We start from the raw sequence: 72,089 nt of genomic DNA, 5'->3' as shown, positions 1-72,089 counted from the left end.
ATCCGATTTGCTTTCATTTGTCGACAACAGACGAAAGAACCTTTATACAGAAGAGCATACCTTAAGGTCGTTTGCAAGTGATGAGCTCAAATATTTCCAGGAAGCTCAAGAGCGAGTGAAGGCCATACACCAAGAGCTGCAGAAAGCCTCCAATGCGCTCACGACCACCCTCATGAGCTTGAAGAGAAAGTTCCCATCTCCCATGGGGAACAACGGCCAATCCCGAAGAAAAAAAGAAAACAAGAGAAAAGTGAAAAAAATCAAGGAGAAAAGGTTGCATCAGCGAGCAGCAATTCTCCTAGAAAAACTTACCTCAAAAGAGGTAGCTAAAGAGGTTTTCGATTCACTCGAAAAGAATACTTACAAATGTGTCTCAAGTATTAATGCAGGATTCACTGCGAGATTTGTCAAGCGTCTCCACCTGGATCCTCTGCTAAGGCTTTTCGAAAGAGGCGTGTTTGAAACAGAGCTGGCACGCAATTTGAAAGTGGTAGTGGCCAGAATGAACAAAGAGAATAGCAGTAATGGTGCTGAAAAAGGGTCAAGTTCGGGCGAGGATTCAGATGAATCTGACGAGGAGACTGTGCAAGAGCCAGTGGAGAGGGCTGCCGAAGATTCTGACACGGAAGCGGAACAAGATACAGCCTCACCAAAATAAACACTTTTTTATTTGTTATTTTCATTCGGCCGCGTATTAAAATAATGAAAGTTTATGATTTTAGATTACGATTCTCTATAAAACAAACTGAAACGTTATGAAACAATTTTGAGCAATTGTAAGTATTCCATTCTCAAAATCTTGATTACCTTTCTAATTTAGATCGTGCCTGAATAAAAACGTGTATGTTAGACTACGATAGTGATTCTTTTTTACAAAATGGAGGGTCTGTAAAAGGGTTTGGGTTTTGTGTCTGGGCTAGAATAGAGTTTATATAATACAAAATACAACTGAACGTGGTCTTGAATATATGGTTGGGGGTTTAGAGTCCCAGCGGCAAATCCTACCAAAGTATTTACAAATGCAATCACCCGGGGTCCCGGCGCGACCTAAAATTCCTTTTTTTTTGGTCTGATCCCCCCCATTATGCTTGTCAATTACGGCTGATCCCCCCTAAAGGTCTTCAAAAAAACCATGTGATCCCCCCCTAAATACTCCGACCCCCCCCCCCCCCCCCCAGGCGATAAATAATGACCGGTCCCTTAAGCAACGCGAGCCAGCCAGAAGTCTGAAAGGGGCCTGGCACTGGTAACCTCATTATTAGTAACAGGCCCATGGCAAACTTCTCCCTGACTCTTCTCAAATCTTAGGGCGGTAATTTTATATATAATAGGGGGTTACCGAGAAAGTAAAGGAAAAATCGGGGCTGTAGTGTTCATATGGTAACTATTTATGTCATGGAAAAAAAATAACCCCAAAATATTAAAAATAATTTGGTAATATTTTGATAACATTTTGAAAGGAACATGATAAAAGCGTGTTCGTGTCGATACATCATATAACATTAAAAGTTTAAGGTTATCAAAAGTTTAAAGTTATCAAAACCATCTTCAGTTACCCTAATTTTAAGACATTGAGCACGATGGACTGTGTATATTGTTGAAATAAGTTTAAAAATGAAAATAAGAACTAAATAAGCAAATAAACGATCAATACAACAACAGTAAAGGAACAAATTTCTCGCTGCTGCCTCAGGAGTTACTTAGTTCAATGAAAACTGTCATGGCGGCTACGAATGGGATGGAATTTGTCTTACAGTGTACGTACGTACAGTACTTTTTAATATATAAGTTCCCCCTCTACATGTCACTCTGTAATTTAATGTTCAACGGTAACAACAAGAAGAAGAACACTGTATTTCAATCCAATATGTATTCATTCATAAGTTATTTACCTTGGGAAAGGTCGGGACAAGGTGTCATCCATCAATTCGCGACGTCGAATTTTCCACAGTCTAATCTGCAGATTTAAAGAAACAGTCCCCGCTCTTGGCAGAACTGACGATATCCAGTTTAATAAGGTCGAAATGACGCTGAAATTTCTTCTTTTAGCTCGTAAGCTCTTTCCACCTGCAAGACTGATAGCAAATGCATGAATTTTAAGTTTTTAATGATTTCTAATTCAAATGAGGTTTCCGACTTTGAACGACGAGCTGAATACTAACGACGAGCTTTCAGTTAGTTTTGTGCGATCGTAAGCAATAGCTAGCTATTTTTAAGAGTTAGTAGACTCTAATAAAGAGGTAAAAATATTCTTCGCAACCGTAGGAAAACCACAACTATTGCTTGAAAATAACCTATCAGTTATTAAAATCGTTGTCCAGATTCAAATTAGACTCGGAAACAGGGCTCGAACAATAGCCTTGCGAAGAGCCTTTGCTAAATTCCAAATTATCTCATATGTTTTTATTTTATTTTATTAAATATCAGCTCGCTCGAACTCTGTGGAATCGCGATAATTTTTTTGCGATTCCCTTGCAGTTTTGCGATAGAGGTCTCTCCTTTATTTCAAACTACACCTGTCTCGACGAAGAAAATTACGGTCGAAGGAATGGGTGTTTTTTTCCCAATTTCCGATAAAGGGTGAAAGGAAAAGACAAAAGAAAGGGAAAGGAGAAAGAAACGTGCAGTCGAGCATCAACTAACAACCTCGCACTCATCCTCACGAGGGTCATTTCTTTTGGGGTACCAGCGGAAGACCTGTGCGCATTTCAACCTCTCAAGAGAATATCAAACGTTGACTTACTCTCTTGACTTCTTTATAATAAAAATTGGCTCTAAGAGACTGGTCGTTATTTATCCCCTGTGGGGGGAGGGATAGAAGGTTGGACGATACAGATGGTTACAATGGTCATAAGCAATGCTACAAACAATTTCTTACCTAGTAAAACTAGGTAAGAAATTGCTTTAGGTCAAAGGGATTTTCGAGGGTAGAAAGTCTCCAATGCACGACCTCTATCGAGGAACTGACGGATACTATGTCAACGAAGTGTTGATCACAGCTCCTTGTCAACGTTAAGATTCTAACCATATTTTGTACGGTATCGTCGGATTGAACTACGCGTGGATTAAGCGATCTGCTACAGAACTGGACACATAAATTGACAAGGAATATAATATGTTTTTACTATTTTTATTTTATTATGCAAGGCAAGCTCATAATTTTAAGGACCACACATTTCTTACATCAAAATACAAGTCAGCTTCAATGGTTAAAAGAAAAAACATTACTCCAAAGTAAATTTTGCTGCAAATTAAAGTCAAGTATTTCAAAGGTTTCAAAGCGTGGAGAGCATTCGGTTGTAAGGTTGAAGAAAAAGCGTGGAGGAACAGCGATCATCCGAACACAAAAATCAGCCACCGCTTAAGAAACGACAAATTTGTTGGTTTTGGTGCGAGGCTGACATTTACTGCAGACGAGGAAGATAACAAATCCATTTACAACCATCATGATGATGCAGAAGAACCAGCCGAGAACCCAAAACACGGTTTCCATTCTTTTTAATGGCTGTCCTTAACTACTCTGTTGTTCTTGCTTCAGAACTATTCTGTTGTTTATTAACGACACCTTTTGAAGAGAAGCCTTTTGCATTCTTGCTTTATATCTCTTTTGAAGAAAGCATAAGCTATAGGGTTTATTCCAGAATTAATAACTTGTAGAGGAATTTTGTAACGAAAATCGTCAAACGATTGAACAATTAAAAATAACAAACTACAACGCATCATTATTCCATAACACGATAGAAACACACACGTTATCAAAGCCACCCATATTACTGCTGAAGTGTTCTGAGTTTTAGCTTTAGCGACCATTTGATTAAACCGCAATTGCTTAGCTAAATTGCAATCTCTAGAGTTCAGATTGTAGACAGCAAGAAACATGGATGCAAGAAAAAATATTAGAATAACGCACAAGATTATCTCGAAAAGCAAACACAAGTAGCCGAGCATAGCCATGATACGATCGATTGCAATGAGTCTAGTCGACACTAAAATAAGAGTGAAAAGAAAAGGAATTCCCCAAGATGTTAGAACCATTTGAATGACTCGACGGCGCGTCATAAAAGTCAAGTATTTCAAAGGTTTCACAAAAGCAACATAACGTTCCAGTACTAAACTAACCAAGTTTGTTCCGGAGGCGTAAATAGTGAACACCCTTACAAATGTCACAATTAATCCCTCTTTTGAGCGTGGAGTGCAATCGGTTGTGAGGCTGCAGAAAAAATGTGAAGGAACAGCAAGCATTCCAACACCAAAATCAGCCACTGCTAAAGACACGATGAATGCGTTGGTTTTGGTGCGAAGCTGACGTTTACTGCAGACGAAGAAGATGACAAATCCATTTACAACCATCGTGAGAATGCTGACGAACCAGCCGAGAACCCAAAACCAAGTTTCCATATAATTTCTTCTAGATGGCTGTTTAGAACTTTTCAGTTGCTCTCTTAGGTAAAGCTGAGAGTGTTTTGAAACGTTTTAAAGATGAAAAACGTAATTGTGTTTATGTAGAGTTTTTATTCGACCACCTGTCTCCATCCAACCTATGTAAAAGTTAATTAGGGCAATATATATATGCTGTTTAATTAAGTGATATTCAAGGCTGCAATCATCCGTCACTTTTTCTCACTTTTGAGACTATAAGCACGGCATGATAGCGCAAATAAGATGCGAATTAACGAAACTTAGCCGACAACAAATATTTCAAATAACAATAATTCCAAAATTATCGATAGGTCAGTGTTAAGCGTAAATCGCCCCCTTCTCATATCAAGATAAAGACGTTTTTAACAAATAAAGAAGCCTGGAAGCCATGTTCTGTTGTAAAGCATTTCGGAAGCGGCGTTGTTTGTATTTTGACTCGACATACGGACTCGTCAAATTACGGCACAACTCACAAAAATACTCAGCGATACTACACACCAAAACGTCTAATAAAATATATTTATCTACAGCTTGTTCTGCATCCGTTGCAACCAAATAACTCGTTTTAATACTCGTTTTAAAGGTCATCATGTGCAAGAGTTATGGGTCAAGTGCGTCGCTCTTCTTTGAAAACTGTTTGCCAAACACACAAGCAGAAATTAAAAGCATTTCACTAAGACTTTCACGAAAAGGTAACATTGTAAAATTTCATGAAAGCGTTCGTCTTTGACAATCTCTCTTGACATACGACCGATGGATTACATGACTAGAATACTCGTCAAGTAATTCATTTTTAGTCGAGCGAAGGTCTTCCCTAACGAGCATCTCTAAGAAAAGTTTTCATAGATTTAAAAAAGTGTTGGAAATGTTACATCATAGTTACCTACGCTACCAAATGTGAAAATTTTCCGAATGAAAACGGGAAAATTAAAAGCATTTATATCAATGAATCTTATGTCGGCTTTGACTAACAAAGATGATGATCAATTCCCCGCTAAATTAAACACAACATATGCAAATCGACTGCCGTTGACGAAAAGTCAGGCAATTCAGCAGTTGTTTTCCAGCATTTATCGTTTCAAAGTTATCATGTAATTCATCAACAAGAGCTTAATACTCTAAAACATTGAAAAGAACATACAGTAAAAAACACAGCAAAATTAAGGAGGAAAATGGTATTTTTTTTATTCTATATCATTAAAATATACAACTCAAGCTCATAGTTATAAGAACCAGATATTTCCAAGACTGATATACATGTCAGCCTAAATGATTAATTTGAGAAAAACATTTTCTCCAGTAAAGTACGGCCTCAAAATAATCAATATGTGGTCTTAAATATTCGAGACATATGTAATATCTACAGTACTTCTCTTAAACAGGTGACTTATCTTTGTTTCATCAGAAGCTTTTAAACTGAACAGCAATAAAGGTAAGAATTAATATGTCACGGATAGATTCTGAACCAGAAGTTCTCGGAACATAGGAGAGTTTTAAGTATATGCATCAGCTAATGATTTTCTTGCGTTGGAACTACTCTGTTGTTAAATGACAACGCCTTTTGAGGAGGAACCTTTTGCATTCTTGTTGTATATCTCTTTTGAAGAAAGCGTAAACTATAGGGTTTATTCCAGAGTTAATAACTTTTAGAGGTATTTTGTAACGAAAATCGTTACACTTTTGATCGGTTAACTTTTATAAACTACAACGCATCATTATTCCGTAACACGATAGAAACACGCACGCTATCAAAGCCACCCATTTTGTTGCTGACGTGTTTTGAGTTTTAGCTCTAGTGACCACTTGATTAAACCGCAATTGTTTAGCTAAAGTTCGATCTCTAGAGTTCAGATTGTAAACAATAAGAAACATGAATGTAAGAAAAAAGATTAGAATTACGCACAAGATTATCTCGAAAAGCAAAAGCAAGTAGCCGAGCACAGTCTGGGTACGATCGATTGCACTAAGTTTAATCGACACTAAAGTAAGAGTGAAAAGAAAAGGAATTCCCCAAGATGTTAGAACCATTTGAATGACGGCGCGTCATAAAAGTCAAGTATTTCAAAGGTTTCACCACAGCAACATAACTTTCTAGTACTAAACTAACCAAGTTTGTTCCAGAGGTGAAAAAAATGAACACCCTTACATATTTCACAACTAATCTCTCTTTTGAGCGTGGAGTGCATTCGGTTGCAAGGCTGCAGAAAAAAGTGAAGGAACAGCAATTATCCCCACACCAAAATCAGCCACTGCTAAAGACACGACAAATACGTTGGTTTTGGTGCGAAGCTGACGTTTCCTGCAGACGAGGAAGATGACAAATCAATTTACAACCATTGTGAGAATGCTGAAGAACCAGCCGAGAACCCAAAACCACGTTTCCATTGAATTTCTTCTAAATGACTGTCTATGACTTTTCAATTGCTTTCTTCGGTCAAGCCAAGACTGTTTTGAAAGGTTTTAAGGATGAAAGATTTAATTGGGTTTATACAGAGTTTTTATTCAACCATCTGGCCCCATCCAACCTATGTAAAAGTTAGTTAGGGCAACATATATGCTGTTTAAGTCATATTTGGGGCTGCAAACATCCATTACTTAATAAAGTTTTTGTTAGACGCTTCGTGCACGAAGTTTGACGTCTGTTTACTGGTTTTCAAGAATAATAAACCAATTGAAATCAGGAATTGATAACAAACGCGGTACATTCACTGACTTCATCTTCTAATGTGTTTTAATTCAAAGAAAATTACGGCAGTCCTTTTTTGAGACTGTAAGTACAGCATAATAGTGCAAATAAGATGCGAATTAACGAAACTTGGCCAACAACGAATATTCAAATAACAATAATTTCAAAATTGTCAATTGGTCAGTGTTAGGCTGAAATCACCACCTCTTATAATCAAGTTAAAGACGTTTTTAACAAATAAAGAAACCTCGAGGCACTGTTCTTTTGTAAAGTATTTCGGAAGCGGAAGCCATACGGGCTCGTCAAAATACGGCACAGCTCGCAAATATACTCAGGGGTACTACACACCAAAAGGTCTAATAAAATATATTTATCCACAACTTGTTCTGCATCGGTTGCAACCAAATAACTCGTTTTAATACTCGTTTTAGAGATCATCATGTGCAAGACTTGTGGCTCAAGTGCGTCACTTTTCTTTAAAAAATTGTTTGCTAAACACACAAGCAGATATTAAAAGCATTTCACAAAGACTTATCCAGAAAACGTAACGTTGTAAAATTTCCTGAAAGCGTTCGCCTTTCACAATCTCTCTTGACATACGACCGATGGATTACATGACTTGAAAACTTGTCAAGTAATTCATTTTTAGTCGAACGAAGATCTTCCTTAACGAGCATCTCCAAGATAAGTTTTCATAGAATAAAAAGTGTTGGAAATGTTATATCAATGTTACTTACGCAACCAAATGAGAAAAAAATTCCAAATGAAAACGGGGAAATTAAAAGCATTTATATCAATGAATTTTATGTCGGTATTGATTATTTAAGGTGATGATCAATCCCCCGCTAACTTAAACACAGTTCATGGGGAAGTTGCACGTATGTAAATCGACTGTCGTTGACGAAAAGTCAGGCAATTCATCAACAAGAGCTTAATACTCTAAAACATTGAAGAGAACATACAGTAAAAAATACAGCAAAATTGAGGAGGAAAATGAAATTTTTTTACTCTATATCATTAAAATATACAACGTAAGCTCATAGTTATAAGAAACATGTTTCTAAGACTAAAATAAATGCCGGCTGGAATGATTAATTTAAGAAAAACGTTTTCTCCAGTAAAGTACGACCTCAAAATAATCAATTTGTGATCTTAAATATTAGAGACAGATGTATTATCAACAGTACTCCTCTTAAACAGGTGACTTATCTTTATTTCATCGGAAATTATTCAACTGAACAATAATTTAGATGAGAATTAATATGAATTAAGAATTAAGAATTAAGGTGAAAGCACGCGCACGGCACGTTATAACACGCGCGCACGCTAATGTTATGACACGCTTTCTGTGCAGATATGCACATAAAAACAATTGATTTTGGAAAGTTTGTTGTAGCCATTGTTCATATCGGGCTAACACGGTAGAGAATTGTTTCTATAACAGGCTGGATTTTTTTTTTTTTTAACACGCTAAGCTCCTTTGTTCCTTAACACGCTAGCTTATCTTGTAGAACCCAGCTAACTCCGTTACTAAATTATTGTGAGAATGGTGTTTGTAAAGTATCTTACTTACAGAAAATAAGCAAAAACGAAGATCTTCTGTCCTATCCGAAAGTTGTAGTAAAAAAAGGAGACATTTACGGCAAATCACGGATCTTTCCCTCAGGATTTTCACGACGAATTCAGTAAGCACGATGTGTTCCACAAAGTCCAGAGGAGTTCAGTTTGAACACATGAATTACTTTTTTAAAACTTAATTCTTACCTTGTAAAATATAAATCCTTATCGCTTCGCGAAGTTAATAACCCCAGGACGTAAAGGGAAGCTTTCCGAGCGAAGCCGGCGTGTTATAAAATTTGCGCGGTCACCGTGTTCTAACGTGCAAAGTTGCGAGCAAGATCTTAACACGTTCCTTTGTTTCTACCGTGCGAAGCAAGACAATGGCGGCCAAGTTAATCAGGCAAGTGACTTACACGCAGCTAACGTGTTCAAAGCTCTTTTTTTTGTTTTAGCGTGCTAGTGTACCGTGTACGTGCGGTCACCTTATTCCCTGAAATCCCGTGGAGGGTCACTTATTTGTGCTGTTACCTACAGGTTGTTCCGTGTCATTTGAAGCTAAGAGCTCGCTTCCATATTCGTTTTAAACGTCAACAAGACGTGTGGGTCAAGTACGCCTTGTCACAAATTCTTTCCACTAAAACTTTACTGTGAACTTTCCTGAAAGCGCTCGCTTTTCTCTGTAAGAGCGGTCCGGTCGATTTCGCTGGAGAAACAGATTTCGCTCATTTCTTTTGTGTTGCAAGACAGCTATATAGACCTATAATATACAGATTTAGAGCTCGCATTTTTTTTCCCGCACGTCTCTTCAACAAAACTAAAGCCCCTACTATGGATAAAGTGCGTGGTAATATTAATGAATTTTCATTCGCAACTTCTCCGTGTCCGTGTAGAGGACTGATTATAAGATAGTGCCCGTGGTACAGTTGGCCGTGCATGCTAAAAGTAGCACCTTGTACGGTCATACGGCCGTACGGTCGTACATCCAAATTTTTCGGCTTGATGGGTTACTACTATTTTGTATAATTATGGGGCTACGCTCTGCGAGCTCCGCTATGAAAACCACAATCCGCCCGATCGGATCTCTTTGTTTTCCTGAATTTTTTCGGCACTCAAAGTTTATTCGAGCGAACGCCCGTCAAAACTATTTTTAAGATCTTAATTTGACGTAACTTTGAAGGACAAAATATATAAAAAAAACTAAGCTCAAAAGAGATACCACTGCCGTGAAGATCATGTCTATCTGATCCATCGAGACGACTTTCAGAAACACCCAATTAAAAACAAGTCTTAGGACTGAAATAAACCCCTGTCGTTTCGGTTCGGTGAGTAGATAGGTTGGGGGGAGGGGGTGGGGCGTTAGAGCGTTAGATGACAAAACTGAAGACAAAAGTCAAAGGTGCGCATTATCATCTCTCACTCCATATCTTTACTTTAAAATATTTTCTCTCTTTCATTCATAAAAAAAAAAACATTAATCAGAGTAGATATTTGTTGCGAGTCTGACAGTTGTCTGTTTACCATAGCTTTGCGAAGTTGAGATACTAGCCCTGCAAATACAGCCCTGCTTTATGTGGTTTTGACGTTTCCCAAAGCACTACACAATAAATAACACAGGTCATGAGAATATATTCGTTTGTGACGTCGAGGACAATTGGTAACGAATTCATTCCACATTGTAGGAGTTGTTAAAGTTGATTCTAAGTAGAAAGTCGGCCAAGTGCGATTGATAACCTCTGCAAACAAGTTTACTGACAACTGGAAAAACAAAAATTAGAAGTTCAAGCGGTTTTTCTAAATGATAGTACGTTCTCCTTAAAGGCGGTAACCGGTAAAATTTACCGCCCGTAGTATTTCTTATTAGTGCCTAAAATCGCTTGGAATTCTTGAAGATTCAAAAGGTAAAGGATTGCTCTGCCAGTTTTAAAAAATCTTTTATCTCATCTGCCTAAAACAAGGAGAACACCTTTTTTAAGAGAGCACAGCACGCCGAATGCACCCTTTTTGTGCGGCGGTGCGATCCCATCGCTGATTCGCAGATGACAAAAAGATTAAAAAAAAAACATTTATTCCATCAGAGTGCTTTTCTCTTACGTATTATGAAACCAACACAGAAACCATCACAACGTACAATCAGAGACAAGGAAGCTATCACAAGGATCCAATGAGAATTCAGATAAAACTGATAGTAAATTCATAAATTTTAAGTTTTGAAAACGGTTTGTAATTCAAATGAGTTTTCCGACTTTGAACGACGGACTGGATACCAACGACAAGCTTTTCGGTTAGTTTTGCGCGATCGTAATCAATAATTGGGTATTTTTAAGACTTCATATACCCTAATAAAGAGATAAAAATATCGCGGCAATCGTAGAAATACCACAACCATTACTTGTAGATAACTCTTCAGTTATTAAAATCCTTGTTCATATTCAAATTAGACTTGGAGACAGCGCACAAACAGTAGCCTCGCGAAGAGCCACTGCAAAATTCCAAATTATTTCAATGGTATTTATTTCTATTTTGTTTTATTAACTATCAGCTCTCTCGAACTCCCTGTAATCGCGATAATTTTTGTCGATTCCTTCGCAATTTCGCGATAGAGGTCTCTCCTTTATTTCAAACTACACATGTCTCGGCGAAGAAAATTACGGTCGAAGGAATGGGCGTATTTTTTCCAATTTTCGATAAAAGGTGAAAGGAAAAGAGAAAAGAAAGGGAAAGCAGAAAGAAACGTGCAGTCGAGCATCAACTAACAATCTCGCGCTCATCCTCAAGAGGATAATTTATTTATTGCGGGGTACCAGCGGACGACCTGTACGCTTTTCAACCTCTCAAGAGAATATGAACTGTTGACTTACTCTCTTGACTTCTTTGTAACAAAACTTGGCTCCATGAGACTGGTCGTCATTTATCCCCTGTAGGGGGAGATAGAGGATGTTGGATGATACAGATGGCTACAATGGTCATGAGCGATGCTACAAACATGAAGATTGCCGCGCGAAAGGCTGCCTTGCAAAACCTTCGTTTATAGATCAATAATAAAACTGGGTAAGAAATTGCTTTAAGACAACTTTTCAAAGGGATTGTTGAGGGTCGAAAGTTCCCAACGCACGACATCTATCGAGGACCTGGTGGAAATGTTATGCACAGCTCTCTTTCAATATTAGGATTCTAACCATATTTTGTATGGTATCGTCGGATTAAACTACGCGTGGATCAAGCGATCTATTATAGAACCGTACACATCAGTTGACATGGAATATGATATGTTTTCACTCTTTTTATTTCATTATGCAAGATAAGCTCATATTTTTAAGAACCAGACGTTTCTTGCATCAAAATACGAGTCAACTTTAATGGTTTATCACCCCAACACCAAAATCAGCCACCGCTTAAGAAACGACAGTTGTGTTGGTTTTGGTGCGAAGCTGACGTTGACTGCCGACGAGGAAGATGACAAATCCATTTTACAATCATCGTGATGATGCAGAAGAACCAGCGAGAACCCAAAACCACATTTCCATCAAATTTCTTTTTAATGGCTGTCCTTAACTACTCCGTTGTTCTTGCGTCGAAACTATTCTATTGTTTATTAACGAAGCGTTCTGCAGATCGAGAAGCCTTTTAAATTCTCGTTTTATATCTCTTTTGAAGAAAGCATAAGCTATAGGGTTTATTCCAGAGTTAATAACTCGTAGAGGTATTTTGAAATAAGAATCGTTACATGATTGATTATCAGTTAAAAGTAACAAACTACAACGCATCATTATTCCATAACACGATAAAAACACACACGTTATCAAAGCCACCCATTTTACTGCTGACATGTTCTGAGTTTTAGCTCTAACGACCAGTTGATTAAACCGCAATTGCTTAGCTAAAATGCGATCTCTAGAGTTCAGATTGTAAACAACAAGAAACATCGATGCAAGAAGAAAGATAAGAATTGCGCACAAGATTACCTCAAAAAGTAAACCCAAGTAGCTGCTGAAAGTCCTGGCAAGATCGATTGCACTAAGGTTAATCAACGACACTAAAGTAAGAGTGAAAAGAAAAGGAATTCCCCAAGATGTTAGAACCATTTGAATGACTCGACGGCGCTTCATAAAAGTCAAATATTTCAAAGGTTTCACAACAGCAATATAACGTTCCAGTACTAAACTAAACAAGTTTATTCCTGAGGTGTAAATAATGATCATCTCTACAAATGTCACAATTAATCTCTCTTTTGAGCGTAGAGTGCATTCGGTTGCAAGGCTGCAGAAAAAGCGTCAAGGAACAGCAAGCATCCCAACACCAAAATCAGCCACTGCTAAAGACACGATGAATGTGTTGGTTTTGGTGCGAAGGTGACGTTTCCTGCAGACGAGGAGGATGACAAATCCATTTACAACCATCGTGAGAATGCTGAGGAACCAGCCGAGAACCCAAAACCACGTTTCCATAGAATTTCTTCTGAATGGCTGTCTAGGACTTTTCAATTGTTTTCTTCGGTCAAGCCAAGAGTGTTTTGAAAGGTTTTAATGATGAAAATTGCGTTTATATATATATTTTTATTCAACCATCTGGCCCCATCCAACCTACGTAAAAGCTAATTGAGCTACTATCTATTGTTTACTTAAGTCATACTTAATTCATATCTAAGAATGTAAACATCCATCACTTTTAAGGTTTTTCGTCAGACGCTTTGTGCACGGAGTTGAACGCCCGTTAATTGGTTTTCAAGAAGGATGAACCAATCAGAAATTGATGACAAACACGGAACATTTTTGACTTCTTCTTCTGATATGTTTTAATTCAAAGGATAATTACGGCAGTCCTATTTTAAGAATATCAGTGCAGCATGATAGTTCAAATACGGGAATAAACGAAATTTAGCCAACACCAAATATTTTAAAATACCAATAATTTCAAAATTATCAATCGGTCAGCGTTAAGCGTGAATCGCCCCCCGTTAATCTCAAGTTAAAGACGTTTTAACAAATAAACGAATCCTCTAAGCTCTGTGTTGTCGTATAACACTTCCGAAGCGACACGAAAGTGATGGAGAGAAAAACACGAGACGTAGTGCAATGTTTTCCTTACTTCTTAGCGGTTACTTTCCAAAATGTCATTTTCCATCTCCATGTGATGTATGCAGTTATCCACAGCTTGTTCCACATCAGTTGCAACCAAATAACTCGTTTTCATATTCGTTTTAAAGGTCATCATGTGCAAGACTTGTGGATCAAGTGCGTCACTTTTCTTTGGAAAAATGTTTGCTAAACACACCAGCAGAAATTAAAAGCATTTCACAAAGACTTACCGAGAAAACGTAACGTTGTAAAATTTCCTGAAAGCGTTTGCCTTTAACAGTCTCTCTTGACATACAACCGATGAATTACATGACTTGAATACTTGTCAAGTAATTCATTTTTAGTCGAAGGAAGGTCTTCCTTGACGAGAATCTCCAAGAAAAGTTTTCATGGAATAAAAAAAGTGTTGGAAATGTTATATCATTGTGACCTACGTTACCAAAATGTAAAAAATTTCCAAATGAAAACGGGAAATTAAAAGTATTGATATCAATGAATTTAATATCGGCTTTGACTAACAAAGGTGCAATTCCCCGTTAAATTAATGCGTGACAGCTCATGGGCAAGTTGCACGTACACAAATCGACTGTCGTTGATGAGAAGTCAGGCAATTCAGCTCTTGTTTTTCAGGATTTATCGTTTCAAATTTATTATTGATGTACTTTTTCGACAAGAACATAATACTATAAAATATCGAAATGAACATACAGCGGAATCACGGACTGTTGTAAAAACACAGCAAAATTGAGGAGGAAAATTATATTTTTTACTATGTATCATTAAACGCAAGCTTATAGTTATAGGAGTTAATAATTTTTCAATGAATAAAAAAAGTGTTGGAAATGTTATATCATTGTGACCTACGCTACCAAATGTAAAAAATTTCCAAATGAAAACGGGAAATTAAAAGTATTGATATCAATGAATTTAATATCGGATTTGACTAACAAAGGTGCAATTTCCCGTTAAATTAATGCGTGACAGCTCATAGGGAAGTTGCACGTACACAAATCGACTGTCGTTGATGAGAAGTCAGGCAATTCTGCTCTTGTTTTTCAGGATTTATCGTTTCAAATTTATTATTGATGTACTTTTTCGACAAGAACATAATGCTCTAAAATATCGAAATGAACATACAGCGGAATCACGGACTGTTGTAAAAACACAGCAAAATTGAGGAGGAAAATTATATTTTTTACTATGTATCATTAAACGCAAGCTCATAGTTATAAGAGTTAATAATTTGTAGAAGTATTTTGTAACGAAAATCGTTCCATAATTGATTATCAATTGAAGATAATAAACTCTTATATCGGTATTGACTATTTAAGGTGGTGGTCAATTCCCCGCTAAATTAAACACTGCTCATGGGGAAGTTGCACGTATGCAAACCGACTGTCGTTGAGGAAAAGTCAGGCAAGTCAGCTCTCGTTTTCCAGCATTTATCGTTTCAAAGTTATCACGTAATTCATCAACAAGAGCTTAATACTCCAAAACATTGAAGGGAACATACAGTGGACTGGCAGACTGTTGTAAAAACACAGCGAAATTGAGGAGGAAAATGATATTTTTTACTCTAGTTATAAGAACCAGATGTTTTTAGGACTAAAATATATGACAGCCTAAATGATTAATTTAAGAAAAATATTTTCCCCAGTAAAGTACGGCCTGTAAAATAATCAATATGTGGTCTTAAATATTAGAGACGTATGTAATATCAACACTACTTCCCTTAAAAAAGTGACTTATCTTTGTTTCATCGGAAGCTTTTTAACTGAACAGCAATAAAGATAAGAATTAATATGTCACGAATAGATTCTGAACCGGAAGTCCGCGGAATCTGGGAAAGTTTTGAGTATATGCATCAGCTAATTTTTTTTTTGCGTCGGAATTACTCAGTCGTTAATTAACGACGCTTTTTTAAGAGAAGCCTTTTGCATTCTTGCCATATATCTTTTAGTGACATTTAGCCTCTTTTGGCCAAGAACAACACATGTTTCAAATGACAATAATTTCAAGCGGGAATCGGTTGAAATTAATATCAAATGAGTGACGTTAACAAATACAAGCAGCAGCTGGAGCACAGAAGAAATGCATGGGGAAACACGAGACGTACTTGAGTGCTTTCTTTGCTTTTTGGCGCTTGGCGTGCTTACAAACCTCTCATTTGCCTTTCCAGTTACTATTTGCGGGTCGGTGTGTAATCGTCGGTAACTTAATCCGAAATTTCACTCTCTATCTGCCTGTAATAATATACATGAAAAAACTATGTGCGTCACCCTGATTGGCTGAAAACGAATCCATTTTTGAAAATTTCTTCCACCTCTTCTACTTAAAATAAGCAGATCACCATTATTCAGAGAGCATTGCACGCCAAATGCACCCTTTTTGTGTAGCAGTACGAACCCATCACTGATCGCAGAGGACCAAAAGATAGAAGAAAAAAAAACATTTATTCCATCAGAGAACTTTTCTCGTACGTGTTATGAAACCAACACAGAAACCATCACAACGTCCAATCTTAGACAAAGAAGCTATCATAAGGGGCCAATTAAAATTAAGATAAAAAAACAAGGAAATTGTTTGAAGCGCGGAAAAAGGTGAATGATTAGGGCGCAAAAAAAACAAAAAAAAGGTTTTTTTTTTAGCTCCGCAACTGAATATATTCAACAGACCCCTGTTACATCTATCACATTCTTCAGTCCCGAAGATATCGTTTCCCAAAACATCTCAGCTGTGAAGAGAAAGGTAGAATGTTTTGTTGAATACTTTACGAGTATTACACATGATGTTACGGGATGAGCCACGTGCCCTGTGCCAGTATCTTGCTGCCATGGGGACGCCAACAGATACGCACGCAGTTTGAGTATAAGCGTGCCGAGGTCACTTATAATGGATTACAGGCGTTGCCTTTCGACCGAGCAGAGAGCGGAAAATGGCTTTTCGGAGGTATACTACGTGTGTTGGTTGTGTAAGTCGTCCAGGCCTTTTACCTGGATAAAGAAAATCAAGAATTGCTGTGAACAGCGGTTGACGTTCCAAACTATGCAATCTCTTTCCTGAAAAAAAAGAAAATGAATCGCCGTGAAAAGGCAACCGTTTTACCAATCATAATGCCTCTATAATTCAACTTACTCTCTAAAGTGAATGCAGCTAAATCATACCCAGGTTACCTACATTCAAAAGTCCTTCTTGAAACTCTGACCAGGTAACGTTAAGAACTTGGTTTGACAGGCCTAGGTATCCTTTAAAATTATGCCTAAAGTTTGCATTTCGTGCCTAAAAAATGGAAACAAAAAAGACGTGACCACGGCATCGTAAAAAAGTGCGAGACACTTCAATCTACAAAGTCAGCCGACCTCTGGATATCTAACACTAAAATGGAGAAAGTTATGCGAGCACACCATCATTATTATCGCTTCGGTGCGGGCTTTTCTTCGCCCGCCGGGAAGTAAAAGGCCTTAAGCAACGCGAGCCAGCCAGAGGTCTGAAAGGGGCCTCGCACTTGTGACCTCATTATTAGAACCACGCCCAAGGCAAACTTCTCCCCGACTCTTCTCAAATCTTACGGCGGGCTAAGAAACGCGCGTCCTGCGACGCTAATAAAGTGAACCTAACGGCAAGCTTCCTTCCTCTCTACAGGAAACGCGGTTGATCTTAAGGGTTGGGTTCAAGGCCTGGCCGGGGCATTATGTTGAGTGCTTGGGCAAAACTATAAAATTCTTACACTACGTCTCTTCACCCATGAGTATAAATAGATACTGTCCCTCTTTACCCGGGAGTATAAATGGATACTGTCCCTCCCCATCCAGGAGTATAAGTGGATACTATCCCTCTCCACCCCAGAGTATAAATGGATGCTATCCCTCTCCACCCAAGAGTATAATTAGATACTGTCCCTCTCCACTCAAGGGTATGAATGGATTCTGTCCCTCTCCACCCAAGAGTATAAATAAATACTGTTCCTCTCCACCTAAGAGTATAAACGAATAATGTCCCTCTCCACCTAGTCACCGGTTGTTCGAAGGTGGTATAGCTCTATCCAGTGGATAAATCTTTATCTGGTGGACAGTGCAGTACGTTTTTGTTGTCACTTATCTGTTGGATAGCAATTTATCTGTTTGTTGGCGTTTTCTGACCTTTATAAAACTGGGCCCAGGAGTTTAAAGGTTTATTTTAGAAAAGTTGTTATCAGAGAAAAAAACAAAAGAAAACATGACACTGGGTAAATATCAGGGAAAGTTCAATTCATCGGTGTGTGTTGAATTTGGATGGGGAGAGATATAGATATTAAGTGTGAAATAATTTGGGGAATACTAATATTTGGAGTAAACTCCTAGGGTTTGGTTTTAGTCTCAATAGTTTGAATATTTTTAAAATCAATTAGACTCCAAGTTTTCTTTTGAATTAATCACAAAAGCTAAAATAATCAAGTGTCGTGGGTTTTAAAGAGGTTCTAGTTTTGAATAAAAGAAAATTGAAGAGCAAATGAAATCTGAATCGAATTTAAGAAAAGAACTATGAAACAGACTTACTCCTTGTTAGCTAAAACACTTGACAATTAGGCGTCAAACGTTTTTTTAAATAAAATCTATCAGTGGATCAACTCATATATTTTAAAATATATAAATGAATTATGGGGAAAAAAACTTCTAGAGAATCAATTTTTGAGGCCAACTCTTCGAGTTTGGTTATTGTGTCAAAAGCTGATACATTTGACAATAAGGCTCCGAAAGAAAAAATGCTTTTTTCTTTTTAAATAAAATAAGATAACAAATAAATTAGGAAATTTAAAGTAGAAATCTGAACAAAAGCAATCAGACTTCAAGACTGTTGTTGAAATTATCTAAAAACTTCAAATTTAGAAAACGTATATCGTCAGAGTATAAGACTTATAATGGATATAGACCCTAGTTTTGAAAAGACTTAGAGAAAGATCAGTGTTTGAAAAATACTTCTTGACTTTAGTTTAGCCTCAAGAGCTAAGACAGTTGATAATCAGGCTGCACGGCAAAAAGGTCTTATTTTCATCAAAAAAAATTAAAAAGAGAAGGGAAATAAACACACTCCCCGATCTATGCTTGTGTGTACATTTTAAAAAAAAATGAACTCCAGGGAAAACTTGAAAAGCATCAAATTAGGACCGGTCTATTTCAATGTGGTTTTCTCCTCAAAAGCCAAAATATTTATCATTCGGCTCCGAGTTCTTTATTCTTCTTTACCTATATCTGTTCAAGAATTTTACAATTCAAGCTATTGATGAAAATTTGCTTTCAAATAAATTTTTGAGGATTTTTCCAGCACATAGTCCTTGAAGCTAATCTTATAATCAATTGATTAACAGAAACCGTGTTCTAAACTTCCAGTTAAATCCATCTCAATTAGATAGCCTTACAGGAGATTGCAATAATGATCATTTGATAGGCATCCAAAACATTAACAATTCTAGAAATCGAAGTTGTTTTCTTGTTTTTGTGATTTTCGTTTCTTTGTTTTCGACTGTAGTTAGTTTTGAATTGCACACATTCACTTAATCAAGGTTCGAGCGTTGAATGTAGACCAAACATAAAAGCGCGGAGATGGCCAACATACTGAACAACCATCCCTCTTCCCACCTTGAATAAGCACCCTCTTCTTGCCTCACTTCCTCCTTTCGATAATAGGGATACAAGGAAAACCTGTTGCTACTGACACTTAATTTGTATCTCTTTAAACTTCAACCACAGCTAAATCAGAACAGGTTAATAGTTTGTTAATAAAAATCCCCTCGATCAAGCACCCTCCTCCCGATGAGAAAGCGCCCAAAAAGATGAATTGTAGCATGCTTATGCATTTATCTACATAAAATAGGGGTCACCGACCAAATAAAGGCAAAGCGAGGCTGTACTTTTACTAACCATTTATGTCATCAAAGAAAAATAACCTTTAAATGTTAAGAATAATTTCATAATATTTTGATGCCATTTTAAAGGGAACATGACAAAAGTGTGTTGTGTCGATACATCATAGAATTTGTTTCAAATTATCAAAACCATCTTCAGTTACCTTAATACTAAAACTCTGAGCACGATGTGTATACTGTATAAATACGTTTAAAATTAAAATAGGAATTGAATAAGTAAATAAGCGATCAATACAACAACAATGAAAGAAAAAATTTCTCGCTGCTGCCTCAGGAGTCACTTGGTTCAATAAAAAAACTGTCATGGCGACTACGAATGGGCAGACGGTTCGTCTTACAGCGTACGTGCTGTACTGTCTAATAAGTTCCCCCTTCTACATGTCACTCTGTAACTTAATTTTCAACGGTAACAACAAGAAAAAGAACACTGTACTTGAATCCAATTTGTATTAATACATAAGTTTTTTACCTTGGGAAAAGTCGGAACAGAGTGTCATCGATCAATTCGCGCCGTCGAAATTTTCAACACTCTGATCTGCAGATTTAAAGAAACAATCGCCAATTTTCGTAGAACTGACGATATCCAAGTTAATAAGTTGATAAATGACCTCTTTCTTGGCCACAAACTGGCTGAAAAAGACACTGAATTTCTTTTTAGTTTGTAAGCTCTTTCCACGTCCAAGACTGATAGTAAATTCATGAATTTTAATTTTTTAAATGATTTGTCACTCAAATGAGTTTTCCGCCTTTTAACAACGGGCTGAATACCAACGACAAGCTTTTCGGTTAGTTTTTTTGCGATCCTAAGTAATAGTTGGCTATTTTTAAGACTTAGTAGACTCTAATAAAGGGGTAAAAATATCGCAGCGACCATAGCAATACCACAACTATTGCATGTAGATAACTCTCCAGTTATTAAAATCGTTGTCCTGATTCAAATTACACAACGCACGAACACTAACCTTTCGAAGAGCCACTGCTAAATTCCAAATTATCTAATTTATTTCCATTTCATTTTATTAACTATCAGCTCGCTCGATCTTCCTGGAATCGCCATCATTTTTTTTCGATTCCCTTGCAATTTCGCGATAGAGGTCTCTCCTTAATTTCAAACTACACCTGCCTCGACTAAGAAAATTATGGTCGAAGTAATAGGTGTACTTTTTCCAATTTCCAATAAAAGGTGAAAGCCAAAGATAAAAGAAAAGGAAAGGAGAAAGAAACGTACAGTCGAGCATCAACCAACAACCTCGCACTTATCCTCACGAGGATCATTTCTTTCAACCTCTCAAGAGAATATCAACTGTTGACTTACTCTCTTGACTTCTCTGTAACAAAACTTGGCTCCGTGGGACTGGTCTCATTCATCCCTTGTAGAGGGAGAGAGAGAAAATTGGACGATACAGATGCTACAATGGTCATAAGCGATGCTACAAACTTGAAGATTGCTGCGCAAAAGGCTTCCTTGCAAAATATTCGTTCATAGATCAATAGTAAAACTAGGCAAGAAATTGCTTTAGGTCAAGGTTTCAAGTGGATTGTTGAAGGTCGAAAGTCCTCGAAGCACGACTTCTATCTAGGAATGGACGGATACTATGCCAACGAAATGTTGCATACAGCTCTTTGTCAACGTTAAGATTCTAAACATATTTTGTATGGTGTCGTCGGATTGAACTACGCGTGGATCAAGCGATCTGTTACAGAACCGGACACATCAATTGACAAGGAATATGATATGTTTTCACTCTTTTTATTTTATTATGCAAGGCAAGCTCATATATTTAAGAACCAGATGTTTCTTATATCAAAATACAAGTCAGCTTCAATGGTTTAAAGAAAAAAAATTACCCCAAAGTAAATGTTGCTGCAAATTAAAGTCAAATATTTCAAAGGTTTCAAAGCGTGGAGTGCATTCGGTTGTAAGGTTGCAGAAAAAGCGAGGAGGAACAGCGAACATCCCAACACCAAAATCAGCCACCGCTTAAGAAACGACAAATGTGTTAGTTTTGGTGCGAAGCTGACGTTAACTGCAGACCAGCCGAGAGCCTCAAACCACGTTTCCATTGAATTTCTTTTTAATGGTTGTTCTTAACTACTCTATTTTTCTTGCGTCGGATCTGTTCTGTTGTTTATTAACGACGCCCTTTTTGAAGAGAAGTCTTTTGCATTCTTGTTGTATATCTCTTTTGAAGAAAGCATAAGCTACAGGGTTTATTGCAGAGTTAATAACTTGTAGAGGTATTTTGTAATGAAAATCGTTACATGATTGACCAGTCAAAAATAATAAACTACAACGCATCATTATTCCGTAACACGATAGAAACACACACGTTATCAATGCCACCCATTTTACCGCTGACGCCTTGTTCTGAGTTTTAGCTCTAGCCACCAAATGATTAAACCGTAATTGCTTAGCTAAAATGCGATCTCTTGAGTAAATAACAAAAAACATGGATGCAAGAAAAAAGATTAGAATTACGCACAAGATTACCTCGAAAAGCAAACCCAAGTAGCCGAGCATAGTCCTGGCAAGATCGATTCCACTGGGTCTAATCGACACTATAGTAAGAGAGAAAAGAAAAGGAATTCCCCAAGATGTAAGAACCATTTGAATGACTCGACGATGCGTCATAAAAGTCAAGTATTTCAAAGGGTTCACAACAGCAACATAACGTTCTAGTACCAAACTAAACAAATTTGTTCCAGAGATGTAAAGAATGAACACCCTTACAGATATCACAATTAATCCCTCTTTTGAGCGTGGAGTGCATTCGGTTGCAAGGCTGCAGAAAAAAAGTGAAGGAACAGCAATCATCCCAACACCAAGATCAGCCACTGCTAAAGACACGACAAAAGCGTTGGTTTTGGTGCGAAGCTGACGTTTATTGCAGACGAAGAAGATGACAAATCCATTTACAACCATCGTGAGAATGCTGAGGAACCAGCCGAGAACCCAAAACCACGTTTCCATTGAATTTCTTCTAAAAGGCTGTCTAGGACTTTTCAATTGCTTTCTTCGGTCAAGCCAAGAGTATTTTGAAAGGTTTTAAGGATGAATAATGTAATTGTATTTATATAGAGTTTTTAATCAACCATCTGGCCTCATCTAGCCCAAGCAAGAGTTAATTAGGGCAATATATGCTGTTTAATTAAGTCATATTCAGGGTTGCAAACATCCATCACTTTATAACGTTCTTGTCAGACGCTTCATGCACGGAGTTTGACGTCTGTTTATTGGTTTTCAAGAAGAATGAACCAATCAGAAATTGATGACAAACGCGGAACATTTTTGACTACATCTTCTAATGTGTTTTAATTCAAAGGAAATTACGGAGGTCCTTTTTTGAGACTATCAGTATAGCATGATAGTGCAAATAAAATGCGAATTAACGAAACTTAGCCGACAACAATAATTTCAAAATTATCAATCGGTCAGTGTTAAGCGTAAATCGCCCCCTTTTGTTACCGAGTTAAAAACGTTTTTAACAAATAAAGAAGCCTCGAAGCAATGTTCTGTTGTAAAGCATTTCGGAAGCGGCGTTGTTTGTATTTTGAATCGCCATACGGACTCGTCAAAATACGGCACAACTCGCAAAAATACTCAACGATACTACACACCAAAATGTCTAAGAAGATGTATTTGTCCACAGCTTGTTCTACATCAGTCAAAACCAAGTAACTCGTTTTCATACTCGTTTTAAAGTTCGTCATGTGCAAGACTTGTCAAGTGCCTCACTTTTTTTTAAAAAATTGTTTGCTAAACACACCAGCAGAAATTAAAAGCATTTCACAAAGACTATCAAGAAAACGTAACATTAGACTTCTTGAAAGCGTTCGCCTTTGACAATCTCTCTTGACATACGACCGTTGGATTACATTACTTGATTACTTTTCAAGTAAATCATTTTAAGGCGAACAAAGATCTTCCTTAACGAGCATCTCCGAGAAAAGTTTTCATGGAATAAAAAAGTGTTGTTACCTACGCTACCAAAAATGTGAAAAATTTCCAAATGAAAACGGGAAATTAAAAGTATTTATATCAATGAATCTTATGTCGGCTTTGACTAACAAAGATGATCGTCAATTCTCCGCTAAATTTCCCTGCTAAATTAAACAGAGCTTATGGGGAAGTTGAACTTATGCAAATCGACTGTCGTTGACGAAAAGTCAGGCAATGTAGCACTTTTTTTCCAGCATTTATCGTTTCAAAGTTATCATGTAATTCTTCAAAAAGAGCTTAATACTCTGAAACATTGAAGAGAACTTACATTGAAGAGAACATACAGTAAAAAACACAGCACAATTGAGGAGGAAAATGATATATTTTTACTGTGCATCATTAAAATATACAACGCAAACTCATAGTTATAAGAACCAGATGTTTCTAGGACTAAAATACATGCCAGCCTAAATGATTAATTTAAGAAAACCATTTTCTCCAGTAAAATACGGCCTCAAAATAATCAATATGTGATGTTTCTAGGACTAAAATACATGCCAGCCTAAATGATTAATTTAAGAAAACTATTTTCTCCAGTAAAATACGGCCTCAAAATAATCAATATGTGGTCTTATCCACAAGACTTCTCTTAAACAGGTGACTTATCTTTGTTTCATCGGAAGATTTTTAACTGAACAGCAATAAAGATAAGAATTCGTATGTTACGAATAGATTCTGAACCGGAAGTCCTCGGGATCTAAGGAAAGTTTTGAGTATATTCATCAGTACATTAGCTAACGTTTTTCTTGCGTCGGAACTATTCTGCTGTTAAATAACGACGCCTTTTGAAGAGAAGCCTTCCGCATTCGTGTTTTATATCTCTTTTGAAGAAAGCGTAAACTTTAGGGTTTATTCCGGAGTTCATAACTTTTAGAGTTTTTTTGTAATAAAAATCGTTACAACATTTACGACCAGTGAAAAATAATGAACCTCAACACAAGAATATTCCGTAACACAATAGAAACACACACGTTACCAAAACCACCCATTATACAGCTGATGTGTTCTGAGTTTGAACTCTAACGAAACGATAATTAAAATTCAACTGCCTGGCTACAAGGCGATCCCTAGAGTTCAGATTGTTAATAACGAGAAACACGGATGTAAGAAAAAAGATTAGCATTCGGCACAAGATTATCTCGAAAAGCAAACACAAATAGCCGACTATGGTCATCGCATGTTCAAATAAATTGAATCCAAATAAAGAAAAAGTGACGTTAAAGAAAAAGCAAGAGTGAAAAGAAAAGGAATTCCCCAAGATGTAAAAACTATTTGAATGACTCGGTGGCGCTTCATAAAAGTCAAGTATTTCAAAGGTTTCAACATGGCAATGTAACCATTTACAACCATCGTGAGGATGCAGAGGAATCAGCCGACGATACAAAACCACAATTTCTTTGAATTTCTTGTTAAAGAAAATTTTTATGCAAAAACGTTTTAGGCAAAAAAAAAATTGTTTATATAAGGGTTTTATAAAACCATCTCGCTCCTATCAATCTTGAAAAGTTACTAAGGACAATGGATAAGTTTTAGTGAAGTAGCATTCAAGGCAAACATTTATCATCTCAGAACGTTCAGTCAGACGCCTTCTGCATAAAGTTTGACGCCTGTCATTGGTTTTCGAAAAGAATGGACCAATCAGAAATTGAAAACAAGAGCGGAATACTTTTTACTTCATCATCTGATGTGTTTCATTTCTCAAAACAACAGCAGAGTGCAGATAAGATGTGAAATAGTGAAAATTAGCCTCTATTTGGCCGAGAACAAATATGTCAAATGACAATAATTTCAAGTGTGAATCGCCCCCTTTCAATTCAAATAGGTGACGTTAACAAATATAGAAGCCTCGAAGCTTTGTTCTGTTGTAAAGCAGCGGGAAGCAGCCGTAACACAAAAGAAACGTAGAGGGAAACATGAGACGTAATCGAGAACTTTCTCTACTCTTTAGCGCTTGGCATGTTTACAAACCTCTCATTTCCCTTTCTTGTTACTACTTGCCGTGTCAGTGCAGGCGGTGTGCGTACTCTGATTGCGTTGCATTATGGTTGTAAAACGAAAATTGAGTCATTTGCATCCTGTCGCGGTCGAGTAAACGTCTCTGGTAGCAGCAAGATAGCGTGAATAAACGTGGAATGTAATGAGGATTCACTGTCTGTTGCCGTTCCTTCGAAAGTTCAAAAGTGTTTTTAGGCCTGCGCGACTCACGTACGTTATTCCTCCGTGACAAATTCCTTGTTAGGAGGCAACTGAAGAGATTCAGAAAGAATCGAAATTGCAGCTTTGCCGAAGAATCTATTCATTTGGCAGCAATCACGCTCACAGCCGATGGCTCTGTTAATAATATCAAATTCGCGAGTTATTTAACAGGGAATCGACCCTTGACATGCAAATGTATTACAAAGAGACAGCGACCTTCTAATACACCAACTGTTTTTTTTTTTTTTTTATGTCACGCACTTAAAGGCCTAAATATAGGATTCGCGAAAGGAGAAACCCAAATTCGTCACGCTTAACGTTTAATAAAAAAACATACAGATTTTCAAATATGCTTAAAAGAATAGGGAATACTCAGAATAAGGTCTTGAAAACCGTATCTCTGGAGTTATCTTCCGCGGGAGAGACAGTATGTACTTGAAAATAGAGAAAATAGCGCGCACACATAAAAATATTACCTTTTGTAACACAATCTCATCCGGCTTTGCCAAACCTCAAGAACATACAGATAGGGAAATGACAGGAAACTAACCCTTATTATCACATCGCAAAGGAAAGTCATTGAAATATATTTTAATAAAAGCTGAATTTTCAGGTCAGAGATTTAAAAGCGCAAGCTAAAGGCAGGAGTCGCACAGGCCTATCCTATCAACACCTTTTAACGATCGACTGCCTTTTGTTTTCCGGTGTTCTAGCAGATTTGAACCCGACCAGATTTGGGCCCCCGGTCCAAATCCGCTAGCGCTTCCTAGGTGCTTTAAAACAGAACAGAGCACAGTCAAGGCTTCTCTATTTGTTTTATAATAAAGAATCCGTTAAATTTCCCAAGAATTACTTTCAATTTTCAAAACAACAGTGTCGTCAGCATGCTCTATACTCTCATAAATCACACTACAATAAGCCAATCAGAATCCTTGTTAGAATGGTTCAAATAATCTGATGGTCTGTCAAAAATGTCAAACCATCAAAGTTCATATTCTGCAATAGTTTACAAACTAAAATAGCTCGGCATTTCGAATTTAACACCTTTGCCTGAAGTTTTTTAGTTTCAGTGAAATTCGACCCAATGGTGGCTCCCAAAAATACGTAACTTATTTCACATGAAAAGAAAAAAACAAAATGTTCAAGGCGAGTGTTTTATGAATGAACGACAGCCGAATTCACCAGGACATGAAGATCGATCGGAATGACAGCGCCGTAAACCTCGGCTGCAGTAACTGATGTGGCCTTCCACTCAGTGCATCGGAAAGGTTATCAGAGCAAGCTCTTATTTTTCCATCCAAAGGGTAGTCGATGTAGTTCTTGAGGCTTGCTCCACTGCGATGACCGAAGATCGCCATGATGAGTTAGCCGCGATAGACCTCAGCGTGATCGCAGTCGCTCTGACACCTTCATAATTTGTCTGAATTTTAAAAGTTATGCCAAGTTATATTTTTCATCATTCTTGTTTTTTTATGTTTTGTTTCTGAACACGAAACTTTATATACTATACAAGTGTTAGCTGTGTTTGATTTTTATTACCGTATGTAAACTTGCCATCTAACTGAGCGTGAAAACCTTTAAAACTCGTACTGTTCATTTTGTTTTATCTTTGAGGATTTTTGTCTCTGCTCACGTTACTGTAACAAATTACTGCGCCTGGCATTTTTGCAAACCTTTGCTCGTTCGTTCCGAAATTTCATTTTCAATTAACGAGAGAAAAGCTAGAAAGAAGTCCCGGAAAATAGTACAATTTGGCAGATGGGGGTGACAGCTTTAGCTCAGTTCTATGCTCTATACTCTCATAGAGCACGCTCTTTTAACCAATGACAGCACGCATTACATCCCAACTTTATTATGATTCCTTTCATTTGTTTACTTCCAGATTTTTTCGTGTATGCTTGACGCCCTTCTAAAGAAAAATAAACTGTGAATATGCGCATGCCTATCGTTTGATGATTACTCTTTATTTGTGAATGCAAATCATCATTATCCTGATCAAAAGCTCAAATGTGGTGAGCAAATTTTATAGACTTATAAATACAGATACTTTTAATCACTTATTCTTTAATTCTTTAAATCATCTGAAAAATAAGTTGGCTCTAATCTGCATGTACCGTATCTCTTCGAATAACCCCCTCACTCTAATACGCACCCTCACCCGGATAAGCACCCTTTCCCTGGGCCAACATATTAAACAACCACACACCCCGCCCTCCTCGAATAAGCGCCCTCTCCTTAGATAGTAGGGATACAAGGGAAACCTGTTGCAATTGACACTAAATTTGTAACTTTTTGAACTTTATCTACAGCTTAATCAGAACAAGCTGATAGTTTGTCAATAAGAACCCCCTTGATTAAGCGCCTTCCTTCCGATAAGGAAGCACCCAGAAAGATGAATCGTAACATGCTTACTGCAATTTTGCATCTATGAAAAAGGGGGTCATCGAGGAAACAAAGGCAAAAGTGAGGCTGTAGAGTTACTATGGTAACCATTTATGTCATGACAAAAAATGACCTTAAAGCATTACGAATAATTTGATAATAATATTTTGACACCATTTTCAATGGAACGTGTGTTTCTATCGATTTTAGTTTGTAAGCTCTTTCGATGTGCAAGACTGATGGCAAATTCATTAATTTTTAATCCTCGAAAATGATTTGTAATTCAAATGAGTTTTCCGACTTTGAACGACGGGCTGAATAATAACGACAAGCTTTTTGGTTAGTTTTGCGCGATCGTGAGCAATAGCTGGTTTTTTTTAAGACTTAGTAGACTCTAATAAAGAGATAAAAATATCGCGGCAACCGTGGAAATACCACAACTATTGCTTGAAGATAACTCTTCAGTTATTGAAATCGTTGTCCAGATTCAAATTAGACTTCGAAACAGCGCTCGAGCAGTAGCCTTGCGAAGAGCCACAGCTTAATTCCAAATTGTCTCATATTAACTATCAGCTCGCTTGAACTCCCTAGAATCGCGATATTTTTTTTTCTCGATTCGCTTGCAATTTCGAAAAAAACTGACTCCAAGAGACCGGTCGTCATTTATGTATCCCCTGTGGGGGCAGAAAGAGGAGGTTGGACGATACAGATGGCGACAATGGTCAGAAGCGATGCTAAAAACATGAAGATTGCCCCGCGAAAGGCTGCCTCGCAAAATATTTATTAATAGATCAATAATAAAACTAGGCAAGACATTGCTTTAGGTCAAGTTTTCACAGGGATTATTAAGGGTCGAAAGTCCCCGAAGGACGACCTCTCTCTAGGAACTGACGGATACTATGTCAACAAAATGTTGCGCACAGCTCCTTCTCAACGTTAAGATTCTAAACATATTTTGTATGGTATCGTCGGATATAACTACGGGTGGATCAAGCGATCTGTTACAGAACCGGACACATCAATTGCCAAGGAATATGATATGTTTTTACTCTTTTCATTTTATTATGCGAGGCAAGCTCAAAGTTTTGAGAACCAGATGTTTCCTACATCAAAATAAAAGTCAGCTTCAATGGTTTAAAGAAAAAACGTCTCTCCAAAGTAAATTTTGCTGCAAATTAAAGTCAATTATTTCTAAGCAATGAGTGCATTCGGTTGTAACCAGACGAGAACCCAAAACCACATTTCCATTGAATTTCTTTTTAATGGCTGTCCTTAACTACTCTGTTTTTCTTGCGTCGGATCTGTTCTGTTGTTTATTAACGACGCCTTTTGAAAAGAAGCCTTTTGCATTCTCGTTGTATATCTCTTTTGAAGAAAGCATAAGCTATAGGGTTTATTCCAGAGTTGATAACTTGTAGAGGTATTTTGTAATGAAAATCATTATCACATTTATGACCGGTTAAAAGTAACAAACTACAACGCATCATTATTCCGTAACACGATAGAAACACACACGTTATCAAAGCCACCCATTTTACTGCTGATGTGTTCTGAGTTTTAGCTCTAGTGGCCACATGATTAAACCGCAATTGCTTAGCTAAATTGCGATCTCTAGAGTTCAGATTGTAAACAACAAAAAACATGGATGCAAGAAAAAAGATTAGAATTACGCACAAGATTATCTCGAAAGGCAAACTCAAGTAGCCGCCGAGAGTCTCGATACGATCGATTGCAATGAGTCCAATTGACACTAGAGTAAAACTGAAAAGGAAAGGAATTCCCCAAGACGTTAGAACCATTTGAATGACTCGACGGCGCTTCATAAAAGTCAAGTATTTCAAAGGTTTCACAACAGCAACATAACGTTCCAGAACTAAACTAACCAAGTTTATTCCTGAGGTGTAAAGAGTGAACACCCGTAAAAGTATCACAATTAATCTCTCTTTTGAGCTTAGAGTGCATTCGGTTGCAAGGCTGCAGAAAAAAAATGAGGGAACAACGATCATCCCAACACCAAAATCAGCTACCGCTAAAGACACGACAAATGCGTTGGTTTTGGTGCGAAGCTGACGTTTACTGCAGACGAGGAAGATGACAAATCCATTTACAACCATCGTCAGAATGCTGAGGAACCAGCCGAGAACCCAAAACCACGTTTCCATTGAATTTCTTAGAAATGGCTGTCTATGACTTTTCAGTTGCTTTCTTCGGTCAAGCCAAGAGTGTTTTGAAAGGTTTTAACGATAACAAATTTAATTGTGTCTATATAGAGTTTTTATTCAACCATCTGGCCCGATCCAACCTACGTAAAAGTTAATTAAGGCAATATCTATGCTGTTTAATTAAGTCATATTCAAGGCTGCAAACATCCATCACTTAATGACGTTCTCGTCAGACGTCTCATGCGCGGTGTTTGACGTCTCTTTATTGGTTTCCAAGAAGAATAAACCAATTGCAATGAGAAATTGATAACAAACGTGGAACATTTATTTAATTTATCTACTAATGTGTTTTAATTCAAAGAAATTACGGCAGTCCTTTTTTGAGGCTATCAGTACAGCACGATAGTGTAAATAAGATGCGAATTAACGAAACTTAGCCAACAACAAATAATTTATTTCAAATAACAATAATTTCAAAATTATCAATCGATCAGTGTTAAGCGCAAATCACCCCCTATTATTATTAATTTAAAGACGCTTTTTAACAAATAAAGAAGCCTCGAAACACTGTTCTGCTGTAAAGCATTTCGGAAGCGGCTTTGTTTGTATTTTTACTCGCCATACGGGCTCGTCAAAATACGGCATAACTCGCAAAAATGCTCAGCAATACAAACCAAAACGTCTAAGAAACTATATTTATTCACAACTTGTTCAACATCAACTGCAACCAAATAACTCGTTTTCATACTCGTTTAAAAGTTCATCCTATGCAACACTTGTGGGTTATGTGCGTCTCTTTTCTAAAAAAAATCTTTGCTAAACACACAAACAGAAATTAAAAGCATTTCACAAAGACTTATCAAGAAAACGTAATGTTATAAATTTCCTGAAAGCGTTCGCCTTCGACAATCTCTCTCGACATACAACAGATAACGAGCATCTCGGAAATGTTATATCATTGTTACCTACGCTACCAAATGTGAAAAATTTCCAAATGAAAACGGGGAAATTAAAAGTATTTATATCAGTGAATCTTATATCGGCTTTGACTAACAAAGATGACGGTCAATTCCTTGCTAAATTAAACAGAGCTCATGGGGAAGTTGCACATATGCAAATCGACTGTCGTTGACGAAAAGTCAGGCAATACAGCACTTTTTTTCCCAGCATTTATCGTTTCAAAGTAATCACGTTATTCATCAACAAGAGCTTAATACTCTAAAACATCGAAGAGAACATACAGTGAAAAACACAGTAAAATTGAGGAGGAAAATGATATATTTTTACTCTGTATTATTAAAATATACAACGCAAGCTTATAGTTATAAGAACCAGATGTTTCTAAGACTAAAATACATGCCAGCCTAAATGATTAATTTAAGAAAAACATTTTCTCCAGTAAAGTACGGCCTCAAAATAATCAATATGTGGTCTTATCAACACTACTTCTCTAAAACAGGTGACTTATCTTTGTTTCATTGGAAGCTTTGTAACTGAACAGCAGTTTAGATAAGAATTTATAGGCCACGAATAGATTCTGAACAGGAAGTCCTCGGGTTCCAGGAAAGTTTTAAGTATATGCATCAGCTGATGTTTTTCTTGCGTCGGAACTACTCTGTTGTTAAATAACGACGCCTTTTGAAGAGAAGCCTTCCGCATTATTGCTTTATATCTCTTTTGAAGAAAACGTAAACTTAACGGTTTATTCCGGAGTTTATAACTCGTTGAGTTATTTTGCGATAAAAATCGTTTCCACATTTATGACCAGCTAAAAATAATAAACTACAACGCAAGAATATTCCGTAACACAATAGAAACATACACGTTACCAAAACCACCCATTTTACAGCTGATTTGTTCTGAGTTTGAACTTTAACGATCCGATGATTAAAATTCAATCGCCTGGCTACAGTGCGATCTTTAAAGTTCAGATTGTAAACAACAAGAAACATGGATGTAAAAAAGATTAGCAACAAGCACAAGATTTTTTCGAAAAACAAATACAAGTAGCCGACGATGGTCATCGCATGTTCGAATGAAATGAGTCTAACTGACAATAAAGAAAAAGTAAGAGTAAAAGAAAAGGAATTCACCAAGATGTAAAAACCATGTGAATGACACGGCGGCGCTTCATCAATGTCAAGTGTTTCAAAGGTTTCCCACGGCAATTTATCCATTTACAACCATCGTGAGTATGCAGAGGAACCAGCCGAGGATCTAAAACCACAATTTCTTTGAATTTCCAGTTTAAGAAAATTTTAAGCAAGAACGTTTTAGGCAAAAAGAAGTGTTTATATGAGGGTTTTATAAAACCATCTCGCTCCCATCAACTCCTAAAATGTACTCAGGACAATGGATAATGTTTAGTTGAGTCGCATTCAAGGCTGCAAACATTTCAATCGGTAACTTGATCGGAAATTTCACTCTCTATCTGCGTGTAATAATGTACATGAAAAAATTACGCGCGTCTGATTGGCTGAAACGAGTCCATTTTTCATGTAAAACGAGTGCAAAGTTGTAACACGAATGCAATATTGTTGTCTTTGAAAAAATTACTTGTGCTTACTAACACCAAATTGCACTCGAAATCATGCTGTTATTTATACTTAAAATATACACGAAAAATTTACGCGCTTCTGATTGGCTGAAACCGAGTGCATTTGTCATGTAACACTGGTGCGAAGCTGGAACATGAATACAAATTACAAATAGCGGGCACGCTGTCAAAATTTCGTTTGCCTTGCCTTTGAGAGATGCCTTTTTCATGTATATTATTACTAAGTAACAACATGATTTCTCGTGCAAAGGCTTACCTGATAATTTTTCAAAGACTACAAATTGCACTCGCAATTTGCTACGGGCACGTGAAATATTTGGTCTTTGATAAATTTACTCGACTTTTAACACCAATTTCACTCGAAATCATGTCAGTACTACTTTGTGCTATTACCTACAGGTTGTTCCGTGTCATTTGAGGCTAAGAGCTCGTTTCCATATTCGTTATAAACTTCATGCAAGACGTGTGGGTAAAGTACGCCAGAACACGAGCAAAACCTGTCACCTAAGACTTTCCACGAAAACTTTATTGTGAACTTTCCTAAAAGCACTCGCCTTTCTCCTTAAGAGCGGTCCGGTCGATTTCGCTTGAGAAACAGATTTCGTTCATTTCTTGTGTGTTGCAAATTTCAAGACAGCTATGTACTTGTATGAAAACCAAAGTCCGCCCGATCGGATCTCTTTATTTTCCCGACGTAACTTTGAAGGATAATTTAGGAAACAAAACAAAACGAAACAAACAAATCTGAGAAATTAAGCTCAAAAGAGATAGCATTGCCGTGTAGATCATGTCTAGCTAAACTCATCGAGACGATCTTCAGAAACACCTGGTTTCAAACAATTGGGAAGACTGAAAGAAATGAGACAAAAATTAAAGGTTCGCGTGATCATCTCTGACTCCATACCTTTTCCTAAAAATATTTTTCTCTCTTTCATTTATAAAAATAACACTGCTCAAAGTCGCCAGTTGTTAATAGTCTGAGAGTCGTCTACCATATCTTTGCGAAGTTGAGATATTAGCCCTGCAAATACAGCCCTGTTTTATATGTTCGTTACGTATCTCAAAGCACTACATAATAAATAACCAGGGCCGTAGCCAGACTTCAGAACAAGACGAGGCAAGTTTGGAGCGCCGAAGGCGCGAGCCGCTAGGGAAGTCTGGGGGCATGCCCCCCCCCCCCCCCGAGAAAATTTTGAAATCTAGAGGCTCAGAAATGCTTTTTTAACCGATCCAATTTTTCTAGGGATTATTTCCTCAATTAAACGTTTCTTCAAAAAAAATTTAAAAAGCCAAAATCAAGACGAGGCAATCGCCTCGTCTTGCTGCATGCTAGCTACGGCCCTAATAACACAAGTCATAAGAATATAATTGTTTGTGACGTCGAGGTCCAGTGGCAACGAATTCATTCTGCATTGTAGAAGTTGTTAAAGCTGATTCTTAGTAGAAAGTCAGCCAAGTGCAATTAATAACCTCTGCGAACAATCAGACATAGTTTGATGCTACACTGGTTTGCAGATTTCATGAATGTAACCGAAGAAGTTACAATTCATAGACCCAACGTTTCGACACTCCTGTCTAGTGCCTTCATCAGGGGTGATCTAAACGCTGCAACAAGAGGTCCTTTTATATGATCACTAATTAGCGGCCTTTTTTCTGACGAGGTGTAAATAGGCGTCAGGAAGCAGACCGCCATCGTCACGTCTGCGAACAAGTTTACCAACAACTGAAAAAGCATTAGTGTTAATTTAAATCAAGCGGTTTTTTAGCATATAGTGTTCTCCTTTAGGGCGGTAACCGGCAAAATTTACCGCCTGTATTCTCTCTTATTAGTGCCTAATATCGCTTAAAATCCTTAGAAATTGAACAGATTGCTCTGCCAGTTTGAAAATTTATTTTTCCTCTTCTTCTAACATTAAGAAGAACACCTTTATTCAGAGTGCACAGCACGCCGAATGCACCCTTTTGGGGAGCAATACGAACCCATCGCTGACTCGCAGATGCCCAAAATAATAAAAAAAATTAAAACATTTATTCCATCAGAGTGCTTTCCTCTAACGTGTTATGAAACCAACACAGAAAACACCACAACGTCCAATCAGAGACAAGGAAGCTATCACAAGGAGCCAATGAGAATTTAGACAAAAACAAGGAAATTGCCTGACGCGCGGAAAAAGGTGAATGACTGAGCGCAATGTTCAACAGACCCCTGTTATCGCTAACACATTTTCCAGTCCCAAGTACTGTGAACGAAGAATTCCTTAAGAAAAATGTTGTTTCCCGAAACATCTCACCTGTGAAGAGAAAAGTAGAGTATTCTTTGACCACGTTATGAGTATTACGCATGATGTCATGTGCAGGACGAGTCACGTGCCTTGTACTAGGGTCATGTTGCCATGGGAACACCAACAGCTACGCACGCAGTTTGAGTAAGCGTGCCAAGATCACTTATGATGGTCAGGGGCTACCTTTCGACTGAGCAGAGAACAGAAAATGGCTTTTCTGAGGTACTCCGTGTGTCGGTTGTGTAAGTCATCCAGGCTTTTTTCCTGGTAAATAGGTAAATAAGCGATCAATACAACAACAGTGAACGAACAAATTTCTCGCTGCTGCTTCAGGAGTTACTTGGTTCAATGAAAACTTTCATGGTGGCTACGAATGGGATGGAGTTTGTCTTACAGTGTACGTGCTATACTTTTTAATATATAAGTTCCCCCTCTAGATGTCACTCTGTAATTTAATGTTCAACGGCAATATGTATTACTACATAAGTTATTTACCTTGGGAAAAGTCGGAACAGAGTGTTATCCATCAATTCGCGACGTCGAATTTTCAACACTATTATCTGCAGATTTATAGAAACAGTCGCAACTCTTGGTAGAACTGACGATATCCAAGTCAATAAGGTCGAAATGACCTCGTTCTTGGCCACAAACTGGCTGAAATAGACGCTGAAATCTCTTTTTTTAGTTCGTAAGCTTTTTTCCACGTGCAAGACTGATAGCAAATTCACGAATTTTAATATTTTAAACGATTTGTAATTCAAATGAGTTTTCCGACTTTGAACAACGGGCTGAATACTTACGACAAGCTTTTCTCTAAGTTTTGTGCGATCGTAAGCATTAGTTGGTTATTTTTAAGACTTTTTAAGAGGTAAAAATATCGCTGCAACCGTAGCAATACCACAACTATTGCTTGTAGTAGACTCTAATAAAGAGGTAAAAATATCCTCCGCAACCGTAGCAACACCACGTCTATTGCTTCAAGATAACCTTTCAGTTATTAAAATCGTTGTCCAGATTCAAATTAGACTCGGAAACATCGCTTGAACAGTAGCCTTGCGAAGAGCCCTTGCTAAATTCCAAATTATCTCATATATTATTATTTATTTTATTAACTATCAGCTCGCACGAACGCCGTGGAATCGCGATAATTTTTTTCGATTCCCTTGCAATTTCGCGATTTAGATCTCTCCTTTATTTCAAACTACAACTGTCTTGACGAATAAAATCATGGTCTAAGGAATGGGTGTATTTTTTTCCAAATTTCCATTTCTTTCGGGGTACCAGCGGACATTTCAACCTCTCAAGAGAATATCAACTGTTGACTTACAAAACCAGACACATCAATTGACAAGGAATATATTATGTTTTTACTCTGTTTATTTTTTTAAGCAAGGCAAGCTCATAATTTTAAGAACCAGATGTTTTTTACATCAAAATAAAAGCCAGTTTCAATGGTTAAAAGAAAAAACATTAATCCAAAGTAAATTTTGCTAAAAATTAAAGTCAAGTATTTCAAAGCATGGAGTGCATTCAGTTGTAACCAGCCGAGAACCCCAAACCACGTTTCCACTGAATTTCTTTTAATGGCTGTCCTTAACTACTCTGTTGTTCTTGCGTCGGAACTATTCTTTTGTTTGTTAACGACGCCTTTTGAAGAGAAGCCTTTTGCATTCTTGTTGTATATCTCTTTTGAAGAAAGCATAAGCTATAGGGTTTATTCCAGAGTTAATAACTTGTAGAGGTATTTTGTAATGAAAATCATAACAATATTTATGACCGGTTAAAAATAACAAACTGCAACGCATCATTATTCCGTAACACGATAGAAACACACATGTTATCAAAGCCACCCATGTCACTGCTGACGTGTTCTGAGTTTTAGCTCTAGTGACCACATGATTAAACCGCAATTGCTTAGCTAAATTGCGATCTCTAGAGTTCAGATTGTAAACAACAAGAAACATGGATGCAAGAAAAACGATTAGAATTAGGCACAAGATTACCTCGAAAATCAAACTCAAGTAGCCGACGAGAGTCCCGATACAATCGATTGCAATGAGTCCAATTGACAATAGAGTAAAACTGAAAAGAGAAGGAATTCCCCAAGACGTTAGAACCATTTGAATGACTCGACGGCGCTTCATAAAAGTCAAGTATTTCAAAGGTTTCACAACAGCAACATAACGTTCCAGAACTAAACTAACCAAGTTTATTCCTGAGGTGTAAAGAGTGAACACCCGTAAAAGTATCACAACTAATCCCTCTCTTGAGGGTGGAGTGCATTCGGTTGCAAGGCTGCAGAAAAAAAATGAGGGAACAACGAGCATCCCAACACCAAAATCAGCTACCGCTAAAGACACGACAAATGCGTTGGTTTTGGTGCGAAGCTGACATTTACTGCAGACGAGGAAGATGACAAATCTATATACAACCATCGTGAGAGTGCTGAGGAACCAGCCGAGAACCCAAAACCACGTTTCCATTGAATTTCTTCTCAATGGCTGTCTAGGACTTTTCCATTGCTTTCTTCGGTCAAGGCAAGAGTGTTTTGAAAGGTTTTAAGGATGAAAAATGTAACTGTGTTTATACAGAGTTTTTATTCAACCATCTGGTCCCATTTAACTCACGTATAAGTTAATATGGCAATATATGTTGTTTAATTAAGTCATATTCAGGGCTGCAAACATCCATCACTTAACAACGTTCTTGTCAGACGCTTCGTGCTCGGAGTTTGACTTCTGTTTATTGATTTTCAAGAAGAATAAACCAATTTCAATCAGAAATTGCTAACAAACGCAGAACATTTATTTACTTTATCTCCTAATGTGTTTTAATCAAAAGAAGATTACGGCAGTCCTCTTTTTAGACTATCAGTACAGCATGATAGTGCAAATAAGACGCGAATTAACGAAACTTAACCAACAACAAATATTTCAAATAACAATAATTTCAAAATTATCAATCAGACAGTGTTAGGCGTAAAGCGTAAATCGCCCCCTTTTATTATCAAGTTAAAGACGTTTTTAACAGATAAAGAAGCCTGGAAGCACTGTTCTGTTCAAGCGGCGTTTGTATTTTGACTCGCCATACGGTCAAAATACGGCACAACCCGCATAAATATTCAGGGATACTACACACCAAACCGTCTAATAAGATGTATTTATCCACAGCTAATTTCGCATCAGTTGCAACCAAATAACTCGTTTTCATACTAGTTTTAAAGGTCATCGTGTGCAAGACTTGTGGGTCATGGAATAAAAAAGAGTTGGAAATGTTATATTATTGTTACCTACGCTACCGAATGTGAAAAAATTTCCAAATGAAAGCGGGGAAATTAATTTGTATCAATTAATCTTATATCGGTATTGACTATTTAAGGTGATGATCAATTCCCCGCTAAATTAAACACAGTTCATGGGGAAGTTGCACATATGCAAATCGACTGTCGTTGACGAAAAGTCAGGCAATTCAGCACTTTTTTTCCAACATTTATCGTTTCAAAGTTTTCATGTAAATCATCAACAAGAGCTTAATACTCTAAAACATTGAAAAAATATACAGTAAAAAACATAGCTAAATTGAGGAAAATGATATTTTGTTTTACTCTATATCATTAAAATATACAACGCAAGCTCAAAGTTATAAGAACCAGATGTTTCTAAGACTAAAATACATGCTAGCTGAAATGATTAATTTAAGAAAAACATTTTCTCCAGTAAAGTACGGCCTCAAAATAATCAATATGTGGTCTTAAATATTAGAGACATATGTAATATCAACACTACTTCTCTAACACAGGTGACTTATCTTTGTTTCATCGGAAGCTTTTTAACTGAACAGCAGTTTAGATAAGATTCAATGTGTCACCAAAAGATTCTGAACCAGAAGTCCTCGGGATCTAGGAGATTTTTTAAGTATATGCATCAGCTAATGTTTTTCTTGCGCCGGAACTATTCTGTTGTTAAATAACAACGCCTTTTGAAGAGAAGCCTCCCCTATTCTTGCTTTATATCTCTTTTGAAGAAAGCGTAAACTTTACGGTTTATTCCGGAGTTAATAACTTGTGGAGTTATTTTGTAATAAAAATCGTTTCCACATTTATGACCAGCTAAAAATAATAAACTACAATGCAAGAATATTCCGTAGCACAATAGAAACACACACGTTACCAAAACCACCCATTTTACAGATGAATTGTTTCGAGTTTGAACTTTAACGACCCGATGACAAAAATTCAGTTGTCTGGTTACAGTGCGACCCCTAGAGTTCAGATTGTAAGTAACAAGAAACATGAATGTAAGAAAATGAGATTAGCATAAGGACAAGAGTTTTTCGAAAAGCAAATACAAGTAGCTGACGTTGGTCACCGCATGTTCGAATGAACTGAGTCTAATTGACAACAAAGAAAAAGTAAGAGTAAAAAGAAAAGGAATTCACCAAGATCTAAAAACCATTTGAATGACTCGGCGGCGCTTCATCAATGTCAAGTATTTTAAAGGTTTCACCACCATCGTGAGGATGCAGAGGAACCAGCTGAAGATCCAAAACCACAATTTCATTGAATTTCTAGTTTAGGAAAATTTAAGCAAAAACGTTTTAGGAAAAAAGAATTGTTGATATAAGGGTTTTATAAAACCATCTCGCTCCTATCAACTCTTAAAATTTACTTAGGACAATGGATAATGATAAGTTAAGTCGCATTCAAGGCTGCAAACGTTAATCATCTTAGAATGTTCTGTCAGACGCCTCCTGCACAGAATTTGACGCTAGTCGTTGGTTTCAAAAGAATGGACCAATCTGAAATTGAAAACAGAAGCGAAATATTTTTACTTCATTATCTGATGTGTTTCATTTCTCAAAACTACAGCAGAGCGCAGATAAGATGTGAAATAGTGAAAATTAGTCTTTATTTGGCCGAGAACAACAAATATTTCAAATGACAATAATTTCAATCGTGAATGGGTGACGAATAAAGACAAATAAAGAAGCTTTGTTTTGTTGTAAAGCAGCAGCAAGCAGCTGGCCATGGAGCACAAAGGGGGAAACACGAGACGTAGTCGAGTGCTTTCTTTGCTTTTTGGCGCTTGGCATGCTTACAAACCTCTCATTTGCCTTTCCTTTTGCTTTTTGTCGGCTCGGTGTTTATTCGTCGGTAACTTGATCCGAAATCTCACTCTCTACCTGCGTGTAATAATATACCTGAAAAAATAACGCACGTCTGACTTGCTGAAAACAAGTCCATTTTTCATGTAATGCGAGTGCAAAGTTGTAACACGAATGCAATTTGTTGTCTTTGAAAAATTTAATTGTGCTTGCTAACACCAAATTGCACTCGAAATCATGTTGTTACCTATACTAAAAATATACACGAACAATTTACTCGCTTCTGATTGGCTGAAACCACAGTCCGCCCGATCGGATCTCTTTATCTTCCCGACTTAACTTTGAAGGATAATTTAGAAAACAAAACAAAAGAAACAAATCTGAGAAACTAAGCTCAAAAGAGATAGCACTGCCGTGTAGATCATGTCTATCTAAACCCATCGAGACGACCTTAACAAAACACCTAGTTTCAAACAAGTTGGAAGACTGAAATAAACCTCAATCGGTTCGGTTCGGTGAGTATATAGGTTTAGGGGAGGGGGTGAGGCGAAAATAGCGTTAGATGACAAAACTTGAGACAAAAATTAAAGGTGCGCATGATCATCTCTCACTCCATATCTTTTCCTAGAAGTATTTTTCTCTCTTTTACTCATAAAAGTAACACTGCTCAAAGTCGCCAGTTGTTAATAGTGTGAGAGTCGTCTACCATATCTTTGCGAAGTTGAAATACTAGCCTTGCAAATACAGCTATTCTCAAATCTTACGGCGGACTGATAAACGCGCGTCCTGCGACGCTAATCAAGAGAACCTGATCGCAAGCTCCCATCCTCTCTACGGGAATCGCGGTTGATCGGTTCGGGTTCAAGGCCTGGCCGGGGCATTGTATTGAGTTCTTGGGCAAAGCTCTTAAATTCTTACAGTGCGTCTTCACCCATGAGTAAAAATAGATACTGTCCCTTCTTATCCAGAAGTATGAATGGGTACTGTCCGTCTCCACCCAGGTGCATAAATGGATACTGTCCCCCTCCACTCAAGAGTATAAATGGATACTGTCCCTCTCCATCCAAGAGTATAAATAGATACTGTCCCTTTCCACCCAAGGGTATGAATGGATACTGTCCCTCTCCACCCAGGAGTATAAATAGATACTGTTCCTCTCCACCCATGAGTACAAATAGATACTGCCAATTTTAATGACATTTTGAGTTTGGTCCTGAGACTTGGAACTTTAGCAGTCAGACCTGAAGAGTGTTGTTGAAATTATCTAAAAACATTCGAATTTAGAAAACGACTATTATCAGAGTATAAGACTTATAATGGATATAGAAACGATCTAGAGAGACACCAATGTTTGAAAAATACTTGTTGGGTTTTTTAGGCTCAAGAGCTAAGACAGTTGATATTCGGGCTGCATGGCAAAAAAGCCTTATTTTTACCGAAAAAGAAGATAAAGAAAAGAAACAAACTACCCGACCTATACACGTATGTATATTTTTAAAAAAATGAACTTCAGGGAAAACTTGAAAAGCAGCAACTTAGGACCGCTCTATTTCAATTTGGTTTTCTCCTCAAAAGCTAGGATATTTATAAATTCGGCTCCGAGCTCTTTTTTCTTCTTTACCTATTTCTGTTCAAAAATTACACAATTTAAGCTGTTGATGAAACTTTGCTTTCAAATAAATTTTTGAGCATTTTAGATTAGAATCGATTAATTAACAGAAGCCGTGTTTTTAACTTCCAGTGAAATCCATCTCAATTAGATAGCCTTACAAGAGATTGCAAAAAATCTCTTGATAGGTATCCAAAACATCAATCATTCTAGAAATCGAACTCGTTTTCTTGTTTGTGATTTTGTTTCGTTTTTGAGTGCGATTTGTTTTGAATCACACACATTCACTTAATAAAGGTTCGAGCTTTCAATGCAGACTAAACTTAAAAGCGCGGATAGCTAATTCGTTATCTAAAAGGTAATAGATAACTAACCTAGTAACTAAGAATCTTGCTTTTATTCTCTTTCCTTTTATTTCTTTATTTCCAGAATTTTTCGTGCCTGCTTGTCACCCTTCTAAATAAAACTAAATTGTGAATACACGCATGCCTATCGTTCTGTGAGTACTCTTTTATTTGTCTATGCAAATTATTATTATCCTGAACAAAAGCTCAAATGTGGTGATCACATTTTATATTGACATATAAATACAGATACTTTTAATCACTTACTCTTGGTCAGTTCCACACTTTTCACTTCTTTCCTTGAAAACCAAAGCCACCTTACGTGCTCTGAGCATGTAACGTATTTCCTCGAATAAGAGCCCACACTTCTAACAAGCACCTTCCCCTACATGAGTGCCCACTCCTAGGCCAATATATAAAACACCCAACTCCCCTCCCCCCCCCCCACCCCTCGAATAACACTGAGCACGATAGATTGTGTATATTGTTGAAATAAGTTTTAAAATAAAAATAGGAACTGAATAAGTAAATTAAGCGATCAATACAACAACAATGAACGAACAAATTTCTCGCTATTGCCTCAGGAGTCACTTGGTTCAATAAAAATTGTCATGGCGGCTACGAATGGGAAGGAGTTCGTCTTACAGTGTACGTGCTGTACTGTCTAATTACTGCCCCCTTCTACTTGTCACGAAGAAGAAGAACACTGTATTTCAATCCAATATGTATTAATACACGAGTTATTTACATTGGGAAAAGTCGGAACAGAGTGTCATCCATCAATTCGCGACGTCGAATTTTCAACACTCTTATATGCAGATTTAAAGAAGCGGTCGCCGCTCTCGGCAGAACTGACGACATCCAAGTTAATAAGATCGAAATGAGCTCTCTTTTGATCCCAAACTGGCTGAAAAAGACGCTGAAATTCCCTTCTTTTTAGTTCGTAAGCTCTTTCCACGTGCAAAACTGATAGAAAATTCATAAATTTTAATCTTTGAAAATGATTTGTAATTCAAATGAGTTTTCCGACTTTGAACAACGGGTTGAACACTAACGACAAATTTAACGGTCGGTTGTGCAATCGTAAGCAATAGTTGGCTATTTATAAGACTTAATAGACTCTAATAAAGAGGTAATAATATCGTTGCAACCGTAGAAGTACCACAACTGTTGCTTGTAGATAACTCTTCAGTTATTAAAATCGTTGTCCAGATTCAACTTAGACTCGGAAACAGCGCTTGAACAGTAGCCCTGCGAAGAGACACTGCTAACTCCAGATTATCTCACTTACTTCTGTTTTATTTTATTACCTATCAGCTCGCTCGAGCTCCCTGTAATCGCGATAATTTTTTTTCGATTCCCTTGCAATTTCGCGAGGTTTCTCCTTTATGTCAAACTACACCTGTCTCGACGAAGAAAATTACGGTTGAAGGAATAGGTTTATTTTTTCCAATTTTCGATAAAGGGTGAAAGAAAAAGAAAAATGGAAGGGAAAGGGGAAAGAAACGTGCAGTCGAGCATCAACTAACAACCTCGCGCTCATCCTCATGAGGGTCATTTCTTTTGGGGTACCAGCGGACGACCCGTACGTACTTCAACCTCTCAAGAGAATATCAACTGTTGACTTACTCTCTTGACTTCTCTAAAACAAAAATTGGCTCCATGAGACTGGTCGTCATTTACCCCCTGTTGGGAGGGAGAGGAGTTAGGACGATACAGATGGCAACAATGGTCATAATCGATGCTACAAACATAAAAATTGCCGTGCGAAAGGCTGCCTTGCAAAATCTTCGTTCATAGATCAATAACAAAACGGGGCAAGAAAATCCTCTAGAACTAGTTTTTAAAGGGATTGTTGAGGGTCGAAAGTCCCCGAAGCACAACCTCTGTCTAGGAACTGTCAGATACTATTCCAACGAAATGTTGCGCGTAGTTCTCTGTCAACGTTAAGATTCTAACCATATTTTGTATGGTATCGTCGGATTGAGCTACGCGTGGATCAAGCGATCTGTTATAGAACTGGACACATCAATTGTCAAGGAATATGATATGTTTTTACTCTTTTAGTTTTATTATGCAAGGCAAGCTCATTATTTTAAGAAGCAGATGTTTCTTACATCAAAATACAAGTCAGCTTCTATGGTTTAAGGAAAAAAACATTACTTCAAAGTAAATTTTGGCGCAAATTAAAGTCAATTCTTTCAAAGGTTTCAAAGCGTGGGGTGCATTTTGTTGTAAGGCTGCAGAAAAAGCGAGGAGGAACAGCGATCATTCCAACACCAAAATCAGCCACCGCTTAAGAAACGACAAATGTGTTGGTTTTGGTGCGAAGCTGACGTTGATTGCGGACGAGGAAGATGACAAATCCATTTACAATCATCGTGATGATGCAGAAGAACCAGCCGAGAACCCAAAACACGGTTTCCATTGAATTTCTTTTTAATGGCTGTCCTTAACTACTCTGTTGTTCTTGCGTCGGAACTATTCTGTTGTTAATTAACGACGCCTTTTGAAGAGAAGACTTTTGCATTCTTGCTTTATATCTCTTTTGAAGAAAGCATAAACTATAGGGTTTATTCCAGAGTTAATAAGTTGTAAAGGTATTTTGATATAAGAATCGTTACATGATAGATTACCAGTTAAAATTAACAAACTACAACGCATCACTATTCCGTAACACGATAGAAATACAAACGTTATCAAAGCCACCCATTTTACTGCTGACGTGTTCTGAGTTTTAGCTCTAGCGACCAGTTGATTAAACCACAATTGCTTAGCTAAAGTTCTATCTCTAGAGTTCAGATTGTAAACAACAAAAAAAGGAATGCAAGAATAAAGATTAGAATTACGCACAAGATTACCTCAAAAAGCAAATACAAGTAGCTGCTTATAGTCCAGGCAGGATCGATTCCACTAAGTTCAATCGACACTAAAGTAAGAGAGAAAAGAAAAGAAATTCCCCAAGATGTTACAACTATTTGAATGACTCGACGGCGCTTCATAAAAGTCAAGTATTTCAAAGGTTTCACAACAGCAACATAACCGTTACGTTCCAGTACTAATCCAACCAAGTTTGTTCCAGAGGTGTAAACAATGAAAACCCTTACAAACATCACGATTAATTCCTCTTTTGAGTATAGAGGGCATTCGGTTGCAAGGCTGCAGAAAAAGCGTGAAGGAGCAGCAAGCATCCCGACACCAAAATCAGCCACCGCTTAAGAAACGACGAGTGCGTTAGTTTTGGCGCGAAGCTGACGTTTGCTGCAGACGAGGAAGATGACAAATCGATTTACAATCATCGTGATGATGTAACCAGCCGAGAACCCAAAACCACGTTTCCTTTGAATTTCTTTTTAATGGCTGTCCTTCACTCTGTTGTTCTTGCGTGGGAACCATTCTGTTGTTAATTAACGACGGCTTTTGAAGAGAAGCCTTTTGCATTCTTGTTTTATATCTCTTTTAAAGAAAGCATAAGCTATTGGGTTTATTCCAGAGTTAATAACTTGTGGAGGTATTTTGTAACAAAAATCGTTACATGATTGACTAGTTAAAAATAACAAAGTACAACGCATCATAATTCCGTAACACGATAGAATCACACCGTTATCAAAGCCACCCATTTTACTGCTGATGTGTTCTGAGTTTTAGCTCTAGCGACCACATGATTAAACCGCAATTGCTTAGCTAAAGTGCGATCTCTAGATTTGAGACTGTAAACAACACGAAACATGGATGCAAGAAAAAAGATTAGAATTACGCACAAGATTATCTCGAAGAGCAAACCCAAGTAGTTGCTGAAAGTCCCGGAAAGATCGCGTGCACTAAGTTTAATCAACGACACTAAAGTAAGAGTGAAAAGAGAAGGAATTCCCCAAGATGTTAGAACCATTTGAATGACTCGACGGCGCTTCATAAAAGTCAAATATTTCAAAGGTTTCACAAAAGCAATATAACGTTCCAGCACTAAACTAACCAAGTTTGTTCCAGAGGCGTAATAAATGAACAACCTTACAAACATCACAATAAATCCCTCTCTTAAGGGTGGAGTGCACTCGGTTGTGAGGCTGCAGAAAAAGCGTAAAGGAACAGCAATCATTCCAACACCAAAATCAGCCACTGCTAAAGACACGGCAAATGCGTTGGTTTTGGTGCGAAGCTGACGTTTACTGCAGACGAGGAAGATGACAAATCCATTTACAACCATCGTGAGAATGCTGAGGAACCAGCCGAGAACCCAAAACCAAGTTTCCATTGAATGTCTTTTAAATGGCTGTCTAGGACTTTTCAGTTGCTTTCTTCAGTGAAGCCAAGAGTGTTTTGAAAGGTTTTAATGATAACAAATCGTGTTTAGATATAGTTTTTCATCAACCATCTGGCTCCCTCTAACCTGCGTAATAGTTAATTAGGCCAATATCTATTTTTTACTTAAGTGATATTTAAGGCTTCAAACATCCATCACTTTTTTAAGGTTTTTGTCAGACGCTTTGTGCACGGAGTTAAACGCCCGTCAAATGGTTTTCAAAAAGAAGGAAACAATTAGAGATTAATAACAAACGCGGAACAATTTTGACTTCATCTTCTAATGTGTTTTAATTCAAAGGAAATAACAGCAGTCCTTTTTTGAGAACATCAATACAGCATGATGGTTCAAATATGCGAATAAACGAAACTTAGCCAACACCAAATATTTTAAATAACATCTATTTCAAAATTATCAATCGGTCAGTGTTAAGCGTAAATCGCCCCCCCCCCCCCCCTTTACTATCAAGTTAAAGAGGCTTTCTCAAATAAAGAAGCCTCGAAGCTCTGTATGGTCGTAAAGTACTTCGGAAGCGGCTAGAGCGCGAAAGTGATGTGGGGAAAAACACGAGACGTAGTGAAATGTTTTCCCTACTTCTTAGGACTTGGTATGTTTGCAGACCTTTGTTTGCCTTTCCCGTTGCTACTTGCCGGCTTGGTGTTTTCGTCGGTAACTTTGCCAAAATTTTTATTTTTTATCTCCGTGTAATTTGTAATTTGTGCTGTTATCGACAGCTTGTTCTACATCAGTTGAAACGAACCAGCCCGTTTCCATACTCGTTTTAAAGGTCATGATGTGCAAGACTTGTGAGTCAAGTGCGTCACTTTTCTTTGAAAAATTGTTTGCTAAACACACAAGAAGAAATTAATACGTTTCACAAAGACTTATAAAGAAAATGTAACGTTCCAAAATTTCCTAAAAACGTTTGCATTTGACGACATAGACCGACGAATTACATGACTAAAATACTGTCAAATAACTCATTGTAAGTCGAACGAATATTTTCTAACGAGAATCTCTAAGAAAAGTTTTCATAGAATAAAAAGGTGCTGGAAAAGTTATACTGTTGTCACCTACGCAACCAAATGTGAAAAATTTCCAAACGAATAGGGGAAATTAAAGGTATTTATATCAATGAAACTAACATCAAAGGTTATGGTCAATTCCCCGCTAAATTAAACACAGCTCATGGGGAAGTTGCAAGTAAGCAAATCGAATTCAAGCAATTCAACCCTTGTTTTTCGGCATTTATCGTTTCAAAGTTATTATTGATGTACTTCATCAACCAAAACATAATACCCTAAAACGTTGAAGGGAACATACAGCAGACTGGCGCACTGTTGTAAAAACACAGCAAAATTGAGGAGGAAAATGATATTTTTTTAACTCTATATCATAAAAATATATAACGCAAGACCCAGACGTTTCTAAGACTAAAATGCAAATAAGCTTATATAATCTAAGAAAAACATTTTCCCCAGCAAAGTACGGCCTAGTGTATTCGATGGAAATAACTGTAATATCAACACTGTATTTCTTAAACAGGTGACTACTCTTCGTTTGAGCTTTTTAAAGCTTCTAACTAAAAAGCAATTAGAATGAAAATTAAGACATCACAGATAGATCCAGAATCGGATGTCCTTGGAATATAGGAGAGTTTTAAGTTAATGCATCAGCTAAGTATTTCTTGCGTCGCTTGATTTACTAAGTTGTTAATAAACGACGCCTTTTGAATGAAAGCCTTCCGCATTTTTGCTTTATATCTCTTTTGAAGAAAGCGTAAACTATTGGGCTTATTCCGGATTTAATAACTTGTAATGGTACTTTGTAATAAAAATCGCTACCACATTTATGACTAGTTAAAAATAATACATTACAACGCAAGAATATTCCGTAACACAATAGAAACATAAACGTTACCAAAACCACCTATTTTACAGCTGAATTGTTTCGAGTTTGAACTTTAACGACTCGATGATGAAAATGCAATTGCTTAGCTAAAGTGTGATCTCTAGAGTTCTGCTTGTAAACAATAAGAAACATAGATGCAAGATAAAAGATTAGAATTACGCACAAGATTATCTCGGAAAGCAAATACAAACAGCCGACGATAGTCACCACAGGATAGAATTAACCGAGATAAAGCAAAAGAAAGAGTGAAAAGAAAAGGAATTACCCAAGATGTAAAAACCATTTGAATGACTCGGTGGCGTTTCATAAAAGTTAAGTATTTCAAAGGTTTCACCACTGCAATGTAGCGTTCCAGTACTAAACTAAACAAGTTACTGAAGCACAAACGAAGAACACCCATACTCTCATTATATGTAAACTTGCTTTTTTTATCGGAGATGCACTCATTTACCATGCTACAGAGTAAACGTGAAGGAGCAGCAAATATTCCAACGCCAAAATCTTCTTTACTTATTTCTGTTCAAAAATTTTAGAATTTCAGCTATTGATGAAAATTTGCTTTCAAAATCTTTTTTGAGAATTTCCAAACATCTAGTCCTTGAAGTTAATCTTAGAATCGATCAACTAACAGAAAACGTGTTTTACAATTCCAGTGAAACCCATTTCAATTGGATAGCCTTACAGGAGATTGTAAATAATCTTTTGATAGGTATCCAAAATATTAACGATTCTAGAAATCGAACTTGTTTTCTTGTTTGTGATTTTCTTTCGTGTTCGGCTGTAGTTAGTTTTGAATTGCACACATTCACTTAATCAAGGTTCGAGCGTTCACTGACGCGGACCAAACATAAAAGCGCGGATAGCTAGTTCGTTATCAAAAAGGTAATAAGTAACTAACCTGGTAAGAAAGAATCCTAATTTCCTTTTATTCCCTCTAATTTCTTTACTTCCAGATTTTTTCGTGTTTGCTTGACGCTCCTCTAAAGAAAAATATATTGTGAATATGCGCATGCCTATCATTCCGGGTGAGAACTCTTTATTTGTAAATGCAAATCATTATTATTCTGATCAAAAGCTTAAAAGTGGTGATCACATTTATATTAACATATAAATACACATACTTTTGAAAATTTATTCTTTGTCGGATGTTAGCTCCCACGCTTTTCATTTGTTTCCTTGAAACAGAGCCACCTTGAATCATCTGGAAAATGAAATGGCTCTAAACTGCATATACCGTATTTCCTCGAATAAGCGCCCACACTCTGATAAGCACCCTCCCCCGGATAAGCGCCCACTCCCTTGGCCAATATATAAACAACCACCCTCCCCACCTCCTCCTTCTGTCTCACTTCCTTCCTTAGATGGTAGGGATACAAGGATAACCAGTTGCTATTGACACTTCATTTGTATCTTTTTTAACTTCAACTTCAGCTGAATCAGAGTAGGTTAATGGTTAATTAACATGAACCCCCTCGACTAAGCGTCTTCCTTCCAATGAGAAAGCGCCCAGATAGATGAATCATAGCATGCTTATTGTAATTTTTATTTAAAATAGCGGGTACCGAGAAAATAAAGGCGAAAGCGAGGCTGTATCGTTACTATGACAACCATTATCTAACTAAAAAATTAAACCTTAAGATGTCAAGAAAAATCTGATAATACTTTGACACCATTTTTTAAAGGAACATGATAAAAGTGTGTTTGTGTCGATACATCATAGAATTTGTTTAAAATCATCAAAACCATCTTCAGCCACCTTAATACTTAAACACTGAGCACGATGGACTGTGTATATTATTGAAATAAGTTGAAAAATAAAAATAGGGAAAGGATAAGTGAATAAGCTATCAAGACACCAACGATGAAAGAACGAATTTCTCGCAGATACCTTAAGAGCCATTGGGCTCAATGAGAACTGTCATGGCAGCTACGAATAGGAAGGAGTTTTTCCTTACAGTGTACGTGCTGTACTGTCTAATAAGTTCCCCCTTCTACGTGTCACTCTGTGATTTAATGTTCAAAGGTAGCAATAACAACAAGAACACTGTATTAAATCCAGTATGTATTAATACAAAAGTTATTTAACTTGTAAAAAAAAAGTCGGCACAGAGCATCATCCATAAAGTCGCGACGTCGAATTTTCCATACCCTTATCTACAGGTTCATAGAAACGGTCGCTGCTCTTGGCAGAACTGACGATATCCAAGTTAATAGGGTCGAAATGACTTTATTATTGACCGCAAACTGGCTGAAAAAGACGCTGAAATGTCTTTTTTTCAGTTCGTAAGCTCTTTCCACGTGCAAGACTGATGGCAAATACACGAATTTTAATTTTTGAAAATGATTTTTAATTCAAATTAGTTTTCCGACTTTGAACGATGGGCTGGATATCAACGACAAGCTTCTCGGTTAGTTTTGTGCGATCGTAATCAATAGCTGGCTATTTGTAAGACTTAGTATACTCTAATAACGAGGTAAAAATATCACGGCAACCGTTATTAAAATCGTTGTCCATATTCAAATTAGACTTGGAGACAGCGCACAAACAGTAGCCTTGCGAAAAGCCAGTGCTAAATTCCAAATTATCTCAATGACATTTATTTCTATTTTGTTTTATTAACTATCAGTTTGCTTGAACTCCCTGTAATCGCGATAATTTTTGTCGATTCCCTCGCAATTTCGCGATAGAGGTCTCTCCTTTATTTCAAACTACACCTGTCTCGGCGAAGAAAATTACGGTCGAAGGAATAGGTGTATTTTTTTTCCAATTTTCGATAAAGGATGAAAGGAAAAGAAAAAAAATAAATTGAAAGGAGAAAGAAACGTGCAGTCGAGCATCAACTAACAACCTCGCGCTCATCCTCACGAGGGTCATTTATCTCGGGGTACCAGCGGACGACCCGTACGCTTTTCAACCTTTCAAGAGAATATCAACTGTTGACTTACTCTCTTGACTTCTCTGTAACAAAACTTGGCTCCATGAGACTGGTCGTCATTTATCCCCTGTGGGGGGAGGGAGAGGAGGTTGGATGAAACAGATGGCTACAATGGTCATAAGCGATGCTACAAACATGAAGATTGCCGCGCAAAAAGCTGCCTTGCAAAACCTTCGTTTATAGATCAATAATAAAACTGGGAAAGAAATTGCTTTAAGACAAGTTTTCAAAGGGATTGTTGAGGGTCGAAAGTTCCCAATGCACGACATCTATCGAGGACCTGGTGGAAATGTTATGCACAGCTCTCTTTCAATATTAGGATTCTAACCATATTTTGTATGGTATCGTCGGATTAAACTACGCGTTGATCAAGCGATCTATCATAGAACCGGACATATCAGTTGACATGGAATATGATATGTTTTCACTCTTTTTATTTCACTATGCAAGATAAGCTCATATTTTTAAGAACCAGATGTTTCTTACATCAAAATACAAGTCAACTTTAATGGTTTAAAGAAAAAAAACATTACTCTAAAGTAAATTTTGCAGCAAATCATGATTAAAGTCATGCATTTCAAAGGTTTCAGAGCGTAGAGTGCATTCGGTTGTAGGGTTGTAGGAAAAGCTAGGAACAGCGATCATCCCAACACCAAAATCAGCCACCGCTTAAGAAACGACAGATGTGTTGGTTTTTGTGCGAAGCTGACGTTGACTGCCGACGAGGAAGATGACAAATCCATTTTACAATCATCGTGATGATGCAGAAGAACCAGCGAGAACCCAAAACCACATTTCCATTGAATTTCTTTTTAATGGCTGTCCTTAACTACTTTGTTGTTCTTGCGTCGGAACTATTCTATTGTTTATTAACGACGCCTTCTGCAGATCGAGAAGCCTTTTAAATTCTCGTTTTATATCTCTTTTGAAGAAAGCATAAGCTATAGGGTTTATTCCAGAGTTAATAACTCGTAGAGGTATTTTGAAATAAGAATCGTTACATGATTGATTATCAGTTAAAAGTAACAAACTACAACGCATCATTATTCCATAACACGATAAAAACACACACGTTATCAAAGCCACCCATTTTACTGCTGACGTGTTCTGAGTTTTAGCTCTAACGACCAGTTGATTAAAGCGCAATTGCTTGGCTAAAGTGCGATCTCTAGAGTTCAGATTGTAAACAACAAGAAACATGGATGCAAGAAGATAGATAAGAATTACGCACAAGATTACCTCAAAAAGCAAACCCAAGTAGCTGCTGAAAGTCCTGGCAAGATCGATTGCACTAAGTTTAATCAACGACACTAAAGTAAGAGTGAAAAGAAAAGGAATTCCCCAAGATGTTAGAACCATTTGAATGACTCGACGGCGCTTCATAAAAGTCAAATATTTCAAAGGTTTCACAACAGCAGCATAACGTTCCAGTACTAAACTAAACAAGTTTATTCCAGAGGTGTAAATAATGATCATCTCTACAAATGTCACAATTAATCTCTCTTTTGAGCGTAGAGTGCATTCGGTTGCAAGGCTGCAAAAAAAGCGTAAAGGAACAGCAAGCATCCCGACACCAAAATCAGCCACTGCTAAAGACACGATGAATGTGTTGGTTTTGGTGCGAAGGTGACGTTTCCTGCAGACGAGGAAGATGACAAATCCATTTACAACCATCGTGAGAATGCTGAGGAACCAGCCGAGAACCCAAAACCCCGTTTCCATAGAATTTCTTCTGAATGGCTGTCTAGGACTTTTCAATTGTTTTCTTCGGTCAAGCCAAGAGTGTTTTGAAAGGTTTTAATGATGAAAAATTGCGCTTATATATATATATATATATATATATATTTTTTTTTTTTTTTTTTAATTCAACCATCTGGCCCCATCCAACCTACGTAAAAGCTAATTGAGCTACTATCTATTGTTTACTTAAGTCATATTTAAGGATGTAAACATCCATCACTTTTAAAGTTTTTCGTCAGACGCTTTGTGCACGGAGTTGAACGCCCGTTAATTGGCTTTCAAGAAGGATGAACCAATCAGAAATTGATGACAAACACGGAACATTTTTGACTTCTTCTTCTGATATGTTTTAATTCAAAGGATAATTACGGCAGTCCTATTTTAAGAATATCAGTGCAGCATGATAGTTCAAATACGGGAATAAACGAAATTTAGCCAACACCAAATATTTTAAAATACTAATAATTTCAAAATTATCAATCGGTCAACGTTAAGCGTAATTCGCCCCTCGTTACTCTCAAGTTAAAGACGTTTTAACAAATAAACGAATCCTCTAAGCTCTGTGTTGTCGTAAAACACTTCGGAAGCGACAGAGCGCGAAAGTGATGGAGAGAAAAACACGAGACGTAGTGGAATATTTTCCTTACTTCTTGGCGGCTACTTTCCAAAATGTCATTTTCCATCTCCATGTGATTTGTGCAGTTATCCACAGCTTGTTCCACATCAGTTGCAACCAAATAACTCGTTTTCATACTCGTTTTAAAGGTCATCGTGTGCAAGACTTGTGGATCAAGTGCGTTACTTTTCTTTGGAAAAATGTTTGCTTAACACACCAGCAGAAATTAAAAGCATTTCACAAAGACTTACCGAGAAAACGTAACGTTGTAAAATTTCCTGAAAGCGTTTGCCTTTAACAGTCTTTCTTGACATACAACCGATGGATTACATGACTTGAATACTTGTCAAGTAATTCATTTTTAGTCGAAGGAAGGTCTTCCTTGACGAGAATCATGGAATAAAAAAAGTGTTGGAAATGTTATATCATTACAACCTACGCTACCAAATGTACAAAATTTCCAAATGAAAACGGGGAATTAAAAGTACTGATATCAATGAATTTAATATCGGCTTTGACTAACAAAGGTGCAATTCCCTGTTAAATTAATGCGTGACAGCTCATGGGGAAGTTGCACGTACACAAATCGACTGTCGTTGACGAGAAGTCAGGCAATTCAGCTCTTGTTTTTCAGGATTTATCGTTTCAAATTTATTATTGATGTACTTTTTCGACAAGAACATAATGCTCTAAAATATCGAAATGAACATACAGCGGAATCACGGACTGTTGTAAAAACACAGCAAAATTGAGGAGGAAAATTATATTTTTTACTATGTATCATTAAACGCAAGCTCATAGTTATAAGAGTTAATAATTTTTCATGGAATAAAAAAAGTGTTGGAAATGTTATATCATTGTGACCTACGCTACCAAATGTACAAAATTTCCAAATGAAAACAGGAAATTAAAAGTATTGATATCAATGAATTTAATATCGGCTTTGACTAACAAAGGTACAATTCCCTGTTAAATTAATGCGTGACAGCTCATGGGGAAGTTGCACGTACACAAATCGACTGTCGTTGACGAGAAGTCAGGCAATTCAGCTCTTGTTTTTCAGGATTTATCGTTTCAAATTTGTTATTGATGTACTTTTTCGACAAGAACATAATGCTCTAAAATATCGAAATGAACATACAGCGGAATCACGGACTGTTGTAAAAACAGCAAAATTGAGGAGGAAAATTATATTTTTTATTATGTATCATTAAACGCAAGCTCATAGTTATAAGAGTTAATAATTTGTAGAAGTATTTTGTAACGAAAATCGTTCCATAATTGATTATCAATTGAAGATAATAAACTCTTATATCGGTATTGACTATTTAAGGTGGTGGTCAATTCCCCGCTAAATTAAACACAGCTTATGGGGAAGTTGCACATATGCAAATCGACTGTCGTTAAGGAAAAGTCAGGCAAGTCAGCTCTCGTTTTCCAGCATTTATCGTTTCAAAGTTATCATGTAATTCATCAACAAGAGCTTAATACTCCAAAACATTGAAGGGAACATACAGTAGACTGGCGGACTGTTGTAAAAACACAGCGAAATTGAGGAGGAAAATGATATTTTTTACTCTATATCATTAAAATATGCAACGCAGGCTCATAGTTATAACAACCAGATGTTTCTAAGACTAAAATACATGCCAGCTTAAATGATTAATTTAAGAAAAACATTTTCTCCAGTAAAGTACAGCTTGTAAAATAATCAATATGTGGTCTTAAATATTAGAGACGTATGTAATATCAACACTACTTCCCTTAAACAAGTGACTTATCTTTGTTTCATCGGAAGCTTTTTAACTGAACAGCAATAAAGATAAGAATTAATATGTCACGAATAGATTCTGAACCGGAAGTACGCGGAATCTGGGAAAGTTTTGAGTGTATGCATCAGCTAATGTTTTTTTTTTGCGTCGGAACTATTCAGTCGTTAATTAACGGCGCTTTTTTAGGAGAAGCCTTTTGCATTCTTGCCATATATCTCTTTTGAAGAAAGCGTAAACTTTACGGTTTATTCCTTGTTTATTTAGTGATAATTAGCCTCTATTTGGCCAAGACAACATATGTTTCAAATGACAATAATTTCAAGCGGGAATCGGTTGAAATTAATATCAAATGAGTGACGTTAACAAATACAAGCAGCAGCTGGAGCACAGAAGAAATGTAGGGGGGAAACACGAGACGTAGTCGAGTGTTTTCTTTGCTTTTTGGCGCTTGTCGTGCTTACAAACCTCTCATTTGCCTTTCCTGTTACTATTTGCGGGTCGGTGTGTATTCGTTGGTAACTTAATCCGAAATTTCACTCTCTATCTGCCTGTAATAATATACATGAAAAAACAATGTGCGTCTGATTGGCTGAAAACGATTCCATTTTTGAAAATTTCTTCCACCTCTTCTACTTAAAATAAGCAGATCACCATTATTTAGAGAGCACTGCACGCCAAATGCACCCTTTTTGTGTAGCAGTACGAACCCATCGCTGATTCGCAGCAGATTCCAAAAGATGGAAAAAAAAAACCATTTATTCCATCAGAGTGCTTTTCTCGTACGTGTTATGAAACCAACACAGAAACGATCACAACGTCCAATCTGAGACAAAGAAGGTATCATAAGAGGCCAATTAAAATTAAGATAAAAAACAAGGAAATTGTTTGAAGTGCGGAAAAAGTGAATGATTAGGGCGCAAAAAAAAAAAGGTTTTTTTTTTAGCTGCGCAACTGAATATATTCAACAGTCCCGAAGTACTGTGAACGAAGAATTACTTGAGAAAAATATCGTTTCCCAAAACATCTCAGCTGTGAAGAGAAAGGTAGAATGTTTTGTTGAATACTTTACGAGTATTACACATGATGTCACGGGATGAGCCACGTGCCCTGTGCCAGTATCTTGCTGCCATGGGGACGCCAACAGATACGCACGCAGTTTGAGTATAAGCGTGCCGAGGTCACTTATAATGGATTACAGGCGTTGCCTTTCAACTGAGCAGATAACGGAAAATGGCTTTTCGGAGGTATACTACGTGTGTTGGTTGTGTAAGTCGTCCAGGCCTTTTACCCGGATAAAGAAAATCAAGAATTGCTGTGAACAGCGGTTGACGTTCCAAACTATGCAATCTCCTTCCGGGAAAAAAAGAAAATGAGTCGCCGTGAAAAGGCGAACGTTTTACCAATCATAATGCCTCTATAATTCAACTTACTTTCTAAAGTGAATGCAGCTAAATCATCCCCAGGCCACCTACATTCAAAAGTCCTTCTTGAAACTCTGACCAGGTAACGTTAAGAGTTTGGTTTGACAGGCCTAGGTGTCCTTTAAAATTATGCCTAAAGTTTGCATTTCGTGCCCCAAAATTGGAAACAAAAACGACGTGACCACGGTATCGTAAAAAAGTGCGAGGCACTTCAATCTACAAAATCAGCCGACCTCTGGATATCTAACAAAAATGGAGAAAGTTATGCAAGCACGCCATCATTGTTATCGCTTCGGCGCGGGCTTTTCTTTGGCCGCCGGGAAATAAAAGGCTTTAAGCAACGCGAGCCTGCCAGAGGTCTGAAAGGGGTCTGGCACTTGCGACCTCATTATTAGAACCAGTCCCAAGGCAAACTTCTCCCCGACTCTTCTCAAACCTTACGGCGGGCTAAGAAACGGGCGTCCTGCGACGCTAATAAAGAGAACCTAACGGCAAGCTTCCATCCTCTCTACAGAAAACGCGGTTGATCCTAAGGGCTGGGTTCAAGGCCTGGCCGGGGCATTATGTTGAGTGCTTGGGCAAAACAATAAAATTCTTACACTGCGTCTCTTCACCCATGAGTATAAATAGATACTGTCCCTCTTTACCCGGGAGTATAAATGGATACTGTCCCTCTCCACCAAGGAGTATAAGTGGATACTGTCCCTCTCCACCCCGTAGTATGAATGAATGGATGCTATCCCTCTCCACCCAAGAGTATAATTCGATACTGTCCCTCTCCACTCAAGGGTATGAATGGATTCTGTCCCTCTCCACCCAAGAGTATAAATAAATACTGTTCCTCTCCACCTAAGAGTATAAACGAATAATGTCCCTCTCCACCTTGTCACCGGTTGTTCGAAGGTGGCATAGCGCTATCCAGTGGATAAATCTTTATCTGGTGGATAGTGCAGTACGTTTTTTTTGTCACTTATCTGTTGGATAGCAATTTATCTGTTTGTTGGCGTTTTCTGACCTTTATAAAACTGGGCCCAGGAGTTTAAAGGTTTATTTTAGAAAAGTTGTTATCAGAGAAAAAAACAAAAGAAAACATGACACTGGGTAAATATCAGGGAAAGTTCAATTCATCGGTGTGTGTTGAATTTGGATGGGGAGAGATATAGATATTAAGTGTGAAATAATTTGGGGAATACTAATATTTGGAGTAAACTCCTAGGGTTTGGTTTTAGTCTCAATAGTTTGAATATTTTTAAAATCAATTAGACTCCAAGTTTTCTTTTGAATTAATCACAAAAGCTAAAATAATCAAGTGTCGTGGGTTTTAAAGAGGTTCTAGTTTTGAATAAAAGAAAATTGAAAAGCAAATGAAATCTGAATCGAATTTAAGAAAAGAACTATAGAACAGACTTACTCCTTGTTAGTTAAAACACTTGACAATTAGGCGTCAAACGTTTTTTTAAATAAAATCTATCAGTGGATCAACTCATATATTTTAAAATATATAAATGAATTATTGGGAAAAAAACTTCTAGAGAATCAATTTTTGAGGCCAACTCTTCGAGTTTGGTTATTGTGTCAAAAGCTGATACATTTGACAATAAAGCTCCAAAAGAAAAAATGCTTTTTTCTTTTTAAATAAAATGAGATAACAAATAAATTAGGAAACCTAGAGTAGAAATCTGAACAAAAGCAATCAGACTTCAAGACTGTTGTTGAAATTATCTAAAAACTTTCGAATTTAGAAAACGTATATCATCAGAGTATAAGACTTATAATGGATATAGAAACGAGTTTTGAAAAGACTTAGAGAAAGACCAGTGTTTGAAAAATACTTCTTGACTTTAGTTTAGCCTCAAAAGCTAAGACAGTTGATAATCAGGCTGCACGGCAAAAAGGTCTTATTTTTGGCAAAACAATTAAAAAGAGAGGGGAAATAAACACACTCCCCGACCTATGCTTGTGTGTACATTTTTGAAAAAAATGTATTCGGTCTATTTCAATTTGGTTTTCTCCTCAAAAGCCAAAATATTTATCATTCGGCTCCGAGTTCTTTATTCTTCTTAACCTATTTCTGTTCAAAAATTTTACAATTCAAGCTATTGATGAAAATTTGCTTTCAAATGAATTTTTGAGGATTTTTCCAGCATATAGTCCTTGAAGTTAATCTTAGAATCAATTGATTAACAGAAACCGTATTTTGAACTTCCAGTTAAATCCATCTCAATTAGATAGCCTTACGGGAGACTGTAAAAATAATCTTTTGATAGGTATCCAAAACATTCTAGAAATCGAAGTAGTTTTCTTGTTTGTGATTTTCTTTCGTTTTCGACTGTGCTTAGTTTTGAATTGCACACATTCACTTAATCAAGGTTCGAGCGTTCAATGCAGACCAAACATAAAAGCGCGGATAGCTAATTCGTTATCACAAAGGTAATAAGTAACTAACCTGGTGAGAAAGAATCTTGCTTTTCTTCTCTTTCCTTTCACTTCTTTACTTTCAAATTTTTTCGAGTTTGCTTGACGCCCCTCTAAAGAAAAATAAACTTTAAATGTGCGCATGCCTATCGTTTGGTGAGAACTCTTTATTTGTGAATGAAAATCATTATTATCCTGATCAAAAGCTCAAAAATGGTGAGCAAATTTTCTATGGACGAACAAATATAGATACTTTTAATCACTTATTCTTTTCGTCGGATCTTGGCTCCCACACTTTTCATTTGTTTCCTTGAAAACAGAGCCACCTTAAATCATCGAAGTAAAATAAGATGGCTCTGAACTGCATGTATCGTATTTCCTCGAATAAGAGTCCACATTCTAATAAGCACCCTCCCCCGGATAAGCACCCGCTCCCTTGGCCAACACATGAAACAACCACCCCCCTTCCCACGTCGAATTAGCACCCTCCTCTTGCCTCACTTCCTTCCTTAGATAACAGGGATACAAGGAAAACCTGTTGCTACTGACACTTATTTGTATCTTTTTAAACTTCAAATACAGCTAAATCAGAACAGGTTAATAGTTTGTTAATAAGAACCCCCTCGATTAAGCACCTTTCTTCCGACGAGAAAGCGCCCAGAAAGGTGAATCGTAGCATGCTTATGCATTTATATACATAAAATAGGGGTCACCGAGCAAATAAAGGCAAAAGCGAGGCTGTAGTTTTACTATGGTAACCATTTATGTCATGAAAAAAAAAAAACCTTTAAATGTTAAGAATAATTTGATAACATTTTGATACCATTTTCAGGGGAACATGATAAAAGTGGGTTTGTGTCTTAAAATTACCAAAACCATCTTCAGTTACCTTAATAATAAAACTCTGAGCACGATGTGTGTATTGTATAAATACGTTTAAAATTAAAATAGGAATTGAATAAGTAAATAAGCGATCAATACAGCAATAATGAACGAACAAATTTCTTGCTGCTGCCTCAGGAGTCACTTGGTTTTCATAAAAACTGTCATGGCGGCTACGAATAGACAGAAGTTCGTCTTACAGCGCACGTGCTGTACTGTCTGATAAGTTCCCCCTTCTACATGTCACTCTGTAATTTAATGTTCAACGGTAACAACAAGAAGAAGAACACTGTACTTGAATCCAATGTGTATTAATACATAAGTTATTCACCTTGGGAAAAGTCGGAACAGAGTATCATCCACCAATTCGCGCCGTCGAAATTTGCAACACTCTGGTCTGCAGATTTAAAGGAACAATCGCCGCTTTTCGCAGAACTGACGATATCCAAGTTAATAAGGTTGAAATGACTGCTTTCTTGGCCACAAACTGGCTGAAAAAGACGCTGAATTTCTTTTTTAGGTTGTAAGCTCTTTCCACGTGCAAGACTAATAGTAAATTCATGAATTTTAATTTTTTAAATGATTTGTAACTCAAATGAGTTTTCCGACTTTGAACAACGGGCTGAATACCAACGACAAGCTTTCCGGTTAGTTTTTTGCGATCGTAAGTAATACTTGGCTATTTTTAAGACTTAGTAGACTCTAATAAAGAGGTAAAAATATCGCGGCAACCATAGCAATACCACAACTGTTGCATGTAGATAACTCTCCAGTTATTAAAATCGTTGTCCAGATTCAAATTAGACAGCGCACGAACACTAGCCTTCGAAGAGCCACTGCTAAATTCCAAATTATCTAATTTATTTCCATTTTATTAACTATCAGCGTGCTCGATCTTCCTGGAATCGCCATCATTTTTTTTTAGATTCCCTTGCAATCTCGCGATAGAGGTCTCTCCTTTATTTCAAACTACACCTGCCTCGACTAAGAAAACTACGGTCGAAGTAATAGGTGTATTTTTTCCAATTTCCAATTTTCTTTGGTGAAAGCCAAAGATAAAAGAAAAGGAAAGGAGAAAGAAACGTGCAGTCGAGCATCAACCAACAACCTCGCGCATATCCTCACGAGGATCATTTCTTTCAACCTCTCAAGAGAATATCAACTATTGACTTACTCTCTTGACTTCTCTGTAACAAAACTTGGCTCCATGGGACTGGTCTCATTTATCCCCTGTAGGGGGAGAGAGAGAAGATTGGACGATACAGATGCTACACTGGTCATAAGCGATGCTACAAACTTGAAGATTGCTGCGAAAGGCTTCCTTGCAAAATATTCGTTCATAGATCAATAGTAAAACTAGGCAAGAAATTGCTTTAGGTCAAGGTTTCAAGTGGACTGTTGAAGGTCGAAAGTCCTCAAAGCATGACCTCTATCTAGGAATGGACGGATACTATGCCAACGAAATGTTGCACACAGCTCTTTGTCAACGTTAGGATTCTAACCATATTTTGTATGGTATCGTCGGATTGAACTACGCGTGGATCAAGCGATCTGTTACGAAACCGGACACATCAATTGACAAGGAATATGATATGTTTTCACTCTTTTTATTTTATTATGCAAGGCAAGCTCATATTTTTAAGAGCCAGATGTTTCCTATATCAAAATACAAGTCAGCTTCAATGGTTTAAAGAAAAAAAATGACCCCAAAATAAATTTTGCTGCAAATTATAGTCAAATATTTCAAAGGTTTCAAAGCGTGGAGTGCATTCGGTTGTAAGGTTGCAGAAAAAGCGAGGAGGAACAGCGAACATCCCAACACCAGAATCAGCCACCGCTTAAGAAACGACAAATATGTTGGTTTTGGTGCAAAGCTGATGTTGACTGCAGACAAGGAAGATGACAAATCCATTTACAACCATCGTGATGATGCAGAAGAACCAGCCGAGAACCCCAAACTACGTTTCCATTGAATTTCTTTTTAATGGCTGTCCTTAACTACTCTGTTGTTCTTGCGTCGGATCTGTTCTGTTGTTTATTAACGACGCCTTTTCGAAGAGAAGTCTTTTGCATTCTTGTTGTATATCTCTTTTGAAGAAAGCATAAGCTATAGGGTTTATTCCAGAGTTAATAACTTGTAGAGGTATTTTGTAATGAAAATCGTTACATGATTGACCGGTTAAAAATAATAAACTACAACGCATCATTATTCCGTAACACGATAGAAACACACACGTTACCAATGCCACCCATTTTACCGCTGACGCCTTGTTCTGAGTTTTAGCTCTAGCCACCATATGATTAAACCGTAATTGCTTAGCTAAAATGCGATCTCTTGAGTATACAACATGAAACATGGATGCAAGAAAAAAAATTAGAATTACGCATAAGATTATCTCGAAAAGCAAACCCAAGTAGCCGAGCATAGTCCTGGCAAGATCGATTCCACTAGGTCTAATCGACACTAAAGGAAGAGAGAAAAGAAAAGGAATTCCCCAAGATGTTAGAACCATTTGAATGACTCGACGGCGCTTCATGAAAGTCAAGTATTTCAAAGGGTTCACAACAGCAACATAACGTTCTAGTACCAAACTAAACAAATTTGTTCCAGAGATGTAAAGAATGAACACCCTTACATATGTCACAATTAATCCCTCTTTTGAGCGTGGAGTGCATTCGGTTGCAAGGCTGCAGAAAAAAAGCGAAGGAACAGCAATCATTCCAACACCAAGATCAGCCACTGCTAAAGACACGACAAATGTGTTGGTTTTGGTGCGAAGGTGACGTTTAATGCAGACGAGGAAGATGACAAATCAATTTACAGCCATCGTGAGAATGCTGAGGAACCAGCCGAGAACCCAAAACCACGTTTCCATTGAAATTCTTCTAAATGGCTGTCTAGGACTTTTCAATTTGTTTCTTCGGTCAAGCCAAGAGTGTTTTGAACGGTCTTAACGGTACGGAATTTAATTATGTTTATACAGAGTTTTATTCAGCCATCTGGCCCCAACCAACCAACCAATAGTTAATTAGAGAATTATATGCTGTTTAATTAAGTCATATTCAAGGCTGCAAACATCCATCACTTAACAACGTTCTTGTCGGACGCTTCGTGTACGGAGTTTGACGTCTGTTTGTAGGTTTTCAAGAAGAATAAACCAATTGCAATCAGAAATTGATAACAAACGCGGGACATTTTTGACTTTATCTTCCAGTGTGTTTTAATTAAAGTAAGATTCGGGCAGTCCTTTTTTTTTAAGACTATCGGCACAGCATGATAGTGCAAATTAGATGCGAATTAACGAAACTTAGCCAACAACAAATATTTCAAATAGCAATAATTTCAAAATTATCGGTTAGTGTTAAGCGTAAATCGCCCCCTTTTATTATTAAGTTTAAAACGTTTTAAGCACTGTTCAGTCGTAAAGCACTTCGGACGCGGAAAAATACTCAGCGATGCTACACACCAAAACGTCTAATAAAATAGATTTATCTACAGTTTGTTTTGTATCAGTTGCAACCAAATAACTCTTTTTGATACTCGTTTTAAAGGTCATCATGTGAAATACTTGTGGGTCAAGTGCGTCACTTTTCTTTGAAAAATTGTTTACTAAACACACGAGCAGGAATTAAAAGCATTTCACAAAGACTTATCAAGAAAACATAATTGTAAAATTCCATTAAAGCGCTCGCTTTTGACAATCTCTCCTGACATACGACCGATGAATTACATAACTTGAATATTTGTCAAGTAGTTCATTTTTAGTCGAACGAAGGTCTTCCTTAACGAGCATCTCCGAGTTAAGTTTTCATAGAATAGAAAGTGTTGGAAACGTTATATCATTGTTGCCAACGCCACCAAATGTGAAAATTTTTCAAATGAAAACGAGGAAATTAAAAGTATATATATATATATATATATATATATATATCAATGAATCTTATGTGAACATTGACTGCTTAAGGTGATCGTCAATTCCCCGTGAAATTAAACCGTGACAGCTGATGGGGAAGTTGCACGTATGCAAATCGACTGTCGTTGACGAAAAGTCAGGCAATTCAGCACTTTTTTTCCAGTGTTTATCGTTTCAAAGTTATCACGTAATTCATCAACAAGAGCTCAATACTCTAAAACATTTAAGAGAACATGCAGTAAAAAACACAGCAAAATTGAGGAGGACAATGATATTTTTTTACGCTGTATCTTTAAAATAAAAAAACGCAAGCTCACAGCTATAGGAACCAGATGTTTCTAAGACTAAAATACATGCTAGCCTACATGATTAATTTAAGAAAAACATATTCTCCAGCAAAGTATGGCCTCAAAATAATCAATATGAGGTCTTATCAAAACTACCTCTCTTTAACAGGAGACTTATCTTTGTTTCATTGGAAGCTTTTTGATTCTGAACCGGAAGTCCTCGGAATCTAGGAAAGTTTTAAGTATATACATCAGCTAATGTTTTTCTTGCGTCGGAAATGCTCTGCTGGTAAATAACGACGCCTTTTGAAGAGAAGCCTTTTGCATTCTTACTTTATATCTCTTTTGAAGAAAGTTAAACTTTACGGTTTATTCCGGAGTTAATAACTTGCAGACTTATTTTATAATAAAAATCGTTACCACATTTATGACCAGTTAAAAATTATAAACTACAACGCAAGAATATTCCATAACACAATAGAAACATACAAGTTGCCAAAACCACCCCTTTTACAGCTGATTTGTTCTGTGTTTGAACTTTAACGATCCGATGATTAAAATTCAGTTGCCTGGCTACAGTGCGATCCCTAGAGTTCAGATTGTAAATTGAACAAAAAACCGATGGGTGCAAGAAAAAAGATCAACTTTACGCACAAGTTTATCTCGAAAAGCAAATACAAATAGCCGACGATGGTCATCGCATGTTCGTATGAATTGAGTCTAATCGACAATAAGGAAAAAGGAAGAGAGAAAAGAAAAGGAATTCTCCAAAATGTAAAAAACATTTGAATGACTCGACAGCGCTTCATAAAAGTCAAGTATTTCAAAGGTTTCACCACGGCAATGTATCTATTTACAACCATCGTGAGGATGCAGAGGAACCAGCCGAAGATCCAAAACCAAAATGTCATTGAATTTCTTGTTTGAGAAAATTTTTAAGCAAAAACGTTTTAGGAAAAAAGAATTGTTTATACAAGGGTTTTATAAAACCATCTCGCTCCCATCAACTCTTAAAATTTACTTAGGACAATGGATTTAGTTACGTCGCATTCAAGGCTGCAAACATTTATCATTCTAGAATGTTCTGTCAGACGCCTTCTGTACATACATTTGACGCCAGTCGTTGGTTTAAAAAAAAATGGATCAATCAGAAATTGAAAACAAAAGCGGAATATTTTCTACTTCGTCATCTGATGTATTCATTTCTCAAAACTACAGAAGAGTGCAGATAAGATGTGAAATAGTGGAAATTAGCCTCTAATGACAGTGATTTCAAGCGTGAATCGCCCCCTTTTAATATCAAATGAGTAACGTTAACAAATAAAGAAGCTTCATTTTGTTGTAAAGCAGCAGCAAGCAACTGGAGCACAAAGAGGGAAACACGAGACGTGGTCGAGTGCTTTCTTTGCTTTTTGGTGCTTGGCATGCTTACAAACCTCTCATTTGCCTTTCCTTTTGCTATTTGTCGGGTCGGTGTGTATTCGTCGGTAACTTGATCCGAAATTTCACTCTTTACCTGCGTGTTATAATATACCTGAAAAAAATTACGCACTTCTGAATGGCTGAAAACAAGTCCATTTTTCATGCAATGCAAGTGCAAAGTTGTAACACGAATGCAATTTTGTTGTCTTTGAAAAATTTACTTGTGCTTGCTAACACCAAATTGCACTCAAAATCATGTTGTTACCTATATTAAAAATTATACACGAAAAATTTACGCGCTTCTGATTGGCTGAAACCAAGTGCATTTGTCATGTAACACGAGTGCAAAGCTGAAACATGAATACAAACTACATATAGCGCGCACGCTGCCAAAATTTCGTTTGCCTTGCCTTTGAGAGATGCCTTTTTCATGTATATTATTTCTAAGTGACATCGTGATTTCTCGTGCAATTTTTTGTAAAGAGGCACTTGAAAAAAGACTACAAATTGCACTCGTAATTTGCTACGGGCTCTTGAAATATTTGGTCTTTGATAAACTTACTCGATTTTTAACACCAATTTCACTCGAAATCATGTCAGTACTAATTTGTGCTGTTACCTACAGGTTGTTCCTTGTCATTTGAGGCTAAGAGCTCGTTTTCCATATTCGTTTTAAACGTCATGCAAGACGCCTGCATCAGCGTAAGGGGTGGGGGTGGGGGGCTGGGGGAGCTGCAGTCCCCCCTGTCGGAAAAAAAAATTAATATTATTCGGGCAAAACTGATGTACCGTTCGGGCAAAGACACAGTAAAAAATATTTTATTATTTAATATCTTGATTTATTTGTTTATTTACGTCAGTTCTCGAGTGCATGTGTGTCTAAACTGGTGGATTGAAGTATGTCTTTGTCGAAGTCTGGTAAAAGATCATGTCTATACCGTGTAAAATGTAAAGAATGCGAGAAAGAATTCGACTCCGACTATGTAGAAGCTCATTCCCGAATTGTTCACAGCGGTCGAAAATGTCTGCTAGTTGTAGAATCGTCACATTTTTTTTTTTTTTTATGGCTGTCCTTAACTATTCTGTTTTTCTTGCGTCGGAACTGTTCTGTTGTTTATTAACGACGTCTTTTGAAGAGAAGCCTTTTGCATTCTTGTTGTATATCTCTTTTGAAGAAAGCATAAGCTATATGGTTTATTCCAGAGTTAATAACTTCTAGAGGTATTTTGTGATGAAAATCGTTACACGATTGACTAGTTAAAAATAACAAACTACAACGCATCATTATTCCTTAACACGATAGAAGCACACACGTTACCAATGCCACCCATTTTACCGCTGACACCTTGTTCTGAGTTTTAGCTCTAACGACCATATGATTAAACCGCAATTGCTCAGCAAAAGTGCGATCTCTACAGTAAACAACAAGAAACATGTATGCAACAAAAAAAATTAGAATTGCGCACAAGATTATCTCGAAAAGCAAACCCAAGTGGCCGAGCATAATCCTGGCAAGATCGATTCCACTAGGTCTAATCGACACTAAAGGAAGAGAGAAAAGAAAAGGAATTCCCCAAGATGTTAGAACCATTTGAATGACTCGGCGATGCTTCATAAAAGTCAAGTATTTCAAAGGCTTCACAACAGCAACATAACCTTCCAGCACCAAATTAAACAATTAATTCCTCTTTTGAGGGTGGAGTGCATTCGGTTGCAAGGCTGCAGAAAAACCATCCATTTTACAGCTGATTTGTTCTGAGTTTGAACTTTAACGATTTTATGATAAAATTCAATTGCCTGGCTACAGTGCGATCCCTTGAGTTCAGATTGTAAATTGAACAAGAAGCATGGATGTAAGAAAAAAGATAGGCATTAGGCACGAGATTATCTCGAAAAGCAAACACAATTAGCCGACGATGGTCATGGTATGTTCGAATGAATTAAGTCTGGTCGACAATAAAGAAAAAGTAAAATTGAAAAGGAAAGGAATTCACCAAGATGTAAAAACCATTTGAATGCCTCGGCGGCGCTTGATCAATGTCAAGTATTTTAAAGGTTTCACCACGGCAATGTATCTATTTACAACCATCGTAAGGATGCAGAGGAACCAGCCGAAGATCCAAAACCACAATTTCATTGAATTTCTTGTTTAAGAAAATTTTAAGCAAAAACGTTTTAGGCAAAAATAATTTTTTATATAAGGGTGTTATAAAACCATCTCGCTCCCATCAACTCTTAAAATTTACTTAGGACAATGGATAATGATTAGTTAAGTCGCATTCAAGGCTGCAAACATTTATCATCCTAGAATGTTCTGTCAGACGCCTTCTGCACAAAATTTGACGCCAGTCGTTGGTTTCAAAAAAGAATGGACCAATCAGAAATTGGAAACAGAAGCGAAATATTTTTTACTTAATCTTCTGATGTGTTTGATTTCTCAAAACAGCAGAAGAGTGCAGATAAGATGTGAAATAGTAAAAAATTAGCCTCTACTTGGCCAAGAGCAACAAATATTTCAAATGACAATAATTTCAAGCGTGAATCTCCCCATTTTAATATCAAATGAGTGACGTTAACAAACCTCGCACTCATCCTAACGAGGGTCATTTTTTTTCGGGGAACCAGCCGACGACCCGAACGCATTTCAACCTCTCAAGAGAATATCAACTGTTGACTTACTCTCTTGACTTCTCCATAACAAAAACTGGCTCTAAGAGACTGGTCGTCATTTATCCCCCTGTGGGGGGAGGGAGAGGAGGTTGGACGATACAGATGGCTACAATGGTCATAATCGATGCTACAAACAGGGTGATATGCCTCGCGAAAGGCTGCTATGCAAAACCTTCGTTTATAGATCAATAATAAAACTGGGCAAGAAATTGCTTCAGTACAAGTTTTCAAAGGGATTGTTGAGGGTCGAAAGTTCCCAATGCACGACATCTTTCGAGGAACTGATGGAAATGCTGTGCACAGCTCTCTTTCAACGTTAAAATTCTAACCATATTCTGTATGGTATAGTCGGATAAAACTACGCGTGGATCAAGCGATCTGTTACAGAACCGGACACATCAATTGTTTTCACTTTTTTATTTTATTATGCTAGGTAAGCTCATAATTTTAAGAAATAGATGCTTCTTACATCAAAATACAAGTCAGCTTTAATGGTTCAAAGAAAAAACATTACTCCAAAGTAAATTTTGCTGCAAATTAAAGTCAAAGGTTTCAAAGCGTGGAGTGCTTCGGTTGTAAGGTTGCAGAAAAAGCGAGGAGGAACAGCGATCATCCCGACACCAAAATCAGCCACCGCTTAAGAAACGACAAATGACGAAGGCGAAGCTGACGTTGACTGCAGACAAGGAAGATGACAAATCCATTTACAATCATCGTGATGATGCAGAAGAACCAGCCGAGAACCCAAAACCACATCTCCATTGAATTTCTTTTTAATGGCTGTCCTTAACTACTCTGTTGTTCTTGCATCGCAACCATTCTGTTGTTTATTAACTGACGCCTTCTGCAGAGAAGCGTTTTAAATTCTCGTTTTATATCTCTTTTGAAGAAAGCATAAGCTATAGGGTTTATTCCAGAGTTAATAACTCGTAGAGATATTTTGAAATAAGAATCATTACATGATTGATTATCAGTTAAAAGTAACAAACTACAACGCATCATTATTACATAACACGATACAAAATACATAATAAACTCTTATATCGGTATGAACTATTTAAGGTGATGGTCAATTCCCCGCTAAATTAATTACAGCTCATGGGGAAGTTGCACATATGCAAATCGACTGTCGTTGACAAAAACTGAATAACAATTTAGCAATGAAGGAGAAGTCCTCGGGATCTAGGAGAGTTTTAAGTATATGCATCAACTAATTTTTTTCTTGCGTCGGAACTATTCTGTTGTTTATTAACTGACGCCTTTCAAAGAGAAGCCTTTTGCATTCTTGTTGTATATCTCTTTTGAAGAAAGCATAAGCTATAGGGTTTATTCCAGAGTTAATAACTTCTAGAGGTATTTTGAAAGAATAATCGTTACATGATTGACCAGTTAAAAATAACAAACTGCAACGCATCATTATTCCGTAACACGATAGAAACACACATGTTATCAAAGCCACCCATTTTACTGCTGACGCCTTGTTCTGAGTTTTAGCTCTAGCGAGCACATGATTAAACTGAAATTTCTTAGCTAAAGTGCGATCTCTAGAGTAAATAACGAAAAACATGGATGCAAGAAAAAAGATAAGATATACGCACAAGATTACCTCGAAAAGCAAATATAAGTAGCCGCCTATAGTCCTGGCACCATCGATTGCACTAAGTTCAATCGACACTATAGTAGGAGTGAAAAGAAAAGGAATTCCCCAAGATGTTAGAACCATTTGAATGACTCGACGGCGCTGCATAAAAGTCAAGTATTTGAAAGGTTTCACCACAGCAACATAACGTTCCAGTACTAAACCGACCAAGTTTGTTCCAGAGGTGTAAATAATGAACACCTTTAAAAATATCACAACTGTTCTCTCTGGAGTGCATTGGGTTGCAAGGCTGCAGAAAAAAAGCGAAGGAACAACAATCATCCCAACACCAAAATCAGCCACTGCTAAAGACACGACAAATGCGTTGGTTTTGGTGCGAAGGTGACGTTTCCTGCAGACGAGGAAGATGACAAATCCATTTACAACCATCGTGAGAATGCTGAGGAACCAGCCGAGAACCCAAAACCACGTTTCCATTGAATTTCTTCTTAAAGGCTGTCTCGGACTTTTCAATTGCTTTCTTCGGTCAAGCCAAGAGTATTTTGAAAGGTTTTAAGGATGAATAATGTAATTGTTTTTGTATAGAGTTTTTAATCAACCATCTGGCCTCATCTAGCCCAAGCAAGAGTTAATTAGGGCAATATATGCTGTTTCACCAAGTCATATTCAGGGTTGCAAACATCCATCAATTTATAATGTTCTTGTCAGACGCTCCATGCACGGAGTTTGACGTCTGTTTATTGGTTTTCAAGAAGAATGAACCAATCAGAAATTGATGACAAACGCGGAACATTTTTTGACTACATCTTCTAATGTGTTTTAATTCAAAGGAAATTACGTCGGTCCTTTATTGACACTATCAGCACAGCATGATAGTGCAAATAAAATGCGAATTAACGAAACTTAGCCAACAACAATAATTTCAAAATTATCAATCGGTCAATCGGTTTTGTTACCGAGTTAAAAACGTTTTTAACAAAGAAAGAAGCCTCGAAGCACTGTTCTGTTGTAAAGCATTTCTATAGCGGCGTTGTTTGTATTTTGAATCGCCATATGGACTCGTCAAAATACGGCACAACTCGCAAAAATATTCAACGATACTACACACCAAAACGTCTAAGAAGATGTATTTGTCCACAGCTTGTTCTACATCAGTCGAAACCAAGTAACTCGTTTTCATACTCGTTTTAAAGTTCGTCATGTGCAAGACTTGCCAAGTGCCTCACTTTTTTTAAAAAAATTGTTTGCTAAACACACCAGCAGAAATTAAAAGCATTTCACAAAGACTTATCAAGAAAACGTAACATAAAACTTCCTGAAAGCGTTCGCCTTTGGCAATCTCTCTTGACATACGACCGTTGGATTACATTACTTGATTACTTCTCAAGTAATTCATTTTTAGTCGAACGAAGGTCTTCCTTAATGACCATCTCCAAGAAAAGTTACATGGAATAAAAAAGTGTTGTTACCTACGCTACCAAAAATGTGAAAAATTTCCAAATGAAAACGGGAAATTAAAAGTATTTATATCAATGAATCTTAAGTCGGCTTTGACTAACAAAGATGATCGTCAATTCTCCGCTAAATTAAACAGAGCTTATGGGGAAGTTGCGCGTATGCAAATCGACTGTCGTTGACGAAAAGTCAGGCAATTCAGCACTTTTTTTCCAGCATTTATCGTTTCAAAGTTATCGTGTAATTCATCAAAAAGAGCTTAATACTCTGAAACATTGAAGAGAACATACATTGAAGAGAACATACAGTAAAAAACACAGCACAATTGAGGAGGAAAATGATATATTTTTACTGTGCATCATTAAAATAGACAACTCAAGCTCATAGTTATAAGAACCAGATGTTTCTAAGACTAAAACACATGCCAGCCTAAATGATTAATTTAAGAAAACCATTTTCTCCAGTAAAGTA

This window comes from Pocillopora damicornis, chromosome 5 (genome assembly GCF_964200805.1).
Source record: "Pocillopora damicornis chromosome 5, jaPocDami1.2, whole genome shotgun sequence".
Lineage (NCBI taxonomy): Eukaryota > Metazoa > Cnidaria > Anthozoa > Scleractinia > Pocilloporidae > Pocillopora > Pocillopora damicornis.
This window is presented reverse-complemented; position numbering follows the sequence as displayed.